The sequence below is a fragment of the Pygoscelis adeliae genome, unplaced genomic scaffold (assembly GCF_000699105.1).
Source record: "Pygoscelis adeliae isolate BGI_AS28 unplaced genomic scaffold, ASM69910v1 Scaffold105, whole genome shotgun sequence".
In the NCBI taxonomy this organism is placed as follows: Eukaryota; Metazoa; Chordata; class Aves; order Sphenisciformes; family Spheniscidae; genus Pygoscelis; species Pygoscelis adeliae.
In genome coordinates this window covers 2,238,963-2,311,051 of record NW_008824807.1, presented here as the reverse complement: position 1 = coordinate 2,311,051, position 72,089 = coordinate 2,238,963, and the positions used below count along the sequence as shown (strand labels likewise).

Sequence of the window (72,089 nt, the reverse complement as noted above, 5' to 3'; positions counted from 1 at the left end):
ATACTATGTATGTAGCCTAGTTTCTTCAGTGAGAAAGGGAGTAAATCAGCGGGTGATGCATTAACACAGCTATGCAACTTCTGCTAGCAAAGCAGCTTCATTTAAAGCAGCTTGGGTCCTCTCTCCAGTGATGCCAGCTCTGTGCTTGCTGAAAGATGAGAGAGATCACAAGCTGGACCCCTCTATATGGCCCTAACTCTATACGTACAGACTAGCTAACAGTATACCAGAGTAATGCTGCCTTTAAAGGGAGACTGCCACTCTGTCACACCTCCCTGCTATAAAAGTCAATTGATTATGCCACCTTGCTCTGTAATTTTAGTTAAGTGCAAATCCAGGTAAGACTTGGTCTTATTCTGTTTCAGGAAGGCTGAATATGGTTTGGGCTGTTTTGCTGCGTTATGTTTTGCTGCGTTGTGTTTTGCTGTGCTGTGGTATGCTGTAACAATGTCTTCATTTATCAGCAACTCATGTCAGTTACAGTGAAATAATCCTATGAGATAAGGCAGTTAAACCACAGGAATCATGGATGAAGGCTGTCATGGTATCCTTAGCACAGCAGTTTTATGCCTACTGTAGTGCAGACGGCTTTCAAACGAGAGAGCTCAAAACACTGGGCACCCCAAGAAGCAGCGTGTCCCAGGCACATCGCAGCCGCGGCAAGGAGCTGCAGGAAGTCCTTACGTTTCTCACAGTACCCCTGGCTGGCTGGTATCGCCATACCAGATCATACACACCGATCTCCTAAAAGCCTAAACTAGAGGGAAGTGTATAGCAAATTTTTAATACCGTTGTTACTGTTTATCATTTGTGTAATGAGAGCAACCTTCTGAAGTAAGGAATTTCTTATCCAATCCACCTTATTATGACAGCACTGCAGGCAGCACGTGCTCTCCGATACTCACATTGCAGCAGACCTTTGGGTGGTGTAGATGCTACTTTCTCAATGATTTGCATCATATGAAAATCAGGAACAGTGAGTAATAACTTCCTGTACAAGGGCTTCACAAGTAGCCCTGTCTTAATAAATGTAGGTGGGAAGTGTGGTCCTAATTACTCAGTGTCCAAAAGGTACTTTTATTTCCAAGTCTTATTATCTTCAGAAATTACAAAGCCCTAAAATATTAATCAGATACTTCATAGCTTTCAAGATGGGTTTGGGAAGAGAGGAGTGAGATGTATGTTATTTTTTATCATTCAGATAGAATAGTTTAAAAATATATCCACAAATTATTTTGATGCTTAACTCTAAACTAGTTTGTTGGAATGCAGTTGTCGTATAATGGTCTGATAATCTAACTTGATATATATGATAATCTGGTAACTGGAGTCTAATTCGTAGCATTTTTTCACTATTATGTGTGCCCAAATATTTTTATAAACACTTACTGACCTTCACGATGTAAAAAAAAAAAAAGATGATGATAATAATAATAATCAGAGTCTCAGCTGTATGGTAAGCATCGTGCTGACCAGAATAGACAAGGATGTTTTCAAATTCTATGTCTGATTATTTGATATGTAAAATCAAGTCATAGAGCTACCACAAAAAATTAAGTACTCGTGTGGCGAGGATCTTGAAAAGGATAGAGGGAATACCTCTATGCAGTGAATGCAGCAACTTCATAAATTATGAAGTTATGAAAGCAGCAGCTTTGAGCCTATAGCTCATGTAGGACTGGGCATTGGTCAGTGATTCACTATACAGAAATCTGACTGTTTATTGGATTTGTCCTAAGCTCTCTCTGCAGAAGACCCATCCCGTATCAAGTATCTGTCTCAAAGCCTATGTCTGCACTGCAAATTGCAATGTAGGGTAGAGATATCTGACAAAGGTTGGACACTCGAAAAATCTAGTTAAAGCAGCACTGAACCCTGTGCAAGAAAATGACCTTATTTTACCTCTATTATCTGTATGTCATCTTGCATCCTGCAGTATAGACCACTCAGAAACTGAGAAATCCACTCCTGAAATTTTTCTATTTTTAAGCTAAATGGCTCCATTACCATGAAATATGTTCCATACTCCTTCAACCATTGTTTTAGCTCTTCTTAAACCTGCTTCAATTGATCAATAACCCTCTTCATCTAAGGACATCACAACTGTTGTTTCAGTAGCAGTCAGTGAAAAATACAGAAGTAAGATGGCTTTCACATGGCTGTCTAAGATTTCAGCTTTATGTAGCCAAGGTAGCACAGCTCTTTTGGGTGCAGGATTGCACTGAGCACTTCGTTTCCTTGCCATAACTCTCAGCTCTTGTTAGAGTCCCAGGTTATGTCTCTGTAAAATAACAAAAGCCTGAGCTTGTGCACCAGAACTTGATCGTCTACACACTAAATCATTAGAATGGTCCCAGTCCTGGCTGGAAAGTTACCACAGTCCAGGGACCATTCCCAGTAAAATGCTTGTATGAGGCTGTCCTGTTAACCAGAGCAGGTCAGTCTAATTATATGAATATAACTAAATTGGCCATTTGGCCTCAGAGCCAGAGAACAAGCCCTGGAATTGCTTAGCTTTCCAGTACAGACACATCACATCTCTTCAGGATATAGCTTCCAGCCTCTGACTTCAGCCTCCATCTTCTCTTCTTAGGCATGAGATATTAGATTCAACCAAAGGAAATCCATGTTTGCTGTGATTTACTTACCAATGGATCCAGATCGCCTTAAGTCAGTGACTTGTCCTTGTTAGCTTATATTGTTCCCTTGGTATTCGCCTACTACAAACAATAGCATTAGCGATTTTTATGGTTCCTTCTGTTTCCTTCGCAATAGAGGGGAAGGTTGTAAAGTTGTATAAAAGAACATATTCCTGAAGGATCCAGTTAGAAACACACCTGCTTAATAATTATTCCCCATTTTTGATTTCAGACCAAGATTTATCAGGTTTTAATACATTTAAAGTTTATCATGTTGATTTTTAATCATGTTTATTCTACAATCACAATGTTGTGTGTACTCACAGAAGTCAACATATTTATATTGACAATATAGCCATCAACTTTGGCCATCAAATTGGTAATCATATAAATTTTTAATATAACCATCTCATACTGATCTCAAATATATATAGTTTTAAAATTTGTATTTAGCATAACTCATATTGAATGGCTTTAATGATATTGAGTTCATTCAAGCCCTTCATGTGTTTATTACTATTAATATTCTAAAAAAAGATTCTAAAATCTGTGGGATGAGGTAGGTATGATTTATGTTCAAAATTCATTTCTTTTATACATAACAGGAGAGAGAACTGTTCAAGCATATTCAGCAAGGAAGTGTAGAGTTTAGGAAAGGGGAGTGGCTCATATCTATATGTGCATGATATAATAGGAAAATTATATACCTTGTGTGACTTTACTTCTGCTGAGCATTTTTCTTGGTCAGGCATATAATGCTGTGACAAATACTGTGACCTGGTTTCATACAATGTGTAAAAGCAGGTGACATTTCAGGAACTTTTAAGAAAATAGAGAATCCCGAAAGTTCAAAACAGTGAAAGAGGAGGGGACTATCCTTCATATTATTATTTTCTTGAGAATCTAGACAATTTAGTAAGTACTGAGAACAAATATAGAACACGTTATGAAGAGGCTGTTACTGTCTTTCCAGATTTCTGGGATTTACACCTAGTAAGTGTTTTAAGATAATTCTCCCATCATGCCATCTTTTCTACAAGCTCACTTTTCAAACAACCATATCACCCCTGCATGCTGGGACAACAGCACTGCTATTTCACAGAAAAGAAATACAGAAACATGTCATTTAAGTGATTACAGGATCACACAGTAAAATAGTGGCAGATGCAGAAATTAAATATAAGGGGCAAAATTCAAAATTCTTGTTGATTTCAAGGGTCAAAATTTAACATTAAGAATCTTGTCTCCCACTCCACTTGACATCTTCCCTTTTACCAAAGTAATGCTCATATATAAAACATCAGTGAGAGCTTAAGATCCAGAAAATCTCCAGGACAAAAATGGGAATTTGCAGTTGAATCAGAAGTTAGTTTTTCTGATCAAATATTCTCAGACATTCTGAAGATGACATCCAATGTAATTACACTATTCCCTTGAATACAGAACCTGAATATCAATATGAAAAGTATTAGTTATGGCCATGTTAGAAAAAAAAAACCTCAGTAAGCAAAATACTTCAAAAACATGAGGACTTTGGATAGTTTAGCAATGTAGCCCTACATTTAAAAATCAGAAAGAGAAAATGGAAGCATATAGCAGGTAGCATGATACCTTCTGTATATATCTCCCGACATTCAGCTCATCAGTTCTTTAAAACAATCTGGGATTTTTGTGATCCATTAAACCATTACCTGTAGATCTGTCATCCTCATAAAATGAGGTAACTCCAATACAGTAAAGTCAGTCAAATAACACCTGTCCTAGCTTTACCAAATTAAGTATAAAAAAATTCTATGCACACTTCTTTTGGCTTGGTTGTTAGTCTTGATGATAAAAGATCCTGTAAGATCACAGTTATAATACGCACAAGAAGATGTTTTTAGAGGTAGTAACAGAGAGTGGAGTAACTAGTCAACTCACGCTTAATTCTAGTAATGAATGCAGCATACCTTTTCTAACCCCAGATTATTCTGAATTTTAACACCACTTCATTCTTGGGCTTGATCAGAGCTTGGGCTGGGGGAGATGCTTTGATCAGTCTATGTCAGCATATACTTTATACATGCTTATATATATTTCTTTGTAATTTAGCCTAAGATACTTTGAGTTAATGGCCGCCTGCTTACCACAGTGAGCGAACACATCCCTGGGCTGTGGCATAAGTTACCACCAATCAACTCCTCCAATAAATTTGCCCTGAAGTATGCTGATGGCCCAAGTAAATGCAATGTAGTTTATTTCTTAATGAAAAGAAGTTACTGCACGTCCCTTTAAAGATGGGGGGGAAAGGTCTCTTTGAATTCAAGTAAATATGGTCTAAAAGAACTTTAATGTAAGAAGACTAAATTTGTCTGAAAGTGTAATTTATTGCAGACCCAGCTGTAGATGGGATTCAGTTGGTTTAAGGTTCATAGGGGTTTTAAAACTCCAAATAATTGAATAGCTATTAATGTGTAGGGCATTTTTCCATTAACTTGAAGGGACTTCTATGGCAGAAACTATTCTTACATGCAATGCTAGCCATCAGTCATATTTCAAACATGATTGAAAGGCACTATTTAGGCTCTATTAAGTAGAAACTGTTCTGCTGGACAGTGAGATCATATGCAACAAAGGGACTGAATGCCACCTTGACTTTGACTGCACCCCATGCTGTGAGGTACTGGCTGGAATCACCCGAAGACAGTATTTTATGTTTTAAAACCAAGTTGGGTACTAGTCATACAGCAGACTCTCTTTTTTTTTTCCTGTGTTAAACCCCAAGCTATGTAGGTGAGAGACTGTTTTAAATTGTGCTACAGTCCTATCCCCTAAGGTACAGAGTGTATCCAGCAGAGTGCCAAGCAAATCAACTGCTATCGAACCAGGCTGGCAGCGTGTGCTCAGCAGCATTCTGGATTAGACTGCTTTTCATTAGTATGGCCAATTCCAGCAGGTGGCTTAGTAGTAGTTTTAGGAACATTGGAAAATAAGAACATAGGCTGGAGGGAACACCCTGGCTAATTGCATCCCAATCTCCAGCTGTTTCCAGTAACCAGTTCTCACCTTTCCTTCCTTTTCTGGATCAAGTTAATATTAAAAGCAGGAGGGGTTTTTTTACATCTGTTCTTACTCAAAGGCTGTTCCAGAGCTCCTGTTGAAAAACTTTTTCTCATTTCCAGTCACATTTATTCAAAGATAGCTTTCTCCCCATTTGTTCTTGTGCAGTCATCCATATTAAATTGGTCTCCCTCCATTCCATTTGTCCACCTGACACACTCATCTCCCTCCCCTTTAAATATTTGTCCCAGTAATGCTTTTTAGATCAAACAGATGTCAGAAGATGGAGGGAACCCTCAGAATGCAAAATCTTTGTATCTTGTGAAGAAAGGGGCCTCAAATACTATGGCAGCAGCACTCCTTCCAATCGCAGAACCCCTCCTCCAGCCCTTTCCCTTCATAACTTCAGCTGTGGAGCTCCCTGGAGTAGGAATACAGTGGGCTGCATGACTACCTCATGAGCATCGCATCCTCTCACCCCATTTATGTAAAAGGGATCACTTGCTAAGGAGTATTCAAGGTGTAGCTAACACCTAAAGAAATCTTAGAAGTGTGCTGCTTGAGTTTCAGTGCTGTGACACAGCGCGATCCTTGCTGTGAATAGTGCCAGCAAAACACATGAGTTCATGTGTGTAAGAAAAGACTCACCTACATAAACTTGGGTGGGGGGCCTAAAAGTGTCTTTTTTTTTTCCTCTATCACCAAGATACATTTCCATGTTGATTTGGATACAAGAAAGCTTCAGCATCAGTATAATTTCTCTTCTCAGACAAAATGGCTTTTTCAGGAAACTTCTCTAAGTTACTTATAAGTGCTTCTCAATCTTGGCATCTTGTAGGACTAGATAAATAAGCAAAATATTAATGTAGACACTTAGATATTAGTCTACAAGAGCAGGGTTCCAGCAGTAACAGCTGTGTGATGCAAATGCTTTGGTTCACCTACATGAGATTGCACAGGCCAAACAAAAATGTCATCGCTTTGATTTGTTGCTGCATGAGTCACCTTCAAAAGAAAAGTCAAATCACAAGAGAAAATTAAACATTTGTCAAGGAAATGAAGAATCTGGGCCACTAGGATGAATTGGCTGATGACTGTTCTTCGAGTTCAGTTCTGTTATGAACTAGGTATTGTTGACCCGCTTGCAGACTTGAACGGAAACAGATGCTGCTGCTTCATGAGGGTTTCGCACTCACATCTAAAAAGTTGTCTTTACACCCAAGAAGAGGTTTGAACTGACAATAAACATGCCATATCCTTTATTCTGCTTACTATCATCCTATGTGTTACTATGCACTGAGAAAAATACTCAGCCCTATCTCAGGACAGGGACCTCACTAGGAAACAAAATTTGGCTGCACCCAAACTTATGGTGGCTGAGCGATGACCAAACATCTGATGTGATCAGCAGGCAGCTATGCCCACCCCCAAATGCAATTATAACATGACCTCAGTTTATTTTTTATATTTAAAAAAAATGTATTGTTCAAATAAACATAAAGCCATTCAGATACCATCTAAATTTGGCTTCCAGATTGTTTCAGATTTTGAAGGCCTTGTCACTGCTTGTGAGTGATGTATAATGGAAATATAAAGGTCAGTGCTATTAGCACATTGAGAACATCGCCATCCACATCTCCTTCCTAAGATGTCGCATGGGTGACATACCAGCGGGCAACATGTGTCACGAGTATTATCTACATGTGTCAGAAAACAGTCCCCTGATCAGAAAAAGCAGCTACCCTGAGGTTGTAGGTATGCATACACCATTTGTTAAAGGCCAGTCTGGAGCTCAGACACCCCCAACAAACGTGGGGACAACACTAAGTTGGTCTGGGTGCCCACGTGATAAGCACTTATCTTTTGAGTGTCCAGTGGATGGTTACTCCATCAGGCACCCCACATCCCACGCAGGCCTGAGTGCCTGAGCCTCCCTGGCCCTGCTGCTATCGTGATGCCGCACACAGGCACAAGGAATCTTGTCATCTTGTTCACAAGGCAGCGATGTGTATGGACCATGGGAACTTGCCATGCTTACACCTGGCAGGGACCTGTGGTTTTTGTCCCCTTGTAAGCAAAGCTTCCCAAAGGCAGACAGAAAGTTTCCACAGCACATGTTTATTCTTGCTAGGACTCTAAACTAATCTGCAACTCCCCAAAATAAAAATTTCAGGTGTAGATTTAGACGGAATATTGTTGGCAAGAATATCTAACCTTTGTCAGTCTTTCTCCAGAAGTCATTGGTCATAGCACAATTATAGCAATAAGGCTGTAAGTTAGGGTGAAGCCAGAGAAAGAAAATTCAAGAGGTTTTGAGACATTTAGATTGTCTTTGAGAACAATCTAGAACTTCTTCCAGAATATTAATGAGAATGGGAAGGTTAGAAGTAGATTCGCAGTAGTATAGAGGATCAGTGGCCAGGGATGGTTCTGACAGTAAAAGCAGACATATACTTTCTTAAGGTGCTTGGTGCTACTGCATTCTGAAAGATAGAGTAAAAAATATTCTCCACAAAAGTATCATAGTACTTGCCCACAGGTCTATCCCAGTGAGGAAACATGTTAGTCTGAATCAATAATTGCAAGGCAAAACTCCTTCCTACGTTTCCACACAATGGAACAATGAACATGAACACAAGCCTCCACCCTAGCAGAAAAATCTGCAAAATCTTACTTTGTGACCAAACATGCAGGCGGTTCCATTTAATTCTGACTAGTTCTTTCCACAAAACTACAAAAAATTTTCCTGCAGGAGGAAGTGCTTGAGTCAGCTCCACAGAGGACAGAAGTTTATCCTATTCACTAAGTGGGATGAGTCTTCTATTCAGATGCTAAATATTGTTTCACTGCCTTCCATACAGCCCTTCCATAAGATCTAAAGAACTTTTTATGCCACATTTATATTCATTGTGAGCCTTTTGCCCCTGGCTCTCCAGCTGTTTCCCTGCTTACTTCCTGAGGCAAGAACTGCTGAACTTGAGGAGCAGAAAGACTGAATTATGACAGGGATTGTCTACAGAAAATTTCAGAGAGTGTGTACACCTCAGAACTGGCTATCCAGATCTTCCAGGAAAAGGAACAAATCTCAAGAACAGAAGTAATAACCAGCACAGACTGAGAGAACACAGAGATGTTAGAAGGACCTTTAAGTGTGAAAGGGCAAGAAACAGGCATAATAGACATCAAGATTGTAATGGTAGATAGCAATGAAGGGAACTGAAGTTAGAACATGAATCTGGATACTCGTTAGTGAAGAAAAAAGGAAATTAGTGAAGAAAAGGTGAATTAAATGGCTACAGCGATACAATCCTGGAAGTATGGAATAGGAGAGTAGGATGCTGAAAAGTAAAGGTCAGGGGGCAGAGGGAGGCTATTTGCTATGGAACTGGGAAGGAGGGATGGATTTTAGAGCTCAGAAAAATAAATAACAGTATTTTGCAACAGATGAGATGATAAATGAAGGAGAGAGGAGTCGATGGTGACTGAAGTTTAAAAGGTTGGGAACAAAGTGATTTGAAAGATTATGATACAGAACAGAGAGGAAAATTTGGAGAGGAGATAAAGACATTTTCTCTCTGTCCAATGAATTGAAATTGCCAGTGCAACATCAAGGAGAAGAAAGCCATTCCCCAGTGGGTGAGAGGCTGAAAAGAGCAAGATCTCACCAACAGTAAACTGGCTACATGGGTGCCAGTGTAGACTTAAGTCCGCAGGGGAACATGCTGTGGGAAGAAGAAAACCAGCATTAAAGAACTAGAAAAAGAAGCAGGAGATGCTGAAGAATTTTGTAGTAAGGACTGAGGGGAATGGAAGAAACGTATTATAGTCACTTTTTTAAAAAAAATGCTGATTTCTAATAGCTTTTGATTATTAGAAGATGTTTGTAGCATCTGAGGAATTCAGCCTTTATAAGGAGATGTTTGTTCAGCCTGAATATTAAGAAAGATATTACTCAAGTCTTGCTTTAAAAAAAAGTGTCAAAAATTTAAAATAATTCCTTTATATGCAATAAATAATGACATATGGACAACACCAGAACAACAAAAAAAACCCCACAAAAAACAGGTTCAGTTTTCCTTTGCTATCCGCAGCTAGAATTTCTTTCTGAGGCACTCAAAACTATGTGCCATTCAACTAAATTTCCTTGATCTGGAGATAACAGGAGATCAGAACTAACAGTTAGATTAACACCCTATTCCCTCTCCTCCTTTCTGATCCTACCCCACACTCAAAATAAGTAAGACACCTCTGGCTAAGTAAAAGCAGATGACCTTCTTGAATAGAAAGGAGATCAACTTTTCCAAATCTGTGCTTTCTTTGGATCTGGAGATCTGCACATGAAGAGAAAGAAGGCAGACAACCTCTGACAGCAATAAAAGTTCACGCCATTCCTAGATTTGTTTTACGTGGCAAATCTACTGGAGACCTTTCTTATCCACAGCATGCTTTCTATTACAGGACTAAGGTACTAAGAAAAAAGGTACTATTGAGCTAACCGCAAGTCTCCCAAAGATTTTATTGCTGTTAGAGATAATTCAAAATTTCATTGTATCCTGATCAATACCCTTAACATCTAAAACCTGGCTTTATTTAATTGTTTTTAAAAAAAGCCATTCCCCACCATCCAGAATTTCCCTAATATTATTTTTCATCAATTCTGTTTATGGAAGATACATAAATATTACAGTAGCACAGTTATCGGCAACACTGGTGGCCTTAGTACCAACTCTCTGGTAAACAGAAAGCGGCTGTTTCAATAATGTCTGAATATACATTCTGGGATCAAATCTAAGATCTCCATATTTTTAGGGATAGAGGCATTACTAATTGTCATTCTTTTTGAGGAAAACATACATTTTAGACAGAGGAGAAACAAAAAAATGTAATTAAAATGTTTGACATTTTACATGCAGCCTTCCAGGATGAGGTATTTGTGCACAGGTTGAACTGGCCTAGCATGGAGATAGGCAAGGAAGAGTTTATCTTCTTTACTCAAGCTGGGATGACAGTAGCTGCTGTATGCACCTTGGCCGCAATCTGCTACAGAGATTAGGCATCCAAACTAGGACTTAGTCCTCTGTACTTTCTTAGTCCTCTGTATCTAAGAACCCACAATATCCCATTCCGCTCCCACCCTTCGGTACCCAAATTTCCCCAGTCAAGTGCCTTGAGCGCCTGTTACTTATGCTTGGACCTGCTTCCAGCTAACTAAGTTACAACCAGCTCTCATCAGGACACATTTTCTGCCTCAGATCCCAGAGGAGCTCGGTCCAGGAGACATGCTGAGAGTGTGCTTCTCATTTCCTAAAAGAGCTGAGCTCATCACAAAGCACAAGACACAAACGAACGGTCATTCCAAAACACAGCCAGAGAAGGAGGCTGGTCAGAAGTAAGTTTTGTGGTCGTTTCATCCCTCCTGCCCTCACCAAAACTGTTGCCATTTTCTCCATTTTTCTTTCATAAAATAAAGCAGAAGGGACAGCTCTGGCCGGGATGTGAGATACCTGGGTTCATACCGTGTGAATCTGAGGGAGTTCAGACCTTCCCTTCCCCATCACAAGAAGCCTGCCCTAATCACCAGTTTTGTGTCTTGAAGGTATCCAAAGGGAGAAACAGTCTCCACTATTCCTGTTGACACTATGCTGCTTTGCAAAAAAACCTACCCAAAACCCCATCAAACAATTAAAGAGTAATTAGCCAGAGAGGCAGCAAGGTATCCACCATTACAATGTTCAGCTGGGAGCAGGAACACCTTGATTTCTGCCCTGTTCTAAGCACTAAAGAGTGTGAGCGCCACATTATTTAATCTTTGCAATATTGAATAAAAGCAAGAAAGCAAATCCACCGTTTCCTTTTTCAAAGCATATCCTAGTCCTTAATGTGTTTTTAAAAGGGATGACTCAGGGTCCTAAATCTAGGAGAGGGTCATGGCTGCAAATCTCAATCATTCTGCAATTCAGACTGGGTTTCTCAATCCCAGGAAGGGACAGGGTAAAGCACTCTCTTGGACACCAGTCTTCCACTCCCGGTTGTGCAGCAGCTTAAGCCAGTCTAAGCCAGAACTGCTGCTCCTCTCTCCCTGCCACATGTAAGTGACCGCAGTGAATCAGTTCAGAGACTTAATCCTTCTGACGACTAGTCATTTGTTTCTACAGAGTTAGTTTTCTGCCACAACACCTACTGGATTTGGGTTACCACATGGTAGAAACACATCACCAGAAAGCAGGAGTGGAACGACCAATGGCTTGGACTTAAGTTGACCAAAGCTGCCAAGCAGCCTCATACTTGGGGTGCTGCCTTTGGGAATTCATTCTGAGCTGTCTCTCCTGTCAAGGTATTGCAGATGCCCAGGTACTTTACACAAGGCTGTTCCCTTCTAGGAGGCAAAAACCTAAAACCCTCTAAAAGCAAATGGCTCGTTGCCTGTTTGCAGCCAGAGTTGTCTGGTCTGGTACCTGCAAGCCAGCTGAGCGGGGCCAGCTCTGGGAAACCCAGAGCTCCCCACAATGCACTAGAAGCAGAAGGAGCATCAGGCTGGCTTTCTCATTTCTTCATCTTGGTAATAGTGCCCAGGTGAACTGTGTGATTTTCTTCTTCTGGTGTTCTAGATTTATTTGGCTCCACTTTTAACTTTTGGGGTCATGCTTGTGTTTAATATTTGTTATCTTACAAAAATATGATCATATATCATATGTTATATGATCATAACATATAACAAATAACTGAATCAAAAGCTAATAAAGGTGGTTCAACTTATGAACTGTTGTTCAAAGAAATGGAAAAATTAGGGAGCACGTTAAAACCAACAAAGTCTGAGTGCCTACCTGGGACAAAGACTAAACCTACAGTAAATGTTACATACAACAAATAGCCTGACAAGTTCTCTTCAAAGTTCTGCGATTATTATTAAGTGGATGTTCAACCTGACCGGACATCCTAAAAGGTATTTATCCTTGCATAGAAGTTCTGCAGCTATGTGGTTATCCTAAACCCATAACTAGGAAATTCATTTCTCCTCTACCCCATAGTTTCTCTCTCATTTCTTTTTTCTATTTAGAGAAAATCTATAGTCAAGTCTCCTGGGTGACTTCACCCTTCACCTGGGTGAAGATATTCACCAAACCTGGATGGAGAGTGCACTGAAGGTAGACCTTTTCTAAGCATTTCTTCTGATACAGCATTTGGTCTGGGCGCAGATGAGCTCTTCTGGGAGTAGCGTCAGACAATTTTGAAATTGTTGCTTTCTGAAGAGAGATCATTTGTTTTTAATCTTTCAAATGCCATGGGGACATCAAACAAGACTGTAAGGAAATTACTTCCTGGGGTCAGGACCCATGCTGATAGAGGCAGAATGTGGATGGATTTAGGAAACTCCACTTAACGTTTCTGAATTATCTGTCAGTCCCTGCTCCAGACACCTGTGGAAGAGACAAGAGGCTATATGTTCCCCTTGTCCATGAAATTATTAGTATGACAGAAGTCATATATGGGAGATGAAAGCTGTTGTTTAAAAGTGATCATAGGACTGAAACAAATAATGAACACCACCTTTGGTAATTCCAGACAGGGCTCCCTTAATGCAGACAGGTCCACTATTGTGGCCCCACACGGTAGCTTAGAGAAATGCAAATAGCAAATTTTTACAAGTTAAAGTTTTTCTCTGATTATCTAAATTTCTTATTTATCTCTCATTATCATCTTGTCCAAGTGCTTCAGAATCTTAAATATCTATGTCTCAAGTCCAAGCTCAACTTTGACTGTCTAGTCAAAAAGAAGAGACTCCTTTCTGCTCATCCAACAGTCAATCACTTGTTCTTCCACCTGGATTTAGAAAGCAAGGTTTAAGTTTATGATGAGCAGAAAAGGGACTTAAACCTGCATCTCTTACATCCCCTAGCTTTGTATCTGCTAACAGTAACATCCCCTTTGATGTGACCTATGCACAAGTGAGAAGTCTGGAGTCACTCGATTCAAAACTGGAAAGATTTTAGAATCATAGATATGTTTCATGAAATGGAAAATTTATTTTGTACATGAATAACTGGAATACATCATTTCACAACCTGTAGTATCCAACTACTATTGAAAGAAGTAACTTACTAAAAGACAATAAGCAACAATTCAGGCTTCTTAAATTTTAGGATAGCCCTCAGCTACTGGATCATCTTTCCTCTCCAGTTTGTTGACTGTCTCTGATCAATTGGGTATGATGCCTGACTTGGGCACAAGTGGAACTTCCTTTATTAACTATTGATTAAAGTTGTGGTGAATGGCTGTTGTAGAGAGTTTAAAGCTTATGTTCTTTAGTGGAATCTGAACACTTACTCTTGAAATGCCTCTGGCTCATCTACTGACACACTGCCAGATGTGAATCATAGCACGATTGCCTGCTGCCTTCTATGTAGACTTGGACACACTGAGAGGGTGTCCTCATCTCCCATCACCAGATTTTCTAATTAGTTACTGTAAACATTAACTCTGCACTGCTGTTTTTTCCTGAAAGGAATGTCTTGCTTATACACTGTCAGATTTTAGGATATGAGAGAGCAGTGAAGATGAACACTGAAGACAAATCAGGTAAAGAATCAGTGTGGTCTGTTAGGGGAATACAATGGCTTACTGTAAGGGAACACTGTTAAAACCAAAGTGTAATAAGAGAGAGGTTTTTATGCTAAATTAAACTTTAATTATCAGGATTGCATCTGGAGCACAAAGTCATTTCTTCAGTTAAAAAGCATGCAAGTATATTTCTGTGAGACTAACAGACTGACCAACTTTTTTAAGCCTTCCATGAAAGTGACACAAATGCACAGAAACAGGAATAAATGAATAAATGGGGAAGCAACATTTCTATCCATTGCTGCAATAAGTTAGATGGAAAAGGACACACCATTAAAAGAGAAAGGGTGATAAAAGCATATCACTAGACCGCTAAGTTTGCCTTGTACTTTGCTGTAAAAGCTAGGGATCATCAGGCTGAGTGTTCTGAAAGCTTCTCCATTCAGCCGGACTCAAAAAAACAATTCCTACACTTTGTTATGAGTCAAGCCAGCAAGATGTTTTTAATGGGCTTTCAGGCTTGATTTTGGAAATATCATAGTGTCACTTATGGTAAACTAGAACAAATAATAGCATCTGTCTTGAATATAGCCATCTCAGCCCCATTACACCATAGCAATGCCATTAGAAGCAAACTGGTTTTCCTGTCCTGTCTGTCTATTAAGTTATCTTCCAAAATGATAGCATTCTTGCCAGGAAAATTTGCCAAGCCTGTCTAAAGAATGATTAACTGTTTATATATTACTTCAATTTCTCCATCTATTGCAGTTTCTGATTTCCTTTGGTTTATGTTTTATCACATCAAAAAAGTAATTTATTGCCCCCATTTGATAAAAATAGCCTCTGTATCTGAAGGAGGCTCACGTTAAGTTTGCATCCACGTTCGTATAATGGTAGTTGGGAGATTATGGATTAGTTACTCCAGATTTAGAGAAATTCAGCTTTTCAAGAAGCTATGGTATATGAGGTTGGTTGCTGGGTTCAGGTTTTTGGTGGTTTTTTTTTTTTAAACATTGTCCTGTTACCTTTCCCAAAGCAAGCATACCGAAGTAACCCATGTAAACGGCAAGTATGCTCACAGGGTGATTAATGTCAGCTGTCACTGAAGAAAATGCTTGAGCGAGCAACAGTGTACACCATTTAGCATGGGATGGAAAACTTTGCATCTCTTTCTTATCATTTTGGTGACAGAATCTGACTTGGTGCTGAAGACCAAAGTAGTATTCTCTTGACTGCAGCTTAGCCTCCATAAACTTACTTGAGCTAATGGACTTTCAGAGCTAAGCTACTAGAAAGGCATAGCTACAGCACGAAACGAGACTGAGAGTATTCCTGAAATCTGAGGTCAGTCTATTAAAACTACATGGCTTCTGAACCTCACTGACTCAAACTGCAGTTTCCTGACATGATGATAGAGCATAAACCATCTTCGTTTTTGCCAAGTGGCTACAAACTGCTACTAGAGCCCTACAGGAGATATCTCTGCAGCTTGAAGCATAAGCACTCACTGAATAACAGTGAAGCAGCGTAAGGGAGGATGGAGCACAGAGAAAGGGACCAGAAAAAGCTGAGACAGCTGACAGAACTGCTTTTGTAAAAGAAAACAAGATGAGCACCTGCAAAATCCTGCATCGTGGCATATGTCATCCTCTTGAGCAAGGAGTAGAGAGTAAATTGTCCTCTGCATTTGCCCAGGAGTAATCCTGACTCATTCAGGAAACACAGTGTATCCAAGCTATTGCTTGGCTTTTCATAGAAATAGTCACTTTGCTTCTGCTTATTCTATAGCAATTTGACATCTCAGTTCTCTGTATCAAGCTTCTTGACTGTCAAGCCAATAAGGCAAAAATCTGAGTCCTGTACCATTCCCTCATTCTTCATAGGAGTAAAAAACACAAGGGCTATCCATTCTGGGTTAAGAACTTTGTCCCTCATTGCTCCCATCATAAAATGAAAAGAGGAAAAAACCAAAAAAAACCCTAAACTAGCCCTTTAACTGTGTCTAATATGAAATTTATACAAGTCTAACTGGGGACATCTGGGGGGTTCAAGAAAACTTTGTGCTCTAAATCCTCACTCGGTGGTTTCCTGTATAACTCTGCAAAAAATCCCACCAAACCTTTATGCGTTTGCTTTTATGTTTATATGACCTGTTATAGGAAACCAAAACTCATCTTCCTTTCAGGGTTATTTTGGGACCTGATTCATATCTCAGGCGCTTGCAGGCTGATGGAAATTCTATGCAAGTGCATAAAGCTGCTTTCTTACCAAACTGTGGCTTTACAATAGCTAAGATGGAGTTAAACCAGAAATACATCTAGGCAGCTTTATTGGGTCACTGGTTAAAATGATTACTCTTTCATGTACACTACAGCTGCTCTTTAAATTATGCCTCTTCTCCAACAGCTCATGTAAAGCTTACTGCTCGCTATTCAGTTTCTCATTTTAAAATACCAGTTTATATAGCTTTTCCAGTATAAGAATAAAGGAATGGTAAATGTTGACTAATAATTCCTAGATGTATTTATGATTCAACTCCCCTAGAAAGCAGCTATGCGGATAATCAATACCTGTCTTGTGAAAGAAGTACCAGGGAAATTTCTTAATCTTTGAAACAGAACTTTTCAGGCAGCAGTCGCTGTGTATCACTCAGTTTTGCATCCATGACCCATTCAGTTGTCCAGACAGGAAACCTTCCAGACAGTTCATGTGCTGGGCTGCAATCAGGACTAAATACTATATTATAATATTCAGTAATCTCGATTGTGATCACTCAATCTCTGCAGGCATGGGCAGATTCATAGAATCATAGAATATTTTGGGTTGGAAGGGACCCCTAAAGGTCATCTAGTCCAACCCCCCTGCCATGGGCAGGGACAGCTTCAACTAAATCAGGTTGCTCAGAGCCCCGGCCAACCTGACCTTGAATGTTTCCAGGGATGGGACATCCACCACCTCTCTGGGCAACCTGTGCCAGTGTTTCACCACCCTCAGTGTAAAAAATTTCTTCCTTCTATCTAGTCTAAATCTACCCCCCTTTAGTTTAAAGCCATTCCCCCTTGTCCTGTCGCAACAGGCCCTGCTAAAAAGTTTGCCACCACCTTTTTTATAAGCCCCCTTTAAGAGTAATTATATGACAACTTACTGTTCTCACATATGATTTCTTTTTGCACAGGTTTACCTTAAACATCAGGTATTATAATTAATATAATATCAGATAATATTATAATTCTCCGCATACTCTTCGACTATTTGACACTACTTGACTGAGCGAAGCTCTAGCTTTTCTTCCCCATTACGCCCAGAGGATCCCATTCCTTCAGTTCAATCATCTACTTGTCTACTGGTGTACTCAAAAGGGGATGAGCTAATTAGGAGAGGTAGCCTAGATGGCTGTAACAGAAGAGATTAAATTGTCAAAATTTCTACATTTTTTTTCTTCTCATTGTCAGATGCTTAAAATAACCAAGTTGCTTCTAGCCACTATGTATTTGCTTTAGAGAAAAGAGTACAACCCAGTGCCTTTGTATGTACTATTTGCCATTCAAGTATAATTGTTTTATTAAGTGGAAAAGCTTTGGCAACCTAAAAAGCTTTTGTTAGTATTTATTTTAACTTAAATACATAACTTGCTATGAGGGAACGCTGTTTTCTGCTGTAAAATAACCAGGTATACCCTACTGAAACAGTAGCAATCAGTTTATTAGGGCCAAATTTAAGGTATTTGTTCACACTGTAAAAAGCAAGCAAACATGGTTGGGTACAGGAAGAACTCTCAATGTATTCTTTAAATAGTGGTTTGTTTTTTTCCCAACCAACTAGTTACAAATTCTGTAACTTGAGCTCTGATTTCTCCTCTGAATTGTTTTCTCATTTTTAGTCGTACCACAGCAGTTTTCCCTATTCATGTGGAAGGACTCCGGGTTTTTTCAGCACAACTGCTTGAAAACAAGATAAATTGGATTCCAGAGGAGAATACAACTTTTAAATCTAGAAAATTAGTGGTTTATAGGCAAGTGGGAAATTGATATTATCATAAAAGGATTGTATTCTACTTTTAACTTGCTGGGGTCTCTAGGAATGAGCTGACACAAAGCCCTGAACAGTTCCAGTCTAGAGGCAGAGACAGAAAGATTTGTCCTGTCCCATGAGCATCTCTAACATTTTAAAAAATGTTCCTGCCCTGAATAGTGAAAAAAAGTCTCTCAAACATAATAACCCTTCCTAAATAGCAAATGTGGAAATTTGGTTGGATTAATTAAAACATCGGGGTTTTGGAATTCCTTTATTTCAGTTCCCAATATAAATTGATTCATTTCAAACCAAAGGTTTCTTTAAATGAAAAACTGGCCTCCATTAATACAAAACAAAACAAAACCACTTCAGTGAGATACTTTGGCAACTTCCAAATTTTCTTTAAAAGAATTTTTTTTTAAGAGGACATCTGTCAAAAACAATTGCTTCAGCAGTCAGTTTCGGTTTTGACTAACATAGACTTTTCTAATTAATGTTTAATTGAAAAATTCCTGACCAGGCCTATTCTAGATTGACATGGGAATTGGCCAGCAGTTGGACACTGTGCAAAAGAAATATGATATTTGCATAGCCCAAAGAAGAAAAGCAAGCTGGGGAGTGAAGGCATAAAATTAAGGTGATGTTATATAAGGCAGCTTCTTTCCCAGAAAAATCTCATAGTGAGCAGAAAGCATTACTGATTTTGTTTGCTGTGACAGCAAGGGGAACTATCATGACCAAACTGGGATTGCTTCATGCCCTGGCTGTGGAAAGCATCTGCACTTATTAATATGGCCTCTGCAGGACATAGCAGTAGTATATCAACATGCACAGTGCCAGTGGTTAAAAAGTTGAAATTTCACAGGAAATGGGAGTCATCAGTATCTCATTTTGATGAAAAAAAGATTAAAATCTAGATTTCCCTTTACTCTATGGAATAGCCTTTGTGATGGTGATGCCCACTAAACAGCTTCTGTTGTGCTAATCGCAGGACTACAGAAAACTCTGTATGTGCACACAGTTGCAGAGCTTCATGTTCCTGTTGAAATACCTTAACAGAATACTTTGTCAATTACAGATTAACCCTGCTTATAAAGCATCTCCACATTTTTAGGCTAAATTTTCAAGAAAAAAAAAAGGGGGTGTTCTTTGCTGCTGCTGCACCTCCCACCACCTTTGTTACTGCTGCTACTACCACAACTGCCTCACTAGCAGAGGAGGTGGTAAGGTGCACTGAGACCGCAGTGGTACTTGCAGCGGGAGCTGTACCCGTGGAGGTGGAAAAAGTGCAATGATAAAAGCAGTATCAAAAGAATCGGGTACAGGTAGGATGAGTGGGAAGTTCTGCACTCCTAGGGAGAGGAAATGAGATGCTGGAGAGATTTCAAAACCTTTTTATTCCTCCAAATCAAATCCTCTTTTTTTTTTCTTTTCCTGCTAGAGCACAACAGGACAATAGCGATTACAGTCTCCCTGTGCAATTCCAGCTTTCTAGCCACAGCCATTTTTGGGGCAGAAATAATTAATCTTTTCCTCGTGCACTTGAGAATGCATTGGGATACTCTCCAAGTCTCATCTTCAGCAGACACCTTTGTTCCCCAGGGGGAGATTTATTCACTGTTACAAATCACTCACTTTGAACATCCTAATCGATACGTTTCAAGAGAGTTTGAATAAATGATGTTTGGAAGCTGTGGTGAATAATTCTTCATTTAGAAGAAAACAAACTCTCCTTGAGAGGGAATGCACCATGTATAATTCTGGAGCAGAACTGACACAATGGACAGAGACCCCCTAAGATACCTAATTCACTAAAGCAGCCAGTCTTCAGTGGGAATTTTAGGGAACGATAAAACAAAAAGATAGAAGATACTCAGGTTTTTAGTGTAGCGGCAGAAGTTCTTCTTCTTATTCTTAACAATAAAAATAGTCACCTTTGCATAGGCCTCACTGACATCAAAGCCCTAGACATACCAAGAGGACAACAGATCACTGTCTCAGCCTCAACAGGTAAATGAGCAAACTGGGTGTTACTACCCTCCTTTCCTGAGGACTTGAGGACAGAAAGAGGACATGAATGTCACTGTTACAGGAATCCCTTGTAACGCCCATAAATTGATTAAAATTATTCTTTACTTCATCCTGTGTGTACGTGTGCCAGTAGGAATCGTGAGGGGAAGGGGAAGGAAGAACAAGAGGAGTGTAGTGGCTATAAATTACTTGACCCAGCTCCAGCTTGATTTACTTCAGCCTACCAAAAGGCTGACTGAAATGGAGACTGCGGTCTTGAACTGCTGAATGAGAAGTAGGTAGGCACAGAGAAGGAGTCTTTAGAAGTGCCAGAGTGGCTGGTGCAAGAAAGCCCAGGCTCACCGACACCTTTGCAAAGGAAAACACCGGCAATAGAGTCAACGGAGTAGTCGCATTTACCACTAAACAGGGAGATCAGAATTTCGCCTTTTGTCACTAAAGTGGCAATTCATGAATACAAATAATCGTTTCAATATAGGCAATTAAAATAACAAGTGATGCGAGTAGGAAAGGACCCACTCCAGCAAAATTGTTCTTCTGTATTAATTTGAATTTGAAAAGACCACAAAGCTGATAGAAATGCCAATGGAGTTTTTCAGCCCCTCTTCTGGCTCTAAAACAGAAATTAACTTGGGCAAAAATGAGAATATCAACCCAATGGAAATCTGTCCTATTTAAATATTTGTGTTCATCTCAAATGATTGAAATAACTCTGCCAAACTTCTGAACTTCAATTTAGAAATACCAAAGCATCATTTGAACAACTCTGATCAAAGCATTTCAGACATTAATTGCAGACTAGCACCTTTCCATTGCATGAAGATCTTCTCTACCCACCATTTCCCATGATGCACTTCCAGTAATGGGATTTCAGTGATACGTTGTGGGATTTAGGCAGTGAGGGGAAAACAGTGCATCATAGGAGATAAATCTAGCGAATGCTCCCAGCATTTGGGAAATTGATGAATCATGGCATCGGTGGCAGAAACAGTCTAACGTTGAACTGAACAAATCTGAAAGGGAGGGGGGAGGATTCCTCCAACAAGAAACTTAGAACATAACCAGCAAAATCTTTCCACCACTACCACACCCCTGGAAACCTGTAATGTTGCAAAAATGCCGTTTTCCAGCAGTCACAGGGAAACTCTGATTAATCCTTGGCAGAACCAAATTAAGTGTTGTTCAGTAATTTGCAGCAAGACAAAACTGTTTGTTTCTGCAGTATCTTTCGCATTTTTTAAACTATATAACTTGAAAATATCTCTGAAAAGGTTTGTCTACTATCTGCTATCATCATCAGCATTTAATTTGAGTCTATTTTTCTGGGAAAAAAGTGCAATCATAGTTGTGAATATTATTGAGTAATTCACAAGAGTTTCAGGATAGAGCAGGTTATTTGGGAGTTTTGTTCATGGATAAATAAATCACAAGTAGGATACCTGGCAACTTCACGAGAGCCTGAACAAGAGTGGCCAACTACATCACCTGTATAATTTTTCATAAGCCATTTTTTTGGTTCAGTTGAATTAGCTTTCATGTCAGATCACATGGTATCAATGGAGTACACAACTCCTAGGTTCTCATCACTTTCATTAACTACATTCAGATTATCTGTAATGATTAATCAACTTGAAAAAAATTGCCTGTCAACATGCCTTTAACCACTTCCTGCTTGTGTGTCATTAAAAGCACTGCCTTTGCATGGGAAGGAAGAGTGGCAGATGTATTTACATACAAACAGAAAAAACAAATCTCCCTCATGTTGCCATGTTCCTCCTGCAGTAAGAATTGCTTATGGAGTTATCTCAGCCCGTACTGGCGGACCTTATTCCTGCGGTTCCCTCTGCAGAACGGCATCCTCAGGAGGGCTGGGACCAGAGATGGACTGTGTTGGAATATGCCCTTAGGAAGACTTTGCAAACTTCAGGAAAGTCGATGAACAGAAGAATGCTTCCTAACAGTCTGAGACAGCCCTGGAATAAAAGATGACTGGATTATTAACTGCAGGTACATGGAATGCTCAGTTATCCAGTGTTGAATGCCGATTCACAAGTTAGTATAGTGCTGGAAGTGCTGACAGTATCTCAGAAAGAAAAGCAACACATAGTAACAGGTAACCAGGAACAGGGTTTTCAAAGTCACTTTTCCCCCACAAGAGGACAGCTAAATAACAAACGGAAAAGATAACGCCTGCAGTGCTACTGGGGAAAAGTATTCCTGTTAGGGCTAGTATCTGTTATATCTTTTCTTCTTCTCTGTCCTTCCTTTAGAAGAGTCTTCAGGCAGCCTCCAGTGGAATGGTCCAGAGACCTCTGCCCCTGCGTGCTCTGGGGGTGCTGCGGGTGCCTGCCACGTCAGCCTCATTTGTTACACATCTCTGAACTCCTCTGTGCAGCACAGGGCAATTCTTCTCCATCAGTTGTCTCCAAGCATAACTGTGTAACTCTACTGGGATTTTTTTATTCTTCTTGTCTATAATGTGGAATGAAGCCACTTCAAGAGATGTTTATTAGAACTAGCAAGGACTGACAGACTGGCATTAGGCATGCTGACTTGTGTCAAGTGTGCTGGGAAGAAGTGCTGACTTTTGCTTTTTCAGTTATGCATTCACTCAATGTGCCAGAACTTTGCAAGAGGCATGAGTCAAATATAAAAGACAACATGAAAGCATCATTTAGTTGAGGGCTCTTGAAACAAAGCAGTGGTCTCTTTTATTGAGAAATATTGTGTTTAAAATCCCTCTGTGAAGCCTCTGTTCTTACTTACATTGCACTTAGTTGCGTACCATTCAGGTATCAACAAAGAAAGACATATCATAGATCTCTGAGATCTGCAGAGTTGTGTTAAATATTCATCTTTTGCCTCAAAGGGTAAGGATTTATTTAGCTGTAGCAAGTGTAATGTTTTTTGCTTCATGAAAGAGCTAGAATGTCAGAGGAATCTCTGATCCACATCATGCAACCTTAGAAACCACCTGTATGAAGCAACCTTATGTCTAATACTTAAAACACAGATAGGTTTGCAGTAAATAAAATTAATTCCATGCAGTTTTCTGTGATTTATGCATTTTTTTGAAGATTCTGTCCCCAAAATCTTTTGTTTTAAGAGTAAAAATGTTTCAGAGATATTCACCTTCTTCAGGGTGAGAGCTTCATCTTCACTTTGCTTCAAATTAGAGAAGTTTTTAACGGTTCAGTGGACGAAGCATATTACAACCACAGGATGTTTTTGAAAGTCCTATCGTACAGAACATGTTGTGTTTTTCATAAGAGGAAAGATATGTCTTGGCCCATAACAAGCTCTACTTGCTACTAGCATTATGCCCTGATTTCCAGCTTACTCACTCAAAAAGGCTTCATTACTCTTTTGTTTTAAAGGGTTTTGGAAGAAAGGATATTATAAATAACTAGTGTAGAGATTTTAAAGCAACTGATTCAATATTTATTTCTAATAACATATAAGTATTATAGAATGACATACTCTACCCTTTGCCTCAATAGAATCAACTGAGGCAAATAAAAACAGGACATAAAAATTTTGACCTGAAATGGGAGCTAGATAAGGCCCTTCAGCTGGAATATTTTGAATTTTTATGTCTTATGGGACTAAAAGAAAAAAGTCTAAAGAAACCTTCTTTCGAATTGTTGCCTTTTTAAAAAAGAGACAAGTAGTTTCTAATATTAAACCTCCTCCTTAGCCTACTGCGAAGCTTGGTAGCTTCAATCATATTTTCTAGTTTTATTGCATAACTTTTTTCCCATCCCCAAAGCATGTGATGAAGCTGCACAATTGGTGGGACTGGATCTAGCCTAAATACTCCCGATACACAAAATAAAACCACAGCGGGCTCTGGCTCTGCTTTACTCAATATAGCTGGGCTAGACAGCGATCACTGTTCTTCTCTTCTCCTTCCATGCCCTTCCCCAACAACACCCTTTGCCCTTTGCCTCAATGACTGAAGATAGCTCTTGGATCACAGCTGTGGCTGGATGAACGGGAATTTATAATTCAGTGGTGAGCTATTCCAGGCCATACTGCTCAAAGCTTTTCACATTCATCTGGTTTCTGACTTTTCGTTTTGGTTTCCTGAGCTGATGATGCTTGTGAGACCTTGCTGTATCTGCCTGTCTGTCCCTCTCCACTAATTTCATGTATGTCGTCCAATTTCAACCAAACAACAGGTCAAACTTTCAAAGACAATCTCAAAGACAGAAAATTAACCCAAGTGCATGGAAAAAAACCCAACAGCCAAGTGAAGGAGAGGGGTCCTACTAAAGCTCTTGTGGAGAGATTTGGTCTGCAAGCTTAACCTATACTGGCCAACACAGACGATGTTGCGATATAAACCCCTGCTGCTGGAAGAGTTGCTGTGACAGCTCACTGAGAAGGTCCTCAGAGAGAATCGGTGTGTGAGGTCTCAGTACAATTTGGCCTTGTACCCAAGCTTGTTCCCAAGCTTCCCTCATTCCCCATCCTCTTACAGATCTCACAGCAAGGTCCTACTTCCCAGAGAGTTTGGGACAGAAGTCAATGCCCAAGGCACAATACAGCTGAATGGCTGGGAGAGGGCAAATTGTGGGGAGGGTGGCGCTGTGGATAGCTGGCTGGGCCAGCTGCGCCGTGCCCATAGTTCTTTTTAATCCACTTAATGCTGTCCTTTAACATACAGTCGACAGGCTGCCCAGGGCTCTTGTACAGTTTTTTTAAATGAAAACATTACCTTGTCCTCTTATCACTGTAGACATAATTTTTCTAAAATTCAGCAAGAAAACTACCTACGTATATTTCACTGGCTAGAGGAAATACAGCTCTTTACGCAAAGCGCTCTAATTTTTTTTAACATTATGAAATACTGGATAAAAGGATGCCGATGAACTTCCCTCATGGAGCCTATAGTCTGTGTGGCGGTAAACAAGGACATCAGACAGGCTGCACTGCCAGTGAAACCCAACAGCCAAGTGAAGGAGAGGGGTCCTACTAAAGCTCTTGTGATAGACCAGGCATTCACATTAAGCTTCACTCAGTAATCTGTGAAAACAGTGTTCCAAGAGGTCTCGCCTGCTGATCTTTAGGGATCTATTTATCTAAATTAAATGGGTTCACTCTATCCCATTGGATACTCAAGTGGAAGAGCTACTTTAATGCCTTGCTATACAGTAACATAGCTGGTGATTGTAAATCTGTGCTAATGCTCAGCATAAGAGTAGAGAGCTTGTAAATGTGCACATCTGACTAGATGCGACACTTTCATACCAAAATTTGCAGAGATTTCAAAGGTTTCAAGTTTTCACAGCATGTTTCAGTCCCTTGCGTCTTAACGGTAGATTTTTTAATATTGGTACAATAAATAGACTTGGATTATGAAAAATCATGAAATTTGTATTATGGGAAAGTAGTTTCAAGTTCCATCCTCTAAACTTTATAAAAATGAGGTGTTAAAAATAGACCTTTTCTGTAAGATGTTTTTGTAATTCACTTGTAAGTGGTCTTCAAAAGGTTTTTCTGTGTTTGGATACATTTTGTTTTTTTCTGGGCAGCAAATGATTTGCAATTATTTTTCTCTTCTTAAGCTTTGAAAAAAATGCAATAGCACCACAGCCCTCCCTAAGCACATACTGCTTCAAGTATACCATCATACAAAGAAAAGGGGGAACAAATGAACTTCTGGAATATTACTCACTATTGGTGCCTCTCCTCCAAAGTAAAATATCCTTTCCCAGGAGGAAAAATGGTGGATTCTTTGTATGCAAATTTGTATTTAGCATTTGTATAAATGCTAAAAGAGTTAACTCACATGCTTGATAGGGTTAAAAAAAAGGAAGAAAAACTGCTATATCGGTTTTTAATATCTAAGTTTTCCATAGTGCAATAGCTGTCGGATTCTGCAGGAAAACATAATTTATTCTTTTCTGTTGGTGAATATGAAAGAATACATGCACAGCTTGCTACAAAAATTTGTTTACTGGGATGGTTGGAAATCCGTATTTTTAAAACTGACACGTTAAAAAATGACCATGGGAGGAGAAAGGAGAGGAGAAGAAATCATAATTGGTTTTGTTTTCTTTCTCTGAACCTCCATACCTCCCTTCTGACACACAGCATGCTAACTAGCTTTAGGTACTCCTCACACTAGTTTCAAAACATCTCAAGCCCTCTGCCTCAGCGTGGTATTTTGGGAATCTCTATGAGCTTAGAGATACCATTTTGACTGTTAGGTGTTTTCTGTATAATTTAGACATTTATGGCTTTCTTTTTCTGCACACTTGCAATCATACCTCTGTGTTTAGGGGAGAGAGGTACAAGTGTCTCCTCCCCTAAACAGTAGGTACTGTGCTACAAGTGTCCACTACGTGATGTTATAAAGTACCAACAGCCACATAAATTTGTGGTAGTCAGAAAGTGACCTGTGAGCAGCTCTGGAGAAACACGTTCTTCCAGGCAAGCTAACAAACAAGACGCTACTGGGGATTCAGGCAGCTGTGGTAGATGCTCAAGTGATGAGGTACACAAAGGAGGCTGCAGCTTTCTACATGGGAATCCTTCCAGCAAGGGAAGGGATAAAACAAGGACAAGGGAAAGGAAAGAAAGCCTGCTTTCTCTCACTGAAAAGACAGTGGGTAAGTAAGTTCTGGAAAGCTCTTGTGATGGCAAGGGGATTTAACCTGGAAGTCCGGTTTTCTTTTTCTGCACAAGTCCCCTTTTATTTCCTGTGCTGCCTAGTGGCTTTGACAGACGAGTCGTAGTGAGTCTTGCTGCAGCAGCATTAGACACACAGCTGCCTGCCCTATTGCTCTGCAGGTTATCGGTTTCACAGCAGAGCTGACAGAGATCTCGGCCAGGGAAAGCCAGTGACCTCGGGAGTGGGAAGGAAAAGAGGCCATGGAAAGGGAGCTGAGCTAAGACACTGGTGCAGATCAGGAAGAGGCAGATGGTCCCATGAAAGTCTGTCACTCTGCTATCGTCTGAGTGCATCCTGTACCACTGCACTGGGTTGTTGCAGGTGAATGCAAATCAAAGCTCGAAGAGCATAGTGTCATCATTTTTAAAAACTCTCTGATGCTTTTTTCTGCTGTCAGGGAATCTTAGAAGAAAACAGCTTCAGGGTCTAGACCAGTGGCTTCCACTGCCCGAAGATGTGTTAGGCATGGGGTGTGCCTTGACTTTTCCATGAGATCTAGGTAGAATTTTTATATTTTTGACCAAAATAAATGTTGTTGCTGAAATGTTTACTTTGTTAACATATATATACACACACAGTTCAAGGCACCCAGAAATTGAAAGCTGTGTGTCTATTCTTCTATATCTCAAAAAAGCCTCCCATTAAAATTTTGAAGCTTGTCACCTCTCTGACACCCACTCTAATTTCTTGCTCCAAAATGGTTCTAACCCAAGATTTAGTCAGGTAAATCCATGTCTTCTGTCTTCCATATTTGTTTGTTGTCTTCCCATTTTGCCACTGTTGTCAGCTGCCCTTTTTATTTCATGCCTGTTTTTCCTGGTAACTTGCTGAATAGCAGAAAGGGATGAAAGAGCCCTTGATAGCTCTTCCCAGTGACTGTCCTGTGTTTGTGGCTGGGGTCAGTGTCTCCCACCTCTCTCCGCGCTGGTGAAGCCCCAGCCAGGTCTCAAAACCAGCAGTGAGGAACACGGAGCCTGGGGAGGGGAGAGCACCAATTACAGGGATGTGACGAAACCTTGAGGAAGCATGTGGCCACAGTGCTCACTACAGCACCTCCACAAACCATTCTGCTACTAAAGAAAAAGGGCCACGTTCATTTTATAAGTGGGGAACCCTCTCATGTGACACAGCGTGAAGGACAGGAAGCTTGGTAGCAGCAGATGGAAAAGCAAGAGTCGCTGCACGGGACGTGTGACTAACAGGTAGACAAAGCAGCACCTAACGCAGAACAAGCAAGTACGGTGAAAGAGTCAGACCAGTGGAAATGCGGGATTTCAGGCAACAAACCTTCTCCAAGCATGGGAACAATAGCTGCTTCTGTAAAAAGAGATGAGGAAATGAAGGTAAAGCTTTGTTATGATGTGGGGAGGAGAAAGGGGAGATGGAAAGACACTAAGACATCGATGTCAAGAATAGTGCCTGAAACACAGAAACAGTAGATAGTGAGTAACAGAAAAAAAGAGGAAGATGTTTATTTTGTCTTACTGGTTTTTTTTACCTAACATCCAGGAGCACAGAGGGAACAGACTTACATGACAAGAAGACTGGCATGAGAACTTATGAGAACTGTGGTAATTTTGGAAATTGCTCAAGATTCCGTAATTTAAAAACACACAACTTGGGGAACATTTGATTACAATTTGTAGCAAAGATTTGGGTGGGGATAGTAGATTTCATTCTAAAGCTACAGTCTAAAATGTTCATGGCAGCAGAACCATCTAGGGAATAATTAATATATCTGCCTAAAGTGAAAATTAATGATCTGTATAGCCCTGATAAAAACATATCAATTAAATAGAAAGACATACTAAGGAAATTGCAGACAAACCTAGAAGAAGTCAAGAACTGTTTGCTTTTAATTATATGAATGACTGTTAGGCCACATCCCAAAACTGAGTTGGCAATCTGGAAGATACTTAGGCAAAACTATGATTACAAGTTTGTTCTTTTTAAAGAACTCGATGCTTTATGCTCTTACCATATACAACAATATTACTGCTCCCATGGCATAGCACCAGTCCTGGTACCAGTGAGCACAAATTATCTCTACCAACAGTCATGAAACAGTGGAAAGATCTTGTCAGCAGTAAAGATAACCAAGAGATTGACAGAGGATAAAGAATGGATGGAAAGGGATCCCTCCTATGTCATGCTGAATCATCCCTTGTACCTTATCAGGTGCTAATTATAACCCTGCGCAAACAGATAGGTAAAGACCTGCCTATTAGAGTCAAACACAAAGAGAAATAAATGCTTGACATGACACAGACATCATTATAGGAATGCTAAGGAATAAAAGCGCCACAAATCTGAACCTGTTACGCAGGTGAGCAGATGGCCACCCACAGCATAGGCAGGAAACCAAAACCCAAGCTGCCATGGACTGCCGGTCACTTAAAGCAGCTGCAGACTTGGGGTGAGAGTGGAGGAGAGGAAACCAAAGGCAACCGTGGAGTAGTAGTAGAAAGTGTCATAGGCTGACATACAAATCCTGGGGAAACTCTTGAAAACCCTCAGTTAACAGCTAAGGAAGAAGTCAGAAGTGATAAGATAGATGTGTTGTCTGGAGATAGCAGCAAGGTAAATGAGCAGAGGAATAGCAAGGTGGAAGCAAGAAGCTTGCCAACAGCACAGTGCACTAGAGAGAGTCAAGGCTTTAAACTGACTGCTATCAATCCAAATGCCGGCATGGTGGGAAAGAGCCCGTGCCTTGCACAGGGTAGACACTGCTCTCCTCTCCCTTCCTCAGACCAGCAAGCATTAGCGCTGACTAGAGGAGCAGAAATACCAGGAGCTTGCTGCGAGTTTGACAGAAGTAGCATAGCTTGTGGGAGGGAAGTGGAGATTCATTACTAGTGGGTATGTGCCCAGTCTGACCACCATCTGTCAAGGGTAAATATTCCTTTAGTTCTACGGTCATGAAGTTCATACATACTGTAATGTGAGCAGAGCATGGTACCTGGACAATCCCTGCCCCTGCCTTTCTTATTGGAAGCAGCTTGGTTTTAGATCAAGCCTATCCGCATGTAGTGCTTGGATTAACCTTCTCCCACTATTCCAAGCCATCCAAAAAGACCCTAAGCCTGTTTCTACCTCATGCCACCTTCTGCTCCTCTCCCTCTCCCAAATACCTTCTCCCTGCCACACTAATGTCTTGATTTTGTCTATTATACTTTTTTTTTTTTACTTTTGAGGGTGGCTGATGATGACTTCTGCAGATGAAAATTTGCCAGGATGGTCTTATGTGCAGAAAAAGCAGTTCACCAACATTAAAGCTTGTCTGATGCTTGAATTGCACTTGCAGATCTTGTTACCCTATGTTAGCTACAAATTCTTGTGCTGGCCCTATGACTTTTCTTAAATTTCTGCTGAAATTTGTACAGAATCTGTGCAGTTCACGTAACCCCCAAATGATATCTGGCTTTTTACACAGAGAAATGGCTTTGAGCACAGGGAAACTTATTTAGAAATTACAGTGCTAATGCATGCAGTAAACCTGTCTGTGTTCTCAAGAGTCTTCTTGGTGTCTTCTTTATGGGAATGTCATGGACTTTAACAAACACTTCTTTAATTTTCCAGCAATATGGCAAGATTTGTATTTCCCCCCTGTGAGGAAAGTATCTTTTCAGCTTTCTGAAGTGTAGTGGCTTCATGTGTCTAAGTCAGCTGCAGCCATGCTAGCCACAACAAATAGGTAGATAGATGTAGTGTAAAATGGGATTCTCAGATGTTTCACAAACACATACAAATAAAAACAATATGCTTAAAAAAGATAAAAGGTTTCCTGATGAGTTTTACATTTTGCTTTTTATAAAATGTTCCTGAAGACTGCAGAGTGCTCTTAATCATAATTTTAGTACAGGTCCTTAAAAACCACATGCAGGCATCTCAAACTTTTCAATAATGCATTACTGTCAGGCTTAATGTTTTGTTACTGAGCAGTAATGTCTGATTCAGAAGTACAAATGCATATCTACTTGATGATGCAGAGATTTAAGCAGAGCTTTCTCAGGATACTAAGTTCACCATAAAACAATAAAAAGAAATCTCAGACATCCTTTATGAGTACAGAAGCTGTCTGGCAAAGCCATAAAAAGAATATTACTGTACACAAGGCAAGGATTTTGTAATGTTCAGCCGAATTGCACAGTTTCAATTTAAATGAATATTCACATAGCAGTGTTCTATCCTAATAAAACGCTTAATGTCTGAACACTTTCTGCCAAGGGTCCACACAATTTCTTTTTCTTCCTATTCCATCAATGGACACAATGTCCACTTTATGACCTTCTCAGGGCTTGCTCTGAAAGGCTTTAGAAAGAGTCAAACATCTCCACGGCAGAAGACCTGACAGGAGAAAGATGTCTGTATGGTAGAGGTGTACATGTCTTGAAACTCTTTGCTGAGTTGCAGTAACTAATAGAAGAGCAAGGTGTTTTGCTGTAGACACTCAAGTCTTCAGTTCCCCAAAAGAAAAATTCAGTGGGTGCAATAACCAGAAAGTATTCAAAACCTACAATTTCAAAAGTTACTACCAAAAGGTGGTCTGCCATTTATAGAAGAATGACAGAATGGAGGCCGTGGTGTGTCTTGGGCACTTCAGGCTACTTAAGAGAAATAAATTCCCTCTGTGGTTCTGCCACCTTGGTCATCAGTATGGGACCATGAAAGTTAAAAGCAATGGTTCATACAGCTCGATGTAGGCAGCCAGGCCTTTAAAATTAAAAGCTGTAATACATGCATGCTATTTATTGGCTGAACTCAGCACATAGAACACAGAATCTGTGCACTGGCCGGTATGGCACATCAACTTCGGGTATGTATGCAATATGAAGGTCTAGTTACAAATACATGGGTCAACTTCTGTTTTGATTCAGACCTTCTTACTCTTCACAAGTTTTTAGAACTTAGGTGTGGTGCAAAATATAGTTTTTGAAGAACCCAGAAAAACAAATCTGTTAAAATTTGGAGTTATAATTCAAATTCTGACATGACTACTGTTAACCAGAACAGTTTTTAGAAATTGCCTTTTGCATTGATCTTTCCTTCCAAAACACAAATTCTTAAAAATGCAAACATTTCAAACTTTCCATACCGCTGCAGTTAATTGAAATTTTCCATGTAGGCTATATTTAAATCAATTAAGGTGCAATTAAGGTTCCATTGTTGCCAATAGCTTCTAATTGTTCTGTAATAGACTACAGATACATTGAAATAAGTAAATGGAGCCCAAGATAACTCAGTTACACTTCTTCTTCTGATAGACTTATTCTTCTCTATTACTTTACCTGAATTTATTTGTGAAATACTGAATGGCTTTCAGGACTCAGTGGCAAAAGAGAGAATGTACCCGTGTCAAGGTTTCTCTTGGGCAGAGTGACTAGTATGAATGCCATTGCTCTATGAAGACTGTATAAGTGGTCAGCAGCACCTAAAAGGGTGCCCATGGCTCTGCTGTCTTGATTTCACTACTCACTCAGCATTGCCAGGGGTGTATGGAAATCTTTATAGCTCACAGACATCTGATAAAATCTCTTGGTCTGTCTTAATTTAGTTTGTGGTACCCTTAAGACACTCCTCTAGATGAATGAAGACAGCACAAAGAAAAGATTGGTGTTGTGTTAGGGATGTCCTTGCATTGCAAGAGCAGCACGTGCTGTGCTCTTACATGCGTCTGTGAGATTATTTAACTGGCAGGTGCATCCAAGCTGTGTTGCATTGTTCTGGTACGCTAGTAAGTCTGTCCTTAAAAAAACTATGGCTTTAAAACAGATAGCATATTACAGATCATTAGAAGTAACATATTATGGCATTCTCTGAGGGTTTTTGCTTAGTGTTTGGAGTTAAAAAGATGTCTTAGATATTAAAAAATCAATAAGGCACCTAATTCCTCTGAAAAAAATAGTACTTCAGGGCTATCTCTGTCACTTCTCCCACTGACTGTTTTAGGAAACTAAAACCCAAGCAACCAATCAAAATCCTGTAAAGATCACTCTAATTGTCCCCAAGCAACCAGTTAAAAAAATCATGGAATTGTTAATGTAAGTCTGTTCTTACAAATGTTGAGATTTCCAAATATGTGGAAAATCTAAAATGATAGTTGGAAGTCTTGAATCCACAGTATACAAAGCCTTCCTCAGTGTACATTTATTTCTTACAGTGAATCCTGAATGAGGTCATAAGGGCAGTGTTTGCTTTAATGCTTAGGGCTTGAAGGCTTTCAGCATCCCTAAACTTAAAACCAATTCTTGTTAGGAATCCATGTACCAAGTGAACACCAGTTAAGACAGTGAAAACATGAAGTATGGTTAAGAGATCAATAGAGCCACATCTGGGGCTGGTATAAACTGGTATAAGGACTGAATTTATGTAAGCTACACAGTTGAGGTTTTGGTCCTTTATTGGCAAAGTTAAAGGAAGCAAAGCAATGCAAAAGAGCTGATGTGATAGATCACCCAAAAAAGAAAGTATTTTAAGGGCTAAGTTTCTTGCCTGCAGAGTAAATTACCCTCGATATCCTTAAGTCATTGACTGCTCCTTTCTGATGCAAGGTGATCTTTCTTGCCTATTGCAGAAGTTTGCAAAAAGGCAGATTGCTCTAGCTGATTCTGCTCCAATTCTGTCCTGAAAGCTAAGCCGTTATGTGTCCTACCTGCAATAAAAGACACAATGCCACTTGCCTGCTGTATAAAATGATGGTGTGTGTTTATCCACACCCTTATATGATATCTCTCTTTCAAAACAGCCATTAGGGAATGGCTCCAGAAGATACGAGAAAAATTTCTCAATCCCTAATGGAGTTTCAAGATATTTCTATGACTTCCTAGCGCATGAGCTTCTCCAGGGAATGTCCTCCCGATCCTGAGAGGGGAACAGAAATGCTTGCAGGAAGATCATGTGCAGGGGGAGGCTCCAAAATGAGCAGAGGGGGCTGGATGGGACAGTGCCAAAGTTCAGATAATTTGCGGGGCAGTAATGACAGGCTTTTGAGGCCGGGAAAAAAATAAAGGAGGAAAAAAAAAAAGGTTGCTCTTGCTTCATCAGAGGATAGACATCAATAGAGCCACTGAAATGACTGAAATTATGCAGCCTGTGTTTTATGCCATGTCCAACACCTTGGGAATTTCTGGGGAAAACACTCTAAAACTTTAGCACAAGTCCTGCAGGAGGTGGAGAGTCAGGGAGGTGCAACTGCTCAGAAATTACCTTCTTTTCATCTTCTAGAGACACTCTGTGGAATTTGAAATTACTGTAGTCAGTATTCAGTAGGGCTTCCCAGGTATAAATGTAATAAACCAAATGATTCTTCCATCAGAGAGAGAGCTTTTTGAGCTCTCTTCCCAAGATACTGCTCTGTGCACAAGGGGATTTCTGTAATAATTACCCCTGAGTACCCAGTGGAATAAGCGGTGATTACACTGTCTAAACATAGAAATAGATCCCTGTGTCATTGGTTCCACAACTGACGGGAGGCCTTACTCCAAATTTCTAAGGGTTTTTTAGTTTTCATATTCCTCTAGCACTGCAAGATTGAAGATACACACAGGGTTGTACAGACCTTCTTGCTCTGCAGCTTATATGAACTACCTGTCTTGTGACTTGTAATAAACAGTTGCTGTACCCTTGGGTTCCTTTCCTCAGCTGCAGAGTAGGGACAGCAGATGTTCTGCAAAATGAAATCCTTCATGATTATGGGATTGCTCAGAGGGCCATAATACCTCACTCCCAACAGAATGAGTCAGTCAAGCAAAATAGAATACTATTCCTATTTCCTATCAGGACAAATGGAAATCATAACAGTGTTAGTAAACCAAGCCACCAAATGGAAGCAAAGAACCAGACACAAAACTGGCAGAAGAAGCTTATACCTGTGTTGTGATGGTCTAAGAGATCATACAGAGTACCGAGGAGAAATATTATTTCTATTGGACAAAGGCCCACCTTCACTACCCCCTATTTTTGCCAAGCTAGAGGGTCTCAGGAAGAATGAAAATGTTGGAAAAGCTAAAAGGCAAACTGAGATCTTGGAGACAGTGTGTGCAATTCGTATCGCTATCCTAGAAGGTCTGCTCAATATCAGTTCACAATATTCTACTCCTTCACAGTTATGTACTAACTTTCACACTTAATTACAGAAAAATAATTTATCTCATCAGACTGACTTGCTGAATTAAAGATTCTAAATTTCTTCTTCATGCCTTGGACCAAGGCACCAAATATAAACCCTCTGTCTACAGTCAGTCTCTAAATATAGCCAAGAATTAAGATATTCCTGCTTCTGCATCCTAAATAATCTAATGGAATCAATTATGGGTTTGCGTAGATGACATCTGGTATTTGCAAATACAACATGAAACATGAAATCCAACCAAAATAAGCATGAAACTAAAGTTTCCACCCATCCTATTTCATCCTCAGTAAACATATTATTGTTTTGCATCACGGGGTGGATTTTTCATATTTCTTACAGACTTCGGCTTAGAAGCTCTCCAAGAGTATGTAACACTTGCAAAAGAAAAGGGCTAATAACTTTGACTTCAGCCAGTGGCTAAGCCAGATGAGTGAACATCATTCATGCATTCACTGAGAACACTGTCTCATTGCTTGGATTTTCAGCCTTGCACTTTTATTGATCAGCATGCCAGTCACACCAAGCTAAATAACAGTTTGCATAGTCAGATACAGCAAGGTTCAGAGTGAACACCAACATCAGCTGTGGAAAGGACAGAATCTGAAATGGATTAAATACAACTCTGTCCCACTGCTCCACTAAGATCTTTGCCCATTATAGCTGGAAGCTAAGGATAGTCCCACTGCACAGTATCCATGTTACCAACCCATTTCAAAATATAACCCCTTGCAGCACTCTCCTAGCATCACAATTAATGCTTTAGCCTCAAGCAGCCAAACATACTCCATTAGGGTTAGAATGCAAACTATCCCTGGATGTAAGTACACAGGTTTTTGGGGGGTGTGTGTGGTGGTTTCTTTTTTTCTTCTTCTTTCAGATACAGCCTAAATAGGTAAATGTAACTGTACCTGTAATCGAGGACTGCCCTCTTCCTCCTCCAGATAATGCACGGTCAGGAAAGGGATGGGTCATGTTCCTCCCCATACTCCGGAGCAGAGTAAGACCATAGCAAAGCAAGCAGTCCCACTCTTGGGACTGGCTAGCCTGTGGGCGCTGAGCAGCCTTGGAGGAAACCATGCCTCCTGAAATGCTCTACAATGAAGACCCATGTTTCCTCACGACTCCTGTTGCTACCATGTACTGCCAGACTTGCAAACCTCCGAAACAGTTGGCCATGGCAGTCCATACCGAGAGGGGACTGCTGGAGCATTTTCAGTGGCAGAAGTTGCTGGGCAGGGCTGAGGATGTGGACAATTCCTATGAAACCACACTTCTGACTCTGCCCCCCGGACATGCCATGTGCTGTGTGTTGGGAATTACAGTCGCAGATTTTACCCTTCTGCAGCTGAGCAACTCCCATCCGTTTCACCATCAGTTCCTGCCAGCACGAGCAGGGACTGAAGGAAATGGTACCCACGCTCCCCTCGCCTGCCTGATGTTCGCACAGTACTGTTCTGTTTCCTCCCTTGCTCTGGCCCAAGTGCTCACATCTTCCCAAGGTGAACGAGACTGGGACTTGAACCAAATTAAAAGTAATTTTATCTTTTTCTTTCCCCTCTGGATTAATTTTAAATCATGCCTACTCTTTTATCCAATTCGCCAAGTACCTGCACAAATGCTGCTGCCAGCACGGACAAGGGGACAGCTCAGGTGAGGGAATGAGTGACTGTGAGCTGTGCAGGAGAAAAGGGAGAGAGACATTTATTTCAGTGGCACGGCAGCTTGTGCTGTGTTAAAATTATTGTGAAAGTATAGCAAAGTCACCAACTGTCATCATCATGTCTGAATGGATCACCTCCATCCTGCCCCCTTGTATTTATAGTGCAACAGGTTCTAGCCAAAGTACATTTTTTATATATAGCTAAAATTCTGTAAGAAATGCATAATTTTAGGTACAGAGGTGGAATGCGTGGGATGTTTTCATTCCAAGATTACAGTCCTACAAATACCTAAGTATGGGTAATTTCACTGGTTTCTGAAATGAAAAAAATTTGTGATTTTGTACAAATGTTTCTAGAATCTCTATCTTACAAGAAGCAAACATTCCCTGTGACAGTATCTGGCTTTAATTTCTTTCACCATAGTCATTGCACTTGCTGAAGCAAGTACCATTCACAGCATGACACAGCTATCTATGAAATAATTTAACCGCATCATGCGCAGTCAGCAGAAGTTCAGCACTGTAATTTGCAGAAAGTGACTCCATACTGTCACTCACTGTCTGAGTTGTGTATCATGCTGCAACGCTTTTCCTTTCCTTCCTATCTATCGTAAAAATATGGGCATTTTTTCAATTATGTCAAAGTATTCCTTGTTAACAACACATGTTTACATTTGATAAAAAAGAGGTGTGGGGTTTTTTTAATATGCCGTTTTAATCCTCAAGAGTTCAGCAACTATAAACCATAAGAAGTAATATCAATGGCATAAGCAGGTGCCCTCACCACAGGTAGTTAAATCGTTCTGCATTGTTTAATTTGACCAAACACTTCAGAAATTACTTGATTCTATTCAGTGACAGCGTACATGGAAAAGTTAGCTATGCAAGAAGCTGAAGTAATCACCAACCTTGAGTTTTGCAGCCTGAGTTCGAGTTCTGAAGCTTAATATCCTTCCTACATGTTGTTGTGTGTAAACTGTCTATAAGGACACTATTACAGAAGAAGAACTTCAGGAGTTTTAGCAGCCATGTAAATGCAAACTCTCACAGCTGCTGCTTGAATGCAGGTAGACGGAGCAGCACATCTCTCGGTTGGCTGTGCATGATGTATCCAGGTGGCAAATCAACCAGAGCCTGCCTTTCCCCTGCACTCCTGGCTGCAGCAGGATGCCCTGGGGGTGTCGAGCACAACACATGCTGCTCACACAAGGCCATCTTCTACCCGCTTCTGTTTTAAACTGGGCTCCTCCCCACAGTAATCTTTTTGTACTTTTTCAAAGGCAAAAGTACTAAATTTATTCTAATTTACATATGCTTGTAATAGCCATTACTCTGGGAAACTTATAGTTATTGTACAAAGAAGATGTGAAGCATTAGAAGGATCCTGACATCTAAACCTTCCTAAATAACATAGCTTAGCAATAAATGTTTTAACTTCTTTTGAAATGCACGGAATATTACTTCCAGCTGCATATTGCAAGTCACTGGAAAGAAAAATATCTTGGCCTAATAAAACCTAGGAAAGGCTGGCAATGAGCAAGAGAAAATCTTCTGTGACCAGAAAATAGTCCCAAAGTTGGAAAAGTATTTTGGAAATACGTATTTATTATTCATTTTATTTACAGATAATAAATCTTAAGTAGCAAACCTCCCAGTTATGACACTTATAATAACCTTGGCTCTTAACAGACAGCTATTGGTGCCCGTGATATATCACTTATATCAATTTCATTGGTCCAGCATTGACCAGAGAAGTCAAAAAGTAAAAAAGTCAGTTTCCAGCTCACGTTTAAAGTGAATAACCATCCCGCTGTATTTTTAGTACAATGGAAAGAGCTGTGATAGTCATATGGTAAGGAACAACTCGGTCTCTACCAAGTGCTACACAAGCTGTGTAGCTTGCTGTTCAAAAGGGTAATAAACCGTCCTTTTAGTCCGGCCAAAGCAATAAGAATAGACGTGATTCAATGGCACGGTAGCGTAAGCGTGTCACTAAAATGTGGTCTTCTGGAAACTGCTTTTAACACAATAGGGCTATTACTTGGCCAGCACAGTTGATGGCCACGTGCTTTTGTTGCCATGAGCTGTGAGAATCAGTAGAATCAGAGATTGCTATAGAAATGTGAATGTACTTTATGACGGTCTGTAGTAATTCTGTACATCTTTTATGTCTGTGTTCTTATAGCCACTTGGGCACTGAAGTAGCTGAAATGAGAAAGAGGCAGCAGCCACAAAATGAAGGAACATCAGCTGTGTCTCAAGCACCTGGAAACCAAAGGCCCAACAACACATGTTGCTTTTGTTGGTGCTGTTGCTGCAGCTGTTCATGGTATGTCCTGTAGTATATTTGGTTCTACATCCACCACAGGTAAACGATGAGAATGGAAAGTGCCAAGCACTGGGAACATGCAAACTTCTGGGAGAGGATTGCTGCCAAGAGGCAAAATTTAACTTTTCACTTAAAAATTTGATTAAACAATTCCCTGATTTGGTTCGACATCTTGTGAGGGGGAAGAGGAGAGAATAGTAAATTCAAGCTATATTTACCCTACTTAAACCATAACTAAATGAGGAAATTTCAGTTGTAAAACTAGTATGTGTGAGTGAGAGACTTGATACTGAACATTTTATAATTTGCATTCAAAAACTTTTTTTCTGCTTGTACTTTTGATATTGCAGTTCTCTGCATTCAGGAGGGTAAAAGGGAGATGGTCATAAATGTGAATATATGGTGACCTGTTTTACTACTTAGTTGTTGAATAATATATATTCTGTAAATCTGAAAACACAAGCCTTAAATTCCACTTTATCTTTTAAGCGGTGTCGTGTAATTTTAGTGGAAAAAAGGCTCAAAAATTGTGGCTGCTTGTCTCTTCCTAAACAAAGAGTTCACTTGGAAAGTCAAAGAATTAAAGCCAGTTTCAGAAATAGCTTTAAATTCTCAGTGTCTTGAGATGCATCAGGTCTTTACTTCTTATTTGCATGAACACAGTTAGTGTTGAAATGTGAAGTAATTGACATGCAGTACTGTTCGGAGCCTGTGCATCCTGTTACGTACACAGTTCAGTCTTTTGGGAGTGACCGTTCCTCTGTGTATCTGTGTTATTTTCACTCAAATCAGCCACCTGGCCCCAATCTAAAATCTGAGGCTATTTGCCCCCAATATATTTAAAAATACATACCAGCACATATGCACCAGGCATGAAATGCGACAGCTTTTTCCAAGATGCCACATCCTGGAGGCAGTACCAGGGTGGACCTGACTTGGCTGTTACTTCCAATTTCGCCTGGAGGCAGAGGGTATCAAGGATGAGCAAGAGCTCATGCTTTTACAAAGTTACTTTGCAATGTGTTCAATCCACACAGGAAAGAGGTGGAAGCGTATTAAATGGGAAGCAAAGGGAGGATGTTTTGCCACTGTTATCTCTGCTTTGTGACAAGGGCACAATGTAAGATTAGCTATACTGTTACAGACCAGAGGTTCGTTTAGCTCAGTATCCTGTTCAGGAAGTGACCTGTAGTGGATGCCACAAGGAAAGGATAAAACAAGTGGACATGCACCTCCTCAACCTACCCACAGCAAAACTCCTCACAACTTCTGGCAATCTGCAACTTAGCGACTTACTGGCCCAGAGGTTATTTCTATGTGTTTTGTAGTCCTTGACGGAATTTTCTTTCATTAATTTGTCAAACCATTATCTGAAGCGACTTCCTGAACTCATCTAAACTTTTGGCATCCAGAGTTTCCCGTAGCGATAAATTCTACAATGGACCTGTGCATGCTGTGAACTATTATTCCCTTTTATTTGTTTTAACCTACTAGATGTTAATTTCATTTGATGCCTCCTTGTTCTTATGATTGTGAAGAACAATGAATTGTTCCCAGGATGATCAAGATTTTATAGAGCTCTCTCATATCCCACTTCAGCTGTCTTTTCTTCCATAGTCTTCTCTATTTTAATCTCTGTGATACAGAAACTGACCCAGACCATGGTTTATCCTTACCTCTCTTCTACCTATCCACCTACCTTCTGTCTCTCTATGTACCTTTCCTATTCTATCTCCTGTCTGAGATGTGTGACTATATCTGTTGCAGTAGTCAAGACATAAGTGCACCATGTTTTGTGTTTGCTCTTGATTTTTTATTATTAATTCCTAGAACTCTGCTTGCTTTTTAACAACTCCCTGAGAGTTTTTGTAATTGTTTTTGCTGTTAATATCCTGTCTTTCGGGGGTTTTTGTGGGTTGAGGGGTTTTTTTGGTAAAGTAGATTAGACTGAGCATAGAGAAATCCTGCTAATTTAAGCTAGTTTTCAGGATTAAGTAAAAGAATGGGTCAAAGGGGATGGTGCCATCACTTGCGTTTTCTAAAATCAAAAAGGTAGAACAAAAGACGTAATAAGTCTTTTCCAGCTCTACCTTCTGTGATTCCGTAGTGGAAACAATTCCATTAGAGGAGAGATGGGACAAAACTTTGAAAAAGGGAATATGAAATGTTTCAGAATCCTGGTTAAAATAAAGTAATTGGTTCTGGTGCCAAATTTGTTTGGTAAATTTGAACTGTCCAGGTAGAGTATGGATTACTGTTCTTGCCTCAGTTGTGTACCCCAAAAAACTACAAAAATAATGAAAAAAACCCCAAAACGTAACAAACTTTACTAGTCACTCATTATATATGGGATTCTAGGTAGGTAATTCTCTAGGGTAGTTCTCTGTAATAGGAAAGCCTGATCGATAATTGTAACAGGTTCTCTGGACCTAATGTAATTGCATGCTTTCCCTAGTTCCACAGGTCTTTGTATTTGAGTAATGTGACGTTCTCGGGAGATACGTGTCTGGAAATATTGCTGGATTCATTAATGGTGATGACAGTGCTTTAACTGTCAATATCAAGATTAGGAGACTTTTCTTCTGTTTTTCCACCAGCCTGTGTGACTGAGGACAGCTCTTATATCCGTAACCTCTCAGTGCCTCAACTCCCTCACCATTCATAGAAATGGTCAGGTGTGGTATGTGCAGCTTTTAGTAAGAAGCTTTCACTTTTATCTGTTTGAAGAGTTAATTCAATAGCTCATATATCCAAACAAATCATTAGAATTCTAAAAATATCTTTTGTGAATCATGTGATGTTTGTTTTCTTCTGTTCCACGCTGTGTTAAAATCAGAATAGGCATTAAGTCTTCTGTTTGCATAACAGCATAGGCAAATACATACACCATTGTGAGCCGCTTGCTCACTCCTGCCCGGTGGGATGGGGAATAGAATCAGAAGGGTGAAAGTGACAAAACTCGTGGGTTGAGATAAAGACAGTTTAATAGGTAAAGCAAAGCTGTGTGCACAAAGGTAAAGCAAAACAAGGAGTTCATTCACTCCTTCCCATCAGCAGGCAGGTGTTCAGCCATCTCCAGGAAAACAGGGCTCCATCGCGCCTAACAGTTACTTGGGAAGACAGATGCTACAACTCTGAACCTCTCTCCTTCCTCCTTCATCCCCAGCTTTTATTGCTGAGCACGATGTCATATGGTGTGGACTATCCCTCTGGTCAGCTGGGGTCAGCTGTCCCAGCTCTGTCCCCTCCCAACTTCTTGTGCACCCCCATCCTGCTCACTGACAGGGCAGTGTGAGAAACAGAGAAATCCTTGACACTGTGCAAGCACTGTTCAGCAACAGCTAAAATATTGATGTGTTATCAACACTGTTTTGGTCACAAATCCAAAACACAGCACCATATGGGCTGCTATGAAGAAAATTAACTCCATGCCAGCCAGACCTGGTACATGTATTTGCACTGATAATTGCCAGGACAGTGAATTCCTCAGTTTACAAGGACAAAGCAGGTAATCAGAAACCTTGATTACCAAGGTTTGCTCAGATGGGAAAAGATGGAGATAAACAGGGTCCTTAAATTGGCCATTTTATTGTAATAGGTATGGTCAGGATGTTGCCCAACTAGCTTAAGCCCTGAACTGGTGCCTGAGAATCAGTAGTGAAGGAACAGTCTTCCTCAGCGGAGAAAATAAAGTGCTTCTGAAGTTCCCAACAGGAAAAGCTTGTCCACTTACCGCAGAGGCAGATGATATATCCCTCTGGAGGTTTTCTATAGGACCTTCCTCTCTCCACTGACCAGATACAGACCTTAGGCACTTACTTCAGGAAGACAGCCTCACTAAAGCATCTAACAGATAAGTACCAGTCAGGTACCTAAGGTGCTGGACTGAATCTCACCCTGTGTCTTAAGTTTCCACAAAACACCATTCCCATAGAGGACAGAAGAAAAGCTTCCTTACTAGGTGTAATTTCAATGACTCCGGTAGCCGGAGAGTTGCAAAATTTGCAGTAAGCCTCCTAACATGACAGTCTATAATTTCCTCAATTACACTTTCTCCAGAGAGCTGCACATTTAATATTTAGTGCTATGGCTTTACAGTTTTGAGCTCAGCTTGGCGAGGTAAGGGTAGAAGCCTGCTATCTCACCTCCCCGACCCTATTTAGCAATCCATTACTCCAGCTTCCTGAGCGGACGTGAAGCCAGTCATTCTCTTGCAAACACTTGTAAATCACATTCTTCAAAAAAACTCTCAAGGTGCTAGCACAGGCAGGTTGGCTATTCTGCCAATTTTATTTTGCTTCCTCTTTTGTCTCCTACCCAGAGCAGGAGTCATATCTTTTTATCCTCTCTTCCTTTCACAAGGTGCTCAGTGAATTTTAAAGCTGTGGGACACTTTGACACCTGATAATCCCTCTCCTTTTACCGCACACAGAAGGCTCAGAAGGCATCTAACGTCTGCCCTGCCAGAGACCTTAGCAGTATGGGAGTCTGGCGGACATGAAAAGGCTTCCAGGGGATAAGTGAAGATGATCACACAGCTTCACTTGGTTCTGTAGCTCGATTCAAACGTGCAAGCTGGAAGGCCTTTACTTTAAAAGGAACCATTAAAACAACTGCTGAAGACTCTTGTGGAAGAGGGAAAGGGACTCATGTCCAGCAGCTCCGAGCTGTGCCCTGTACAAAAGCTATGCCTGCCATTTGATTTCTTGTGACCTTTCCATAACTAGTTTCCCACACCCAAAAGATGCTAAGGAAGATAGGGTGTTTGCCAGCTTGGCAGTAAACAAGAGTTGCTCTTGGCAAGAAACCTTTCTCCGCCAGTTTTTATAACTTGCCTATGACTGCTGTGAGTTACATCTGAAACTTCTTCCTGATGACCTTGTTACACAAATATTTTTCTTTATTGAAGGGAACATTTTCCTTGCATGGGTTTAGCAGTTGACTTGGGCCTACAAGAAGATATTTCTGTCACTTGTGCCATGAATATGAGATGACAGATACAGTTCTAAGGACAATTTTAAATTATATTAATATTTTTTCTCTGTGGGGTTCAATGTTTTCCTCCTCCTAACAAACAGATAGTGTGCATTGTACTCTAAATGAAAAAAAACAAACAAAACCAATTTTTTTTGCACTTCCCACCCCTCTAGTGCTTTGAGATGAATAATTTTTTTCTAGCATATTCACTGTTAGTTTACCATCAAAAAATCTTGTCTACGCTTTGCATGACTCTACATAAGATATTCCTGGGGGGTCATAGTCATGGCTGCTTTATCTTATTTAACTATGGTAGAAAGTTTGGAGGAGAGGGAAGCAAAGAAAGGATGGAAACAAAAAACAGTTTAATGCAATGAATTACAGCCATGTGTTCTGAAATATGTGGAAAACAAAATCCATATTCTGCTTCCCATGCCTGTCTGCAGCAGAACTTGTATACTGGGAGTAGACTAGAGGTGGGCTGGTACAAAAAGAGTCACCGAGGCTCCAGGATTTTGTTAAAGCTTTCAGCAAGAAAAGAAATTCTTTATCTTTGAAACAAAAGCACTCATTTTGAAAAATATCTTTGGCTTTCATTTTTATTTTTTTTATAAACCTGATTTTGTAATTCTTCTTTTCCTCCCTGGACACATAGGACAACACATCTGAAACAGATGTACTCAATTCTCTGCATTTTACCTTTTCAAAACATCACACCTGAGAAAAGCAAATATGGAAAAGTGCATCAGGAATTATTGTACTCTAGTGCAGAATATAGAAGTGCAGGCTACAGTACTCTATGTTACTGAAATAGAAGGTGATATTTTAAAAAATATTTAATGGGAAAAGATGTTGCATTCTGAGCCTTTTCATACTTTAAAACATCACAGGACTTCCTTACGTTTTTATCGTTTGTCGTTGCAGAGGTCAAAGATGAAAACATTCCCTCTCTTTCCTGGAGAATAATTTCTTCTAAGCGATAGTAGGCTTAGCTAGCACGGGAACTGGTGCTTTATGCATCTATGGGACAGTATCATCTGTATCATCACAGTGCAATGGGCAGCACTGGTGCTTTCTTAGGAAAGAAGCACCAGTTCTTCTGACAGGTAGAATTTAAAGCTGGATAAAATCCATTATATGACCCGTCACGCAAGCTACCGAATGTGATATTCTAGCAAATCAGTCTTAAATCACCTTGTCTTTAAGTCCACATATCCTCAGTGCTGAGGCCGTGAGAGAAAGCTGCCCGGCAGACATTCCTGTTGTCACTGGAATGCACCATGGGGTGAGTGTGGGGTAAGGATTTAGATATTTAGTCCTCAGAAACGGGCCTCTCAAGGTTCCCTGAGCTACTTAAAATAAGAAATTTAAATTCTCAGCATTTGGAAAAACAAGCAGAAGACACTATAAAAATAAATAGCTTGTCAATTATTTTTTTCATACTTTTGTAAGTTATGTTAACAGTACGTATTAAATAATACCCAAGTAAAGCATTTCTTTGCCCTTTAAAGCAAAAGAAAGGGATGATCTCTAAAGTTAAAAAAATCAGAGGGGAGAAGCATGTCTTCATAATGGGTATGATATTTAATAGGCTCCCTCTGCTTTATAGTTCAGACACGGCAAGTGATTTTGCTGGAGTTTTCTGGATGTTTAGGTCCTCAGGGCAGGCTGGGGACAGGTGGCTCTGTGCATACTTGTTTACACAACTCTCCCAGGGCATCACAGCCTGACTTGCCAACCTCTGGGCTTGCGCTCTTCTGTGACACTGGGCCAGATTATCAGTGTTAGCCTAATAATTTCTGGAAGTCCGCTCTCTCCTTGAGCCAGAAAGCAAATATACCTCAGATGGGACTCAATACACAGCTTATCCCAGAGCTCCAGAGGTGGCGAGTAAAGGCAGCTTTGACCACTTCCTGCACCTCCCTGTGAAGCAGATGTGAAACGCTACTGTTTGAAAGAAGGGAGCACATTGCTTCTACATAAATGATGCCACAAGGTGCAAAGGTATGCTAGATGAGGTCTCAGGTGTACCAACTGCAGCAAACTACTTCTCCATAATTTTTCCTGCATCTGCTTCTAAAGAGTAAGATGCAGGAAATCAAAATGTTACCAGCAAACCAAAAGGATTATAGAAATAAAATTTACAAAAAGCAAAATTTAATGTAAAAACAACTAAAGGAAGCTTAACGTTAACCTGCTAAATCTCATGAGAGCCTGCCTTGGTCACTGTGGAGCCCTGTTCTAAATTAATCAAATACATCGCATCTCCCCTCGTCAAAAACCAGCCCAGAAATCCCTATTTCCAAGCTCATCCACCACCTTTTATCATCCTCCTTTCTTCTTCTCAGCCCCCTGCCACCTACCTCCAAAGCCCTGTGGAAGCACAGGGTTTTGCGCAGCCTGGGAGCCGAGGCAGGAACTGTGAGCCACCAGCTCCCACAGCAGCAGCCGGTTTCCACAGGTCACTTGCCATGCACAGGTGGCTTTGGTGCAGGTCATTGCTTTGTGGGGCATGCAACGCAAATCAAAATCATGCAGTTCTCTAGGAGAAAGCTGTAAGCTACACACTGCATTTATTTTGGCAAGTGTCTGCAAAGGGGTAATCACTAAGGCGCTGCTGGCCTACCATGAAATCGTGGTGGAAGCACAAAGATACACGAGACACTACACAGACATTCAGGATACATAAATCATTTTAAATTAATTTTCAGCCAAGAACTCTGGTTTGAAAAAACCTTTAGCACTGTAAACTGAGTCCAACTCCATGTAAACTGATAAATGTTTCTATTTTCAAAGGTATGAGGTAAACTTGTTCCTCCCCATAATAAACTAGAAGGCTAATGCGAAGAATGGAGCAATAGCTTCTTATGCAGCCGGTCTGTTAACTTTGATCACAAGCCAGTGGTAGAATCCTCATTAACATCAAAACCAGCCTTGGGCTCTCTGGGCCAAGCTTTCCTAGTATCAGGATTTTATCCTCAATATTTTAGACTTGGAAAGTTCATTTCATTTTGAGGAACAGATAGACGCTCATGTATTTACTGACATTTTTACCCACCTGTGATAACACAAGCAGGTTAGAGAATGGGTAAAACATAAACATAATATATTAGCAAATTTTTGATAAACGTTTCTGAATCTTCACAAACCAAATGCATAGATTCCTGTGTGTATAATACTGCTAAGATAAGAAACCCTCATCAGTCTAACTGCAGAAAATAGTCCTATTTCAAGCAAACAATTCTGTAAAGAAAATTGGAATGCAAAGAAAAAAAAGAATCAGAACTGCAATCCTCCTAAATTGAAGAATAAATACATGCTCAGAGGGGATTTGGGATTATACAAGGCTCATTCTAATTCAGCTGCGTATAAGATGCTGACAGTAGCTTCTTAGAAGGAGATAGCAGACTAAATCTAGTTAACTTTAGAAAATGATCTTGATTCTGCCCTGGCACAGCACACAGAGTGTATTCAGGGACAGCTGCTCTTGAGGAGACTGGAGGGAGAGAAAGCAACGGCAGAATCACCTCCACTGGGGTAAAGCAGCTTGATGTCTCCTCAGAGGCTGTTTAAGAGATGGATTGCTTCAGAGCATCAGCATCTTGGCTCTCCCTCGCCACTCATGCCCGTTTCCCACCCGCCTGTGCCAAAATGCTATTCAGCTTGGTGTCTGCTGAACAGTGGCTGAAGGAAGATTCGTAATGTCATGACAGATTTTCTGTCACCAGCACACAGCTTGACTGTTGCTGTGGAAAAAAGAAAAAAACAAAAAAACAAGAGTACTGAGGATGCCTGAGTCCAGTTTACGCTGTGATTTTCAGCTGTTAACGAGTTTGGAGGCTTTGAAATCTCCCACGATAGGATTTGGGCTGGTTTTTTGTTTCCTTATTGCCAATTTGACAATTATGTATTTACACAAAGATGCATTAACTCAGGAGTCTGTGGAAAACCACAGAAATGCAGTGTGTGAAAGGTCAAAATGGGTTTGAGATCAAAATATAAGCTGAAGTAAGGCATGTTGGTAGATGGTGTCATATTAAAGGCGCCGAGGCAGCCTTGCAAATCCTCCAAACTTTATTCATCATGGAATATCATAAAAACTTAAATATTTAACATGCAAAAACAACAACAAAAAAATCTTATCCAAATTAAACACACTGGCAGTCAGGGCCAGGGTCTAATATGGGCTCAGGCAATCAGCCGTACAGTTAAATTGTTAACAAGTGTTAACTCCCTGGCAGAGTTTTGACCAGTGCCAAAGTGCACAGTCTCAGGCAATGACCTTTCGCAGGTGCAGAAACCCTGTTTTGGGTGTGGGCTTTATGGACTGGGGCTACGTGGTGCCAGTCAGCCTCAGGGCCAGAGAACTCTCCCAGCCCATTTTAGCTGCAAGAATAAATGCAGTCTGTAGTTCCAAGCCAAAAGGGAAAAAAAATTAGGCTACCTAAATCTGTTAGCAGCAAAATTTCTATCTTACAAAGGTTTATTTTTTAACCGTGTATCATTCCAAATCGGTTTAAAATGTCAGTTAAAACAGGAATAAATGTCTAGTGCTTTTAAGAGAAAAAATGAGAGAATGTATGATGGAAGAGTCTGCACCCCTCGTAGATAACACTTATAAGATGGAGATCCTCCCACTAGAAAAGTGGGTCAGACATTCATTATGTGAGGCAGAAAGGCAAAGGAGATGTGAATCTTGTCTACTCACCCTCAGTAATTCCATAGCATATATATTTGTCCACATGGCAACTCTGGCTCTTCTGAAGTAGCTGATTGAGGGCCTGATACTGGCAGATGCTGAGCACCCATTATGGAGCAATGGACATCTTCAGCTCCTGTTGACATCCATGTTGAAAGTGCTTCCCAGCTCAGGGCCTTGTCTAACAGAAAATCTGGAAACCAGCAGTTAACATCCATCAGAACAGATGCCTGTAATATACACAGACTGGCATGGCGGTTCTCAATCCTGTTTGTTAGTTGGACAGATGTTAAGTGGAAGATCCCCGATCTTATTTGATTGTAATGTGGATAAGCGTAAACTAGTTTGGTCCAGGCTAGTTTCATAAAATATGGTGTTCGTAAACATCATGGTAGGAATTACACTTTACAAATACATAAAGCCCTCTTTAATTGAAGAACTTTACAACACCTTATCAAAAGAAAAAATGTGAATTTAGTATGAATGTTCCCAGGCATCTCTTCCCATCTGGAAACTGCAACTAAATCTATGGAATCAAAGGAGTGACCCTAATCAGGCTCAATTCTTTACTGTTGCTGCTATTTTCATCTCTGCAAACTAAGAATAATAAAAAAAGCCACTACGGAAACTGAGACCAGGCCCATTTATCAGAATTAATTGAGACCACTAGGCTTGCTTGCTAGTGGATTGGAGGGCTTTTATTCATCCAGTTACCCTTTCAAATACAATTTGTATTTCTTTGAACACTAGACAACTGCCACTTTTAATTGTCTCAAATATATGAAGGAATTGCTTGCAAAATAGCTGTAGCCAGGAGTAAGGACACTGCGAATTGTCTAGTAATTAGATGTATCTGTTGTACAAGATGGAATATGGATGGTAATATTATTCTGAAGGAAGAAATGAAGCTGACAGCCAGACTAGTGATCTGTTGGGTGACCTGACAAGAGAAATACACCCTTGAGTTGAATAGTGCCTAAAGCAGAAAACAGCTCTACGGTAATGAAACAGAGCTAGATTAACTCCATTAGGAACCATTGGCAAGCAAACTTTGACAAGCCATAGATTTCTTACCTATACAGAAATTACATTCCACAACTGAGAACAAAAATCTCAAAAATTTATCCTAGAAAGGACTAAAAGCTTCCAAAAGTTGTAATAGCTTCTGGCGTGGCTATCATTATGTAAAAGTAATATAATCTCTTTAAAGTAGAATCCAGCAGAAAGCATATTTTCTTACAGATTTTCAGAAGAACAAAATACATCTGAGAAAAAAGAGAGTTTAGGAAAGTCAGATTGCTTTAAATTACTAGTTCTTTCCTTTCTTGCACAGTTACAACTTTTGCTCAGTGCTAGTCTAAGTTTGAGGGAGATACTGTCCTTTTTTCCAGAAGTTCAAGTACAGTGCACACTGGTAGTTTGCATCTGCCTTTGGATGTCTGCTAAGCTGCGATATCTGTAGCTAGGTAGTTTAAGTCAGTCACACAAGAACAGTGGAGGAAAGCAAGTTCAGCAAGGCTGTCCGTTAAAACGACCAGTCTCCTTTCATGTACCTTTTAGCCTGCATTGACCTTGAGAGCGTGTCATGGTTTAACCTCAGTTGGCAACTGAGCACCACGCAGCCGCTCGCTCACTCCCCCCGCAGTGGGATGGGGGAGAGAATTGGAAGGGTAAAAGTGAGAAAACTCATGGGTTGAGATAAAGACAGTTTAATAGGTAAAGCAAAAGCCACACACGCAAGCAAAGCAAAACAAGGAATTCATTCACTGCTTCCCATGGGCAGGCAGGTGTTCAGCCATCTCCAGGAAAGCAGGGCTCCATCACGCGTAACGGTTACTTGGGAAGACAAACGCCATCACTCCGAACGTGTCCCCCCCTTCCTTCTTCTTCCCCCAGCTTTATATACTGAGCATGACGTCCCATGGTATGGAATATCCCATTGGCCAGTTTGGGTCAGCTGTCCTGGCTGTGTTCCCTCCCAGCTTCTTGTGCACCTCCAGCCTTCTCAGTTGGTAGAGCACGAGAAACTGAAAAGTCCTTGGCTAGTGTAAGCACTACCTAGCAACAACTAAAACATCGGTGCCTTATCAATTTTGTTCCCATCCTAAATCCAAAACACAGCATTGTACCAGTTACTAGGAAGGAAATTAACTCTATCCCTGCCGAAACCAGGACAGAGCGTTTCCCTCCTTCACCCTGAAGTCATCCTGAAGTGTAAATATCATTACATTTTTTTAAGTGGCCCCCAAAAATATCCTTCAATCGCAGTCTTTCTTTAAATATGATTGTAGTAAATGTGTTGGTTGTGGCACTGGTGGCCACACCCGGAGTACTGTGTCCAGTTCCGGGCTCTTCATTGCAAGAGACCTGGACAATACTGGAGAGAGTCCAGCAAAGGGCCACTAAAATGATTAGGGGACTGGAGCACCTCTCCTGTGAGGAAAGGCTGAGAGAGCTGGGACTGTTCCACCTGAAGAAGAGAAGGATCAGGGGGATCTTATAAGTGTGTATAAGTACCTGAAGGGAGGGTGTGAAGAAGATGGAGCCAGGCTCTTTTCAGTGGTGCCCAGTGACAGGACCAGGGACAACGGGCACAAGCTGAGGAGGTTCCCTCTGACCATCAGGAAACATTTTTTTACTGTGAGGGTGACTGAGCACTGCCACAGGTTGCCCAGAGAGGCTGTGGAGTCTCCATCCTTGGAGATATTCAAAACCTATCTGATCCTAGGCAGCCTGCTCTAGGTGGCTCTGCTTGAGCAGAGCAGGGTGAACAAGATCACCTCCAGGGCTCTGTCCCTTCCAACCTCAACCATTCTGTGATTCTGTGTTTCTGTGATTCTGTGTTCAACTTGGCAAAGACTAAATTCAGATCATAAATGTTTGCAAAACATTTCCAGATATATTTGTGGGTATCTTAGGAGAATGTCCCTTTTGTCAGGGGGTTTCCAGCAGGTTAGTTTTTCCACTACCAATCCGCTTCTGAACATTTTCTAAAGGAAGAAAGAATCAGTATAAAAATTACATCAAAGATCACATTGCAAGTAGCAATCTATGATGGAAGATGTATTGACACGTGGATATTTGATTCTACAAGACTTTGCTTTCAAATTCTTCATGGGGTCCAAAAAGAAAATGCAGAGTTTGGACAAATTTGAAAGCTTGTCTGCCAAATGTATACTGAATTCAACTTTTATGGAAAATACAGCAGGAGGCTGTATGGCTCGTGGCTTTAAAAAGAGACCGTTAGTCCGACTGTCCCTTATGAACAGAAAAGGTTACCAGATTTTAGCTCTATTCCATTTTAAATCGTTAAATATACAGGAAAGCGAATAGAGTGGAACACTGCAGATTTGCTAAAACCTTTTTAGGTACTTGTTTTACTGAGCACATCCCTCTATGACTTACTTAAGTTTGCATTCATATTTCAGTAAGGATGATCTACCTTCACAGTGGCATGTGGGATGCAATTTAATAACCTTATATAACGATCTTACATAAACTCCAAAATCTTGGCCAAGACTTCTCATTAACAAAGAGATGATTATACTCTTAAGCACTAGATCACTTGGGTTCAATTCTGCTTTTACTCAAGCTGAGGAATAGCACAACGTAAGTAAGACTATCAGGACAGAGCTAAATCTCTTAACTGACTAGACCTTACTAGCCTGAGATGCTCCAGATGTCTTAAACCTTAATTTCCACCAATCTCCTTTTTCTTTTATGGTTTATAGTTGAATGTGTAATGACTTTGACCAATTACGCTGAATCCAGCACAGTATTAAGAAAGCACTGCAACTGAAAAGCAGTAAGAAATTCAGCCTGCTCTCCCCCACCTTCAAAGTATGGCAGAAACATACAATCTCAGATGAACTGAGAAGTTTCTTATTTTTCACGGGGAAGTTCACAGCTCTGAACAATGATGAGCTGGCCTTATCATAAGCCTTTGAACAACAGAATTCACAGACCTTAGTCCAGGTTTTCACAAGGAAGAAAGGTAGGACCCTGTTCATCCGTAGTGGTTTTAAGTGTATTTCCTTCTAAACTCTCAAATATCTCACAGGGCTAAAATCTATTCTTTCACACAGAAAAGTCTAAATAGCACTGCAAGAGCAGCGCTACAGAACAAAGACAGGAGAATTGTCAGCGATTCCTTCAGTCGCCCCTGGATTGCTGCTACAGCATAGGTGTCAGAAATATGGTAGCGAACAGGCCCAGACACCTGTGTGTAGGCACAGGGGGTTTTGACCACATCTCTTTATTCCTATGTCCACACACCCCACAGCCATACCGTCAATGCCACTCTTCTAGAAATCTCAACACTGTTTTAGGGAAGCGAGGATACTTCAAAATAACCCAAAAAACAAATGCAGGTTTTGCTGTGCTTTAGGATTTTGATGCTGTAAGGCAATGCTCTTCTCTCCACATTCTTAGGATGAACATAACTCTGAATGAAAGGTGGGGCTGCTGACTCTTTGCAGGACTCTGAGAGATGAGGTTCTAATAAACGCCAGGTATCATGAAGTTAAGGGTTATAGCTGCTGGATTCCCTGATGAACTGTTTTCTTATTAGAAAATCTCTTTTCTTGTAATCAGAAAGCTTACTGGGAAAAACATCTACTATGACAGAATGTAATTTTTCTAAAGAGCTTTTTAAAGCACAATATTTCATTTAAATCTATTATTTGATGACATTAACTAGAATCACTTACAAAAGACTAGTTAGAATAACAGTTACTAACAATGAATGAAACCAAGAAAACTGACTATTTCATTTTAAAATGTAATGATAATTATTCTTAAAACCATCAAAACAAATTATGAAATGTCATCAATCTTAAACTTTTCCACAAACACTATTTTGTGGAAAATCCAATTCAGAAGTAAATTATCTTTAACTGTCAAATCTGTGCGGAACACAAACTCAGTTCCAGTCAGCTGCATTCTCTATAAAACACCAGTGGAAGGGCCTGCAAAACAGCTTCTGCACCCATCCTGGGTAGCAAAAATCAGACCAGAAAATTTCCACCTTGAGCTCCCCCTTGGCCCACAGGATTTATGGTATGCAGAAAGGTGCATATGGGAGCCAGAAGTCTGCCTGCATTTACTATTACTGGATCCTGAGCAGATACTAAGCTTTTCAGTTGAAAGCACATTCACGGCACACACAAGTGCCCAACCGTCTGTTACAGACTGTTTCTCAGCTGCACGCTCTTCAAAGAAAGAGATGGAAAAAAGGGGAAAACTCTGAAGTACACCGCGCTACAGCACAGCAAACGGAATCGAGGGGAAAAAATACCACCAAGGAAAACTGGAAAGGAAGAAATTGAATGTTTTCTAGCCATTGGAAGAGACAAAGCATTTTTTTTATAATTTCTTTCATTTTTATTTTACTTTTTGTGACCTTTGAGGGGAAAAAAAAAAGGCCAGTTATCACTGCGGCTTTTATGGTTACAGGTCAAAATGATGAGACCACAGTGTAAGATGAAAAAAGAAGTGGGAGGTTTGTGACTCCGCATTCCTTCCCCCATCTGAAGCTTTGAAATATCGGAGGGTTTTTAGCTCTAATACAAAATTTCCAGGATGCTAACCTTGCAAATACTTGCATTATTTAAAACAAACAAACAAACAAAATATTTGTTTGGGTTTTTTTCTTACATGAGGTAAGGCTTGCAGAATCAGACCTCAAGTTTATAAATTCTCCTTGCAAACACATATTTTTTCACTTTAAAACAGCTGAGTCCAAGCTGGAGTCTATGCTTGCTTGTTTTTTTCTTTTAAAAACAATTTGGATTATACATGTCTCTTGCACCATCTTTTCACCTAAGGCAAATGTAACTCTGGCACTCAGGAAACTTAGCACCACAGGTACCTGGACTTTTTGAAAGGAGTTTATAGTTTCAGTGGACACTGCCAAGTAGGCTGATTATAACCGTATGGTAATTGTTGGCTTTTCCCCAACAGACTGCTTTCCTGTGTCAGTCTACTAAACACAATCTCCATCACTTAGTTTTAAGCACAAGACTTCATTTTTTACTGAGAGAAGGATGTAGCTATTTTTCACTAAAATTCTAACTTGTTTTCAGTATAAAATTCTACATCCTACATTTCTTTACTGAATTCAGTGAAGATCTGTAAATCTTATCTCATTAAAGAACTAGGATGGACACTAATTCCACAAAAAATCCTTCACATTTTTTTGATCTGTTTCTTCCTTGGAACAAAATTTATCATGTTCTGCTGACTGACTTAAGACCAGATTCTGATCAATTCAAGTAAATGACTCCAAAGGCTCTTGACCACCGTTCCCCTCCAAAGTTTCTTGCAGACAACCAATGCAGACATATGGAAATACCAAGTTTGCAATTTTTACTGTTTCACGTCTTCCTGTGGATGAACTGCATATCACTTATGCTGGCCTTGCAGACCTCCAGGGGTCCATGCAAGCCTCTACTCTAGAATTCATTTAGTGCCACTAACTTGGCTGAAGTTTGCTCTGCACTTCCATGTTTTGCATATACTGGTATTATTACAACAGTCTAAGTGCTTTAGTCTGTCTTGCTGTTCTTACCAGGAGATAAATTCTCAGCGGTCAGAGATAAGAGACCACAACGCATGGCTTTGATGGCTGGTGCATCCCCTTTCTAATACAGCCAGGAGCCTGAAGGATGTAATGCTAGTTTACCTGAACCTATGAAAATACCTAGTGCAAGGCATCACTTCTTCATAAAAATCATGACTCTAGCTCTAGTTTTTCTCAGAATAATTATTCTGGACATTATTCACTTACTGTAACAAAAAGTGAATTCTTTTCCTAACTTTGATAAAAGCAGGTTTTTACCCTTTACTCAGCTTAAAAAAAAAAGTTATTCTTGGATAATATTGTTCATGTAACATTTCATTCTCATGGATGCCTATTTTTGTGCCATTAGAAGGTAGATAGAAGACAGCATTACTGACTAGACTCTAAGTGATTTTAACATAGCTGTATTGTTCTTTATGAATGGATCATGATAGTATTGAAATTCTTTTTCATTATTATTGCTTTGTACAGTATAGCAAAATCATCATGCTCTTCTGTTCATAAACAAACACAGCCCTAACTAGTTTTCACTGCCCTCAGGCTTAAATATTCCAGCTATCGGGAAAACAAGGTGTCAGAAAAGAATTTTATCTTCGATTTTATAAAAGAAATTAAAGAGTGCCAGTATAGTTGTCTGTTGCATTATCATACAGCATACAGGGACCACATACGTCTCTGACTTCTACCAGAGCCTGCCTCAGCATGTAGGAGTGAACTTGTGAACAGAGCTGGGCAAACAACTGATTTTTCAATGACTGACTGTTGAACCACAGAATTGAAGACAGTCTGGTCAGATCGAACCACAATCAAAATTAAAAAGATACTGGCATGCACTTTTTCTGCATCCAAATTAAAACCAGGAAAAATATGTTCCTGTTCACATAGCATGCTTTAAGCCAGACACTTATAATAAAAGTAAAGGAATCAAAGAGCTTGGAGACAGGCAGGGGCACAACCACTTTGTACTGAGGAATTAAGGTATTTACGCAGCTGGTGAAAGATCTAGGGTTGGTGCCCATCTTTGTCTCAGAGTTTTCAAAACCACCTTCCCCTCACTTCAGGAGAATGCACTAATCATGTGTTCTTGTTTTCAGGCTCTCCCCTCAATGATGTATAAAATACTGTACTTTATATAAAATGCTTAAAAGTATTCATTAGACAATGATTTGCCATTGAGTCTCCTGTTTCTGTCTTGTGTAATGAGTATTCTATTATTTTCACCAAAGTGGAATAGCTTCAGCAGAACAGCTTGAAAGACCTCTACCCCATCGCAGTCCCACAAGAAGGGTGTTTCAAATCCTGAATGCGTGCACTAACCTGTTAGTTTAAAGGAGGGCTTTTCCTCCTCCAGTGACCCTGAAAAAATATTTCCTATCTGAATCTATTTGGTAAATTCAGCCTGTGTTTGTCAGCATTTTAGGTAAATGGCCATTTTACATCATCTACCAGTGGAATTTTAAAATCACAATTAAATCTTGATCTCTTGTGGTTTTTTGGGGGGAGGGAGTTGTGGTTTTTCAAGAAAGCCTCCACTTAATCTACATCTACTAAATCACCATTATTTAAGTTATGCCAGTCCTGCCTGTAGCTCGCTTGCACTGGAAGCTGGACTTAAGCATCAATAAAATCCTTCTTGGCTTTTGGACCTATGACCTAAAAATATTTTGTCTCTTGATCTGATGATAATAAAAATTCTTAGGAGTAGGGTAAGGTGAAGAGTGGTGCCAGTGAGAGATACTGTCTCAAAGGGTAGATCAGTGAAAGAAACATGTCAGAACATCTGTTATCCAGAGGATCTTAACTGAATATTGATTTTCATCTGAAAACCAAATTCTGCCTTTAGATTATATATGTGCAACTGACTTCATGTGGCCTTTGGGCTGGCATAAGGAAGGTTTTTCTGTTACAGCGGTGGCTAGAGGGCTTGTGGCCCTACTGTGTGACATACACAGGTTCAGCCTAAAATGTAATCGTTGCCCTGCAGGGCCTAGCATCTACAAACTTCAGCCAAGAAGTAGGAATTGAGCACAGATCTCCTGAACGGCAACCCAGTAGCCTACCAACCAGGTCACAGTGTCGCCGTTTGATTTCTACTCCTTATCTTCATGGCAGCACAAAAAACACCACTAAGGCAAGAGGCTTTAATCGTCACATTGTCTTCAATGCCAGACATAATTGCAAAATACTGTGATGATATACTGCTTATGATGCACATAACTGAGAAAATACCTGAGTGAATAGTAACTGGTGTTAGCCATGCATGGGCAGAATATTAATCTTAGCACCTGTCACAATGGCATAGTTTTCTTGCCATAGTGATAACAGTAATTTCACTGATTCACCAGATTAAGGCTACTGGTACACGAGAATCTGACCCTTGGGAAGCAATTAAAGACTATTTGTTCACTGGATATACAGAGAATGAAAGATCAGGTCCAAGCTCCAAATGATTTTCGGTTTCTTAATGGCAGTAGAAGGTAAGTGCAGCAGTAGGGATGCTAAGCAACTTTAAAAAAACTTAAAAAAAAAACCACTTAACCCCCCCCCCCAAAAAAAACGGCTAAAACTACTGGCTGGAAACACCTGGAGGAAGAGTCAGTGAGATTTTTGCTCTTAAATTAGTCCAACTCTCTTGATGATTTTATCCAATTAGCTTGGCTTTTTTACCTTACCATGCACCAGTGGCCTGCAATACTGATTTAGCTAAGTAATTACTCAACAGAACAATTATTTAATTGCTGAACATTAATATTAACAGGCAAATAATAGTAGCTAAATAAATAAAGATTGGTTTTCTGAATCCCAGTACTTCCTCCAAAAACACATCAGCTAGGAACCTGGACCAGTTTAACCTTATATGTGGTAATTTGTTCAATTTGTATATTTCTTCAGGTAGTCCCTGGTCATTAACATTTTTACTTATAAAGTCTGTGAAGTTGCAAAATAGAAATGCACTCACTCCAAACAGAAATTACTCATAATAATACTGTTGCAGTAGTTAAAGAAACTATTGTTTTTGTAGAAGTCAGGAACCTGAGATATATTTGAAAGATACATCAAGCTCAGGCCACTTGGGTTTACTGAAGCACTTTTTACCATACTCTCCAGAGCAATAAAATCAGCATAAAAGTGAGCAGAACAAACCTTCCATAGGAACAGAAAACAAACCAGTGCTTGTGCTTTCCACTTAAACTCTGCCTTTAGACACCCCAAACTCTCTCTTTTTAAGCCATTAGTAGTTCGTTGTGCTTTTATCATGGGTAATTTACATCTCTAAATTTTAAAGATATCTGCTGGATGTACTCCAACTAATAAATAATATTGGCACCATATATGTTAATTTACATCAGATGTCTCTCTAGAACACCTCCCTTTCATTTAACTACTTTTTGATAAGGCATATCAGCAATTTCCTCTTCTTAAAGCCTTAATTAAGAAAGATCATTTTGTTAATCTTTATCCTGTTACTTTTACTCTGTTTAGTTTTACACTATACAGCATAATTCTTCTGACATAATCAGCTAGCTTCCATGATGGAATAATGTATCAAGGACACCAACTCCAGGTATGCAGGGTGCCTTTGCTGCTGAGGACTGCTTGAATTCCACAGAGAAATGTGAACAGATAGGGTATTTTCAGCTGAAGATAGCAACATAGAAAATAGCAATGCGGTGTTGTCATTTTGAGGTAAAAGGTAGCAATCTGTTATTGTGATCAGAGTTATTTAAAGGCTGCTTTCAAATTAGCTTTGCAGTCACAAATGTGTAAATATTTAATTTTTTTTCTAAGTGAACAGGAACCAGTTCCTTGACTGAAAACAGAACATCTCTGAATTGAGTGTACTTCTGCATAAAAATGATGGTTTCTTTCACAGGAAAAACATATCACAAGTAATGTATCTGATGGAACTCCAGCCTTGACAGATGTAGATAAATAAAAGTTGAAATGTAGTGCTAGTGTTTGTCACTGGAAACATAATGCAGAATTTAGGCCAAGATGTATTATAAATTTATCACAGTTTTAAATACAATACCCAAACTTGAGAAATTGTTCCAACCAAGTATAACACTTCTTTCTTTAGAGTCTTCCCTGTTTTGCAACTCTGACTAACTTCAGCCACTGAACTCCAATCATGAATGGTGAGGTGAAGGAATTAGGGCCAAGTGTGTACTTCGCATTGTCACTCTGGTATAGATACCAGAAAACTGCATGCTACGTTCTGGGCCCACCATCTGAACTTTTTACTGAGATGTAGTCTTGTAGAAAATCAAAATGCGTAGGGCCTATCCATTACTCCTCTGATAAAAAAGTGCAATGAAGTCAACATGGCTTTCTTGTCTGTTTTCCTATTTCTCTTTCTTACTCACCACTCACTACTTGTATTCCACCTTCATCAGCCCATGTTGGTTTTCCTAAGTTTAGCAGAGATTTTGCATGAGCAAAACAAACAGTATTTGATCCCAGACATCAAATTAAATTAGCAGTGTAGATTAACTGCTGTCAAATGAGTCACCACCTACTTCCAGTAAGACTCCGCATCCAAACCTCTGGATGTCTACTGCTCGACAAGTAAATTATCTCAGTACAGCTTAGCTGCTGCTCACACGATGGAGGAAAGAAAACAGGCAGCTTCATTCTCTTTTGGACAGACTCGGGTGAACACCCTGTTACATTGCCAACCTGCGCAAGCTGTTTCCTCCTTCCATGGAGTTACTCTTCCATGGAACCAAAGGACACTCAGTTCTCTGCACCCAGCAGAGAAGACAAATGCTGCTCTACCTACGGACTGCAAAGAAGGGAGGGAGGGAGGGTGAGAGAGAAGCCTTGTGCCTTCCCTGCTTCTCCCTCACCCCGACTTTGTGCTCCGGCCAGATGCAAGGTGACCCTAAGCAGTTACATGTGTGGACTTAAAGATTACAAGACAGAAAGTGGATGGTCCTTTTTCTCCTCCTGTATACGGAACTCCCATTGGCTTTCCTGGGTGCTCCCTCTATAGACTGACGAGCAACAGGTCAGAGGAGACGGAAAGGCTTTTTACCTGCCAACCCCAGAGTTCAGGATGTGTTGTTTCTCCTGCAGCAGTTGATGACACCCTAACACCTTAGCAGCACTGGAGCTGCATTCCTACGCTGTAACAGGGGAAGCAGGACCAAGGGCCTGAACTAAGGTCTTGGCAGGTAAGTGAAGGAGCAACCAGTATCAAACAGCTTCGTTTGAAAGTGTACGTCTTTGTAATGTTTAAGTCTTAATATGTGCTCTGCTTTACCTGGGAGCTTAAACTTCCAGTTCTCAGAAGAGTATTTGAGATCACCTATTAACTCTGCCAAATGCTTGAAAAAATGTTGGAAGAAACTCATAAATGCAGAGGGACTAGAAAGAACGGTTATTTGTACTAAAAATGTCTCAAAGCTGGGATTTCTTCTTAGAGCTGAGCAGAAGTTATTCAGATTAGTGGGGGAGGGAGAAGCTTTATGCTACCAACATATTTTTGTATATCGCCACTTAGGATGACTGAGAGCATCATTGTATGGTGAATACTCAATATTCAGAATATGAGCTCTCTTGGGATTGGGAGGGGGGATTTTTTGCTTGGTTGCTTGCTTTCTCTCAGTTGGACATGTAGGGAACACCTGATAAAGGGAAATCTCCATCTCCTTACTACATTCCACTTCTTAAGCTTAATTATTGGAACCAGGTTTCCTGTATGAATACTTATGTCATTCAAAATGTGCTTTATTTCAGTTGTTATCAGGAATTGTGTTTTTGCTGGCAATACCATGTTCCAGAACATTCACAGAGAGCACACACAGAGGAAGTCGCTACCACTAAAGCAAAGCCGGTTAAAAAGATATTTACAGAAAAATAAGTGGTGATAGTTACCAGCTCAAAAAAGAAGAAAAAAAAATTAAAAACATCCTTACATAAAGGAAGTCTTTCTTTTCCTTCCTTGTGGTACTATGAGGGTAATGGATGCCTTTCTCTTGAGAGGCCAGTAAGTTTGACTTTTTGGAATGAAAAACAAATTTAGGTCAGAGGAGGAAATCATAAGGAGCTGCCACACACTAAGTTCTGTATCTGAGCCATATACTGCCACCGTATCCTGGAGAGAAAAAAGGGAACGTTCATAAAGAATGAACAACCATCCAGAACTGGTGGGGCACCAAAGCCTCACTAATGTCCAGTTCAGATATTCTTATCCCCCCTACCCTTATTGTTACTAATATTCTCAATTTACTAAGTGAAATCACTCCAAAAGTGACCTCTAAGTTTGTGTCCATCTTTCAGTGGATAAACTGTGAGCTTGCAAAAAATTACACATGCTAATAGCAACTGTTAATTAATATTCATCAGAATTAAGGGGAAAAGTCGTTATCAAAAATTTCTCTCCAAAATTTTAGGGGCAAGAGTGAAAAACGACACTTTACATAGGTTTATATCTTTTAAAAGTTTGCATTACTATAGTCATTGTTTTAAATTAACTTTCTCTAGACAAAATAAAGTGTTGTACTACATTGCAGCCTCACTGTTAGGAATGAAGATAGAGGAGACAATGCAGGAAGGCCAACACATACGACCAAAATGGAGAGTATCCAAGTCATAGAAGAATGGTAAGTTGGTCAAACTGTTGTCTAGTAAATGTTTTTAATTTGCCTATAACTAATACCAAGAATTGCCTTGGTTTTTATGCTTCGGGAATGTCATTTTAATTACTTTTCCTCAAAAAAATTCTGTACAAAAGGAAGCAAAATCTGTCCTGACAATGAAATGCCAGCAGAGACATTCATAAGTCAGGCTTACTTAGAGTTTCCTATTTGTGGGGAAGAACTGTGGGGAGGAATGGGAAGTGCATGGATGGTTCCATAGACCTGTGGGTCTCTGTAAGAAGCCTCTGCTACCTGTGCGATCATTTTCTTCTGCTTATCCAGACAAGAAGTAAAACTAACGGCACAAGCGTACTTCACAGACAGATTTTTAACATGGCTACGTTTCATAAAACAGCTTGGACTATGGTTTCACTGGAATTAACCAAGGAAACACATACCTTGAAAAACAGGTTAACACGCACTGAAAGTCTGAGCTTCTGTTTCTGTCTAAAGCTTGGGCCCATGTTTGTTGTGTTGGGAAAAATGGTAACCTATCAGTGGCCTTGAGTTCTCTAATCCCATAAAAAGTGCATTCAAACTTAACTCTGGAGGATATGATTGATGGTAAAAGCAACCCAAACAACTCATTGTCGTCATTGCTACTCATGGTCATTTCTGAGAGGACAATGTCAGAAATTTCCACAAAATACTGTAGTGAAGAAAGCTTCCCAATAGACAACGAGGGAGCACAGGTCGCTTGTCAGCTCCATCCCTCAGCAGGTTCTTTTCACTCTCCTCAGAGAGAAGATTTACCTTCAAATCTGTATGTTTATACTTTTTGGTTCAGATTGCAATTATTTTGCTGGATAGTTTAAATGTTAAACACTTTCTCATTTATTAGATCTTTTGGACTGCCGAAAAGTTATCACAAATAGCTTCCCATCATCCAGTTTGCCTTGCATGCAGAGTAGGAGTTGATAAATGGACTTGAAGAGAAATCATGTAGATAAATGTCACTTATTGTGCAACATGATTACACAGAAGCTATTAACAACAGCTAGTAAAGCTCTTGTGTTGGATCCTATCAGGAAGGGGAGGGTGAGCGCTCAGAATTAAGTTTGAAACTATATTTAATTGTTGTTAAGTAACTTGGAGTATTACCTTCTCAAGCTATTCATTGGTACATTAATGGATTAGTGACGCAAGTTAGTCTTCTGATCACTTATCCAGTGCGTCCACTGTTACAAGCCACAAATAGTTTCCTTCAGAAAATAGGAATAAGGACTTTTTCCCACTTCTCTCTCCAGTTTTGCCAGCAACATCCATCACATCTTGTGCCAATAGATCATCATTCAGGTCAATAGCACCAAACAGAGGGAAGCTTAGCAACCCTTAGGTACAAGCACAGAGAAATATGCTAATTTAAAAGCTCTCTGAATTACTATTTTGTTGGGCCTCATTAGTATGCTCTTGGCTGCCAAGCCTTTTGTTTTTCTTGTCCTTCCTGAACCAAATTGTGTGGCAGCCAGTGACTGGCCAAACACCATCAGAAGTAGGCAGGGACATCAGGTGTCATCTAAACCCCTCATGAAAGAGAGTCTATTGCCAGCTCCCTGAAATCACATCCCCTTTAACTGCAGAGGCAGGAATTCAATGCTGTTGTGGGATTTTGTCTTTGAGTCTGATGGCTAACAGCACTAGTAGAAAACTTGTAGAAAGCCAAGTGCATGTCTCGTAACATTAAACATGTTTAGTGGGCTATTGAAATAATGAATGCACAAGTGAAGAGTGAACAAAATTCTGCTGTCACTGCTGAAGCCTTGTTGCTTCCAGTTTTCACTCTGGACAAAAGTGCAGTTGAAAGGAGAATTTTTGGGCGATTGTATGAAAACACCGTTACAAAAATAGAAGCATATTTGTAATGATACTTTGCTTTTGCAGCCAAAACCCTACTGCAGATGAAATTTTGTCTTGGGCTCAGAATTTTGACAAGATGATGAAAACACCAGCTGGGAGGAACCTTTTCAGAGAGTTTCTTCGAACAGAGTACAGTGAGGAGAACCTGCTTTTCTGGCTTGCATGTGAAGATCTAAAGAAGGAACAGAACAAGAAAGTTATTGAAGAAAAAGCAAGACTTATATATGAAGATTACATTTCTATACTATCACCAAAAGAGGTAAAGCTGTAAATGTTACATTTGCATTTTCTGTTACTCCAGAGCAGAAATGTTATACCCTGGATTGCCAGATCGGGGTCTGAAAGTCTGCCTGATCTGTCAGATGGAAGTCTTAGTATGGACATTAAATCAGGAAAGGAAGGGACAGAAAAAGTAGAGACACAGGAGCTGGGCCATTTAGCATCACTGGCTGCAACACCTCAAAGCTCTCTATAAGACTCAAGAAACTCCAGTAAGAAGGCTGAGAAATGGGTATGCTTCTTTTGTAATGCTACATGCCTGCCAGAGAGAGGAAATAAGTAATGCAAATGGATTTGTGGAGAAAAGGCACCAAAATTAAGGAATTTAAATCAGAATCATTATAGATTTATCTGCTGCAACAGCTGTCTGGGAGAAAATCCAAATTTGCACTGAATATTCCTGTGTGAGAGACCAGGAATGGAGACCATGTCTTTTCTCTAATGAAAGGTATAAGAATATCTAGGAAATTATATAAGATTTTCTTAACCCTTAAACTGAATTAGACAAATTCTGAAATTATCTTCACCTGGAGTAAAGAAAAAGCATCCTCTATAAAACCATGTTTTGGAATAGCAAGATATATAAATATATAAGCACTATAGAATAGTCTGTCTTAGGCCACGTCGTGCACCTTTAGCTCCTTTGCCTTGTCTCTGTGCATTGCATCTGACTTTCTACTCAATGGCGTTATGCTTATTTATGCTCACTGTGGACCTTGCTTCCTACATTTTACTTCTGCACTGCATGCAGTAGTAATTTGCAACTTCATTCATATGAATGAAGCCAACAGCAATTTATAGCTCCATTATCTTCTCTTGTGCCATAGCGTATGCTTTTGCTTTGGAGTGAGATAACTGCCAGTATAGCAAGCTAATAATGAGTTTTTCTTTTAATATAATATCTCTAGTACATATATATGTGCTGAATGCGCAGTTGTCTTTTTAAGCTAAGATCAACCAGCAGTTAAAATTCAAACACTAAGTGCTGTTTGACTTAGGGTTTAACAAAACTACTCACAAACTTGATGCACTGGACATGTGCGGATGTCATCAATCCAGTTGCTCCTGCCCCTACTGGAAATCTTATGAGGCAAACAAGAACTGTTTGCAACGCTTTAGATCAGCACGGGAGCTGAAAAGTTCTTGTTCATCCAGGCATCCCATTCCAGTTGATATCTTTTGGCATAAGAGCTGAAATATTTAGCGTCACTTGTTCAGGGATGAAGTTACTGAGGCAGAAGGTCTTAGTGTTAAGGTATCTGTTAAGAACAGATACCTTGTATTCATCTGTTTAGCAAGGAAATACCTTTAGTAATTCCAACTAGTTTTGCCATCTGGCTTTAGTGAGTCACTGAAAAACTACAATGTAAATTAGTGGTTCCATAATTAAATTTTTTTCATTCTCTAAGTGCAATTAACTTTTACTATATTCAATGGCACAAAGCCCCACCATCCTGCCAAATTTGAGCTTTTTATCCCAGCTATTACAGTTGATAATGAAGAACCAGTTAGCTAGCTGCACAAACTGTTTTTGCGAAGATACGTGCGTGCGCATGTGTGTCAGGGGGAGAATTGCTTACATCTTAGCGTGTCATTTCAGTGCTACAGAAATGCAATGGTCTGGGATTGAACTCTATTCAAATAAATTCTGAAGACGCATGGCTGCACCACTGCTTCTCAAAACTACCATAACACTGCACCCCTGCACGCTGTTGTGTCTAAAAGCCGGGAGTCACGGGCCGAGCAGCCCCACCGGTCTGTAGTACTGCTGTGCAGTCCGGTCTGCTTGCACAGCTACGTTAGTTAGGCAGTGAATTCAATCAGAAAAATGCCTGGGTTGAAAAACAGCCCAGAAAAGAAATGCCACTTTCAGATGGATCTGTTCCTTAACTCAGCTAGCTGTGGGGCTGCCCAGACAGCCGTGCCAGCACAAGGGAGGGGAAGCGCCAGGGTGGGAACGTGGGGAGGCTGTTCATGGCAGCTGACGCAGCACCGCTGCCCGAACGTAAGGGAGGCGTACAGCAGGGACGCCTGCTGCGCCCCGGGGTGCTGCGTGCGGGCGTAGCAGTGAGCACTTAGATGGAGAGTGTGCATTAAGCAGGCGTAATGGATGTTCTGCAGAGATAGCGTACGTGAGTAATAGGTACGGTCTGCTAGCATGAACAGGCAACAGTTTACTCACAGTTAGGCTGCATAATAGTTGTGCCTCGTGACCGATAACCAAGTAACAGCAAATATTGGAGGAGAAAGAGCTTGCCTGCTGTGGCAGTAACATACTCCAATATGCCAACAAACCAACAATGCCAGCTTCTACAGTTGGTACTGAAGATATAACGAAAATGTGTGTTCACTCCTCAGCACCATACCATACCACTGCATTTGCTTCACCACATACAAAAATACACAAGCTCACACATCCACACATGTTCTGAGCTTCCATCTCAGTTAGCGTCCTTCACATATCAAGGTATTTTGGTACGTGGAGCTTTCCGGGGTTGAACTCAGTCCTTCAGATGATACAAATATCTATTTACATGGTTGCAGAGTAGTAGGGTCAGATTGCAGCCTGGTGTAAATCACAGTAGCTTAGCTGATCCATGCTTGGTATTTCTCTACTCAGTGTTTTAGCCTTTTTCTTCTTAGCTGAGTAAACCCTTGCTGGCCCCAGTGGGCTTTCCTGCTACTGCCATTTCGTTTCATCCGGAAGGCATTAATTTTACTGGTTTTAGAGCATTTTGTGGATAAGCTGTACATTCACTCACATTTCTAAATGATATTCTAAAATCATCTGTGCATTCATCCCAAGCATAATATGTCCTTTTCTGCCTAGGCACAGGAGTTTATTACAAATGGAAAGTAAATGAGATGCTAAAATTGAAACTTGCTAACAGCTTCAATATGGACATATGATATCCTGAAAGTATAAACTACCAGATGTTAGAGAGTCTTGAAAAGAACAAATCTGAAATAGTTAATATTAATGGGGAGATTAACAAGATAAAAACAATAAAAAACTCTGGGTAATTTGTGAGTAACAAGTGTAGTGCCTGAAAAAAAAAGGGAAAAAAAACCTGTAAGGCAGCCAGATGAGAACGCTGAACAGAAAGCTTCTGAAGATTTAACCACAAATGGTCAGGAAAGAAACATTTCAGCTCTCTGAATGAGAGTCATTGAACATTCATTTCAGAGAAATAATTTTAAATATGTAACTTTTTTTTTAAGGTAAAATAACATATTTTGGGAAATCCAGGTTACTGCAGAGCTTTATTTAGTTGCACTGTATTTATTCTGTTATACAGCTGCATTTCATCTTACAGATCTTAAGATGGATGCAAAGACCAAGTCAAAACTGAGATAGAGTCGATGGTCTCAGTCTGTAATTGTGCGGTGGCTCTGAAAGAAGCACAGAGCATTACTTGAATAAACTGACAAACTCGGCATGTTCAATGGAGTCCTGAGAAAAAAAGATAGGTATAACAGCCTTTCCGATATTACTGTTTAATATTAGTCTGTTCTCATCTTCTTCAGGTTAGTCTTGATTCCCGGGTGAGAGAAGTGATCAACAGAAACTTGTTGGATCCCAGCCCTCACATGTATGAAGATGCCCAACTCCAGATATACACCCTAATGCACAGAGACTCTTTTCCAAGGTTTTTGAACTCTCAGATTTATAAGTCTCTTGTTGAAAGTATTACAGGCTCTACTTCTGAAACTTAGTTTTAATTTTCAGACAAAATAACTTGATTTTTTGTGGGTGGGTGGGATGGAAGAAAAGTAGTTTAATAACATCTGGAGCTGGGTTCCTGGAGAACTACAGTTTAGCACTACTCAGGCTACTGTGAAGAAAACAAATACATATTATGGTCTCTGTCTACATTTTTACCAAGGTCCTCCTTGCTCGAGATGGCATGGGAGGGGAACAATGGATTTGCCAAAATACATTTGTTTCACACTCCTTTCACCCTACTGCAGTCAAGATTGCAATGATGTATTTGTAGTTTTATGAACAGTCTCCTTGTGTATCCTCACACTGCATGTGCAAGGTAAAACTGCTTCACTTACCACTTAGTTGTTGCAATATTTAATCCAATAACATAAATTATATCTGTATTTAAGAACTTTTTTTTGTGCAATACAGTCTTATGGTACATAGAAACAATTGCAGCAAACCAGAAAGAGGCTTGCATTTTTTAACATCACTAACTGAAAAAAGCCAATTTTTAAGGTGTAGCATTACTCAACATTCTCTACTGAGTACAATACACTGACTTTTTGAAGCCAATATTTCTGTACAGAAAAAAAGAGCTATTTATCACTGTTTATTTAAAATAAATCAAGCGGAGGATTCCTCTGGTTGTTGACTGCCAAAACTGTGGCATTTTCATTACAGAGTTTGCAATGTCAAAAAAAGAAAAAAAAAAAGAAGAAAAAAAAAGCACAAACCACTTAAAGGGATCCATATCTGGGTGACACAATCTATGCGCTGATATTGTTTAATTGTTAAAAGAACAAAGATTTTCAATGTACATTTCAGATGTCAGATACTGTAATTGATTTATTAAAGACTGGCTATCCAGTTCTAACACTGTTGTATAATGTTATGTACTTCAGCAAAAAAAAAAAAACAACAAAAACAAAATCAAAAAAACAAAAAGCTTGATAATTTAGTTTTTTGAATAAAGAAATTTAATAAAAGATTGCCTACATGTAGCATTTTAGAGCATTTTAGAACATTTTGATGAATTGCATCTGTCCTGTAAGATTTTTTTTTGAAAGCTAAATCCAGTAAAAAATGTTTTTAAACAAAGTAATGTTTTACGAGGTGGCGGGTTGAAGAATACTTACCTTAGCTTCTAGCCTCATCGATTTTGAGGAACTCCTTGAAAACGAGGGGTTTGGAGAGTAATATTAAACCAAACTTCAAGGGCTCCTAAACCTACAGTCCTTACCCAAGCAAAACGCCTACGGAAATGCAACCGGTGTCTTTCCTGGGTAAAGAATCCTGTACCGAGCCCTTAATCAGAGCTAAGGCAGCACGGTACTCCCATCACTTGGCTGCCATGGTGTTTTTAATAGGTGTTTGCCTGGCCTTTTTATCAAAAAATGTCCAATTTTAGGATGCATTTTGATGTTTAAAGAGACAGTGACTCGGAACTTAAAAAAACCCCATCTTCATACCTACCATACACAAGCAAAATGAGCGTTAGCATCCCTCACAAACTGCTAAAGATATTCCAAGAAATGGCTTTGAATCCTTGTTAAATATATGTATATGTATGTACGTATATATGTATTTAATACTGACAACTCTGGTCTTATACTAAGACTTAAGAGGCAAGGTTCTTCTCGCTTACATAGGACTAAACGTGGCATAACCCCTTTGCTTTCCATGGGACTGGAAGGTCTGGCAGTTGCGTCCTTGAGTGGCATCTAGCCCCAACACGCTGGGCTCCAACCACCCAGTTACTCCTTGCAGGCAGCCTCCGGTGCTGGCTCTCGCTGGAGCCGCTGCTGCCGAGGTGGGTCTGCTGCTGTACGGTAACTGGCAGGATGCAGCTCTTAGTTTGTCTGCTGGGGCTTATTTTTTTCCTTTGTTTTACTACCTCTCATTTTTTTAATTTATTGAACATGCTTCAAATAGCAAGTCTGGGGAATTTTTTAATCATTCTTTTTACTTGAAACCTGTGTGCTTTTTTTGGATATATATATATATACAAAAAATTTAACGAACTGTTTCTTAAACTCATTTGGTTTTGTAATTTATATAGAATTCAGGAGATGATTAAAAGGGCTATTCTCTATTCCCTATGCAAATATTTTAACTGTTGTAGTGTTTGACAAAATGGGATCTAAAAAAAAAATCTGCAAAGTGGAAAAACAAATCTGTTTACAGTGGCGTTGCTGACTATCCTACCGTATTCAGCACTTTTAAATATTGTTATTTATGAAAATGTAGTTTAAAATGCAAGACAAAATATTTATAAATGTTTCTTTTAATAAATACCTGTTTTGTCTGAAAGTGTTATTGTGTTATGACAACTTTATTCATGTTGGTTAGCTACTTACCATTATGAATAAAATATTCAATTATTATACTGGTAGAATAATAGCTATGATGTTTACAAATCCTGAGGGGGGGAAATTCAGTGAGAAAGGACTGCCTCCTTCTACTGTGAAATACTGTTAGAAAAAATGAATTTTTCTGGCTTTTTTTCTCAATTGGAATTTAACTATGGTCCTACATATGTCTAGTATCACTTGACTACAGTTATATTTACTGTGGTACTAAACATACGCAGCATCATATATGTATATATTTACATAGTGCAATTTCAAGTTTGTTGGTGTTTGAGGCACAATACATTTAGTCCACACATCTAAACAATGTGTAAGAGACAAAACTGCATGCATAAGTCTTTACAAATGTAGACTTGAATATTCTTAATGTTACTATTTGACGGTGACCTGCTAGTCATAAGCTATCTTTATAAGATATTTCACACAGGTAGAAGATCTTGTCAACATAGACAAGTCATCCTTTCAAGGACAGTTTTAAAGCTAAATGTGCGGGCCCTAAAATATTATCTTGATTTCTAGCATAAGCTTCCAAAATCTGTATTTGGAAACTGTTACGTCATTTTGAAAAATATTACACCAGTCTTCAGTGTAATACTGCAATGAAATCACGTTCAAAATGTCTTGTCTTAAATCCTCTATTTGGAGGGATTTAAAAACTGAACACAACGTGAAGTTTCTTCCTTGGAGCAAATGTTCATATTAAAATGTTTAATATACCTTTCATCTATCAGTTTGGGTTTCCCCAATTTTTTAATGAAAAAATGGATATGGTCCAAATGGACAACAAGTCATGCCATAACATGATCTCATTGCCTATCATACAGTTCTTCGAACGCAAATTGTAAAACAGTCAAGCTATTAAACTGATTTATTGTGCATGCAGTGTACAATACACTTTGAAAAACTGCCTAAATACACTTATTCTATAGCCTGGAATAAAATAAGTATGTATTTAACTTGTATTTCAGTTTTTCATGAGAATGTATATAGCAAGTGCACTACAGAGAGTTATGTTTTTGTCACTTTTGCCCAGTGTTTAACCTTTTCTGTCAAATAGAGCCTAACACCGAATAGCCACAAATAAGCAGAGCACTTGTGTACGCTCCTGACCTGTAGGTTTCAAAGAAACTGAATATATATTGTATTGTGCATGTGTTCAACTTACCTGTTTACAGTCAACTTTCACATAACTGAGCTGAAACTAGTTTGGGATACCCAGGATAAAACAAAACCTGCAGACAGTATCAAGAGTATTTAAATTAGACTGAAGGCACATATGGTATGAAGGAGGCTAAAGGTATGATGGAGAAAAGACAGGTCAGTGACACAGGCGGCTGGGCTGCATGTTAACCAGCTGAGTCCAGGCGGCACGGTACCGTGGAAGTGTGGCCATAGCGCGTCCGGGTCCACAGCCCGTCCACAACTCGCTTGAGCACCTGTGGAGTCCACATAATCCATTCACAGGACAACAGAGCGCGGACACCAGCCAGACTTAAGCTAGTAATAGCTCTGTTCTAAATTAAAAGCATGCTAAAGTGTCTGCCACGCTGTGGTCTGAACCAAGCAAACAGAGGAGAGCTACATTCTACCTTAAACAGCCAGGGTTTAAGCTGTCACCTGATGCCAAACTTGCTTCCCTAGGCAGCAAATTCGACCACGAGGAGCATCTGCCCGTGGAACCAGTATCTAAAAAAGGTGGGGGGCTCTTTTGGTGAGAGCAGCTTGCTGGACTGACCACGCTGTGAGCCTGCTCAGGAACTGGCAGCTTCTGTATGCAGTAAGTGCTTGCGAAAGCCATTTAGCGTAAGTATTCCACAACGCCAATGCAAAAGCAATCAAAGCTGATACAAGAAAGTCTCTTAACTTCGGCGACTCTCTACACCACAAGGAGTAA

The 72,089-nt window shown here is 39.9% G+C and overlaps 1 protein-coding gene across 1 annotated transcript; it reads left to right on the top strand.

Annotated features, from left to right (window-relative positions):
* Positions 1-38,942: 38,942 nt before the first annotated feature.
* On the top strand, positions 38,943-68,413 carry RGS17 (regulator of G-protein signaling 17). The gene is made up of 4 exons (XM_009324150.1): positions 38,943-39,081; positions 61,856-61,945; positions 63,863-64,097; positions 67,646-68,413. Exons 1-4 carry the CDS (start codon positions 38,963-38,965, stop codon positions 67,832-67,834), a joined length of 633 nt encoding a protein of 210 aa, XP_009322425.1. The 5' UTR covers positions 38,943-38,962; the 3' UTR covers positions 67,835-68,413.
* Positions 68,414-72,089: the final 3,676 nt, after the last annotated feature.

Excerpts from the sequence above, each read along its gene's own strand:
- RGS17 (XM_009324150.1), top strand. The coding sequence starts at position 38,963 with ATGAGAAAGAGGCAGCAGCCACAAAATGAAGGAACATCAGCTGTGTCT. Across the intron at positions 39,082-61,855 it reads TGTTGCTGCAGCTGTTCATG|CCTCACTGTTAGGAATGAAG; the intron begins GTATGTCCTGTA and ends ACTACATTGCAG. Across the intron at positions 64,098-67,645 it reads CTATACTATCACCAAAAGAG|GTTAGTCTTGATTCCCGGGT; the intron begins GTAAAGCTGTAA and ends CATCTTCTTCAG.